Below are 72,089 nucleotides of genomic sequence, written 5' to 3'. Positions count from 1 at the left end.
AGGATTATACATTCCTCGTGCATGAGCTCAAGCAAAGAGATATAAGGTTCAGATGGGAGATTCCTCAGGGGCTGATGGTGATGCATGAAGGTAAAAGGTACCGGTTGATTACTGTGAAGCAAGCGCGTGATTTCTACAATAATGTCCTAAAAGCAACCCCATTAACGCTCCTGGAAGCTGGAAAAGGATCTGGAGAAGAAGAACAACAAGAGGAGGAAACAGAGGAAAGTGGTGTGGGAGGAGATCAAGTTACAACTTCTTTGGATGATCCTAGAGAGCAAAGAGTGACGCGTGCTGCTTTAAAACGAGCAAAGAAAATAATAGAACAAGATCAGCAAAAGTCTTCAGTTTCTTCGCAACGTACATACAGTCAAGCTGTGGGAGGGGCACGGCCTAAAGAAGTTAGTCCTATCAAGGCTGTGGTCCAAGGGCTTCTGGATGATATGCATGGCAACTAAATTTTTAACTTGGAATGTTAATGGACTAAATTCACCGCAGAAGAGGAAGAAAGTTTTTCAATATTTAAAGCAATTTAAGATAGATGTTATATGTTTGCAAGAAACGCATATTAGAGTTTTGGATCAAAAGTATTTACTGAACTCGAGACTGGGTACGCATTTTGTTGCCTCTGCAGAGAATAAGAAAAATGGAGTAGTTGTTTATGTTAAAAGTGCCTTAACAGCAGATTTAATTGAAGCAGATAAGCATGGAAGATATGTTATGATTGAGCTGCTGTTAGAAGGTAAAAAGATGCTTCTAGTTGGACTATATGCACCTAACCAACAACAAGCTGATTTTTTTAGCTTACTTCATACAAAGCTTACCCAGTTGGATTATAAATCTTTTATTTTTATGGGAGATTGGAATGGTGTTCTGGATGTACACTTGGATAAAGCTGGAGCTTTTAAGCGTATTCCAAGCCACGCCAGACTGCCTAAAACTTTTTTTGAATTGAAGGATGATCTCGAATTGCGAGATATCTGGCGGGAGAGGCACCTGCAGGAGAAGGATTATACTTTTTACTCTGACAGACACCAATCTTTCTCAAGGATTGATTTTATTTTGTTGACTAATGATTTCTTTTTGAGAACTAAAAAAGTGAAGATATGTGCAAGAACTATTTCAGACCACAGTCCAGTTTGGTTGGAGATTGATAAGGAGAAAAGAGACAGGCGCTCGTGGCGCATAAATGAGAACTTGTTTAGAGATCAGAGAAATGTGGAAGAATGTAAACAGCGGATGAAGGATTTTTTTGAGATTAATATGAATAAGGGTACCTCTATGGATATGGTTTGGGATGCTAGTAAGGCCTATATGAGAGGTGTGTTGATATATATGAATAATAGACGTAGACGTGTAGTGGAAACCAGAAGGAAAGAACTGGAGAATGAAATAAAGGAAAAAGAAAGGGCTTTGATTTTGAATCCAGGGGACGTGAAGATTAAAGAGGCTATTAGGCTGTTAAGAGGACAATTTGATAAATTAATGGCAGACCAAGTGGCAACCAATCTGCGGTTTGCTAGGCATAATACTTTTTGCAACGCTAATAAACCAGGCAGATGTTAGCCTATAGACTGAGGAAGAAACAAAGGGCCTCTAATATAGACAAGATTGAATATAAAGGAAGGGTCGTGTTTCAACAGAATCTTATTAAGGATGCTTTTGTGGATTTTTATTCGAAATTATATACCAAAGAGGAAATTGAGGTAAAAGACATTGATAAATATTTGGAGAATGCTAATATTCCGGTCCTTACGCAAGCACAAAGAGAGGGGATTAACCAACTGATCACAGAAGAAGAAATCCTTTCAGCAATTAAGGATTTGAAGGTTGATAAGGCGCCCGGTACAGATGGCTTGTCTGCGGCTTTTTATAAAAATTTACAATTTGAGATGATAAAACCGTTAAAGGAACTGTTCCAGACAATCCAGAGGGGGGGAAAGGTGCCACCGTCTTGGAGAACAGCTTTTATCTCATTGATTCCGAAGGAAGATCAGGATGCTACTCAAGTTAAAAACTACAGACCGATTTCGCTTTTAAATACAGATTATAAGATATTTGCTAAGGTTTTGGCTAATAGACTGATGAGGGTTCTGCAACAGGTGATTCATGGGGATCAAACGGGGTTTATTAGTGGTAGGCAAATGAAAAATAATGTTAGACATATAGTTGATGTGTTAGAGTATTTGGAAAGGCACAACCAGATCTCTGCAGCGCTAATTTTTTTAGATGCTGAAAAGGCTTTTGATCAATTGAATTGGCAATTTCTGTTGAGAATGTTAGATAAAATGGATTTTGGGGAAAATTTCTTACAGCCGATTAGGGCATTATATCAAAAGCAAACTGCCCGAATCATAGTTAACAATAGTCTGACGGCAGTATGTAATATTGAGAAGGGTACAAGGCAAGGATGTCCGTTATCGCCCTTGTTATTTGTATTAACTTTAGAGATATTATTGAACAAGATTCGGAATTCGGAAAAAATTAAGGGGATACAAGTTGGAGATCAGGACTATAGATTGAGAGCATTTGCAGATGATCTGGTTGTTACAGTGACCCAGCCAGAGAACTCTGTTGTGGACCTGATAGAGATAATAACACAATATGGGAAGGTTTCTGGATTTAAAGTAAACATACAGAAAACTAAAATTTTGGCTAGAAACATGACAGTTTCACAGAAGGCCTTCTTGGAAGGATTAACTGGATTTGAGATTGTTAAAAGGGTTAAATATTTGGGGGTAATTTTGTCGCCCTCGAATACAAAGCTATATAAAAATAATTATGAAAAATTGTGGGGGAAAATTCAAAAAGAATTGGAGAGTTGGCAAAAATTGCAATTGACTTTGTTGGGACGGATTGCAGCAGTGAAAATGAATGTCCTGCCCAAATTTTTATTTTTATTCCAAATGATACCGATTCTTAAGAAAGATTCTAATTTGGAGGAATGGCAGCGTGGTATCAATAAATTTGTGTGGGCAGGGAAAAAGCCACGAGTTAAACTTAAGATTATGCAGGATATTCGTGAGAGAGGTGGCCTTAAATTGCCTAATTTTAAATTATATTATGAAGCTGCTGCATTAGTAGGAATAAGTGATTGGATCAATTTGACGCAATCGAGGTTATTAAATCTTGAGGGCCATGATTTGTTGTTTGGCTGGCATGCATATTTGTTGTATGATAAGAAGGTAGGTACTGTGTTTAGGACGCATATTTTAAGACAGGCATTGCTGAGAGTTTGGAAGAAGTATAGACATAAGCTAAGTTGTAAGATACCATTGTGGGCAATTCCAAAACACGCAATAGAAAATATACATGCTGGTTTCAAACACGATGAGACTACCTACAAGGAAATTTTAAGTTTGGAAAGGAATGTTTGGTGCTTGAAATCATATAGCTTCTTGCGAGAAGAGAAGGTTGTTCAAACATGGTTTCAATATACTCAGTTACGGGCCAGGTGGAAAGAAGACCAGAAAATTGGATTTGCAACGATTGATGAAAATCTGATAAAGCAAATTAGAAATCAGGGACCTGCACACATTAAACGGATATATCTTGCATTGATAGAGATTGATTCAGAAACAGAGCTTGTTAAGGACTGTATGATAAAATGGGCCCAAAATATTCAGGAAGTTATTACAATGGACATGTGGGAGAAGATCTGGGTGAGGAATGTGAAATTTACTCAAGCTCAAAATTTAAGAGAGAATTTTTATAAGATGTTTTATAGATGGCATTTAGATCCTAAAAAGCTTGCAAGTATGTACCCGAATTATCAGCCTAAGTGTTGGAGGTGCGGGGTTGAAGATGCAACATATTTTCACATATGGTGGACATGTAAAAAGGTTAAGGCCTTTTGGATTAAAATCTGGTGGAATATACAGAAGATCTTTAAAAGGAGGATAAAGTTTTGTCCGCAATTTTTTTTGTTGGGAATAATTGTTGATGCTACAGTGGTGGACTCTAAGTTGATGCTGAATTTAGTCAGACCATAGAAGAATGGACTTTAAAGGTTTCCGACCTGGCAGAGATGGCGAAGATATCGGCTTATTTGAAAGATCACTCGCAAGAACGTTATATTATGGAATGGAGAAAGTGGATTGAGTTTATCCAGAATAAGTATAGGGTTAAGAAGTTTTATCTAGCATTCGAATAAGTCTTCCTTCGTGTTTTTTCTTTTCTTTTCCTATTTTTTTTATATATATTTAATAATGTTAAGTTTTGTTTGTTCTTATATAAGTTAGAGAGTGATGGATTTTAGAATTTATGGTTGTTAGTATATGGTTGCTTATGATTGCTTTTATATATATATACCTTGTATTTAGCTCTGGGAAGTCCGGGGGGGGAGGGGGGTGGGGGGGAGGTAGGGGAGGGAAGAGGGAGGGGGGAAGGGGGGAGGTAAGGGGGGAGGGAAGAGGTAGGGGGGAGGTAGGGAGGGGAGGGTGGAGGGGGATGGGGGTTTTTAATGGAAAATTGTATTGTAAAACTTTTCAATAAAAAAAAAAAATATTTGGCTTTAAGCACTGAATCATTTACAACAAGAAATACTACCTATACCCGTGAAACTTTCCAGACTTCAGACTTGAGGCTCCAGTTGATAATTAAGGAGGCTTTGCCGTGTTCTGAGTTTGCATGATTGATTTCTCTTTTCATTTGCTTGTTTTGTACTTGTAGGGAGGGGTTTTGGTTCTAAGAATTCCCAATAGCATGTCCTTCAACATCTGGACATTCTAATTATTAATGAATCACACTTATATTTAACCTTTACTTTTGGAATTCAAGGCAGCATGCCTAGTAGGAAGGACTTTTCCCCTAACCTTATTTCCACAACAACCTGTGAGATAGATAAACTAAGAGTGATTGGTCCACAGATACTTGGTGAGTTCCATGATTGAGTGGGAACTAAAAATTGTGTCTCCCAGGCCCATATTCAAAATCTAAGCTACAGGTAGTCCTCAACTTACAATCAATCATTTATCAACCATTCAGTTACAATGGAACCCCCAAAAGCCACTTATGACCTAGTTACAAAGTTCAAAGAGACAGACCGCATGACTGCATTTATAGCAAGTTCCCACTGTCACCTTACTGCAATTTGCACTGTTACTTCTGGTTTCAAGCAAAAACTGGCCCAAAGCGAACAATGGGTGTGCTTTACAACCGTGGCAATTGTTTAATGATTGCTGTATTCGCTTAACAACCAATGCAAGAAAAGGTCGTAAGGCTGACTTATGGTTGTAAGTCGAGGACCATCTTTACTATACTGTACTGGCTCTCTAATACATCTGGAGGGCACCAAATTGGAAAAGCCTGTTTTAGCACTGCATAGTAATAAACACAGCAAGCAATTCCTTGGACTCATCCAAGAGGCACCTAGAAAGGAATGAGTCGTATACATTTCCCTTACTAGAAGAGAGACTTGCACCAGCAAGGCTGAAAGGTGACAAGTAAAGAAAGAGGTTCTATGCCAGGGTCATGCAAGCCCCGCCCCTTTTGTACCTGCATCATGATGTTGCATATATATACAAAGGGGCCAGAGCTTGAGCAGTGACACTGCATCAGTTGTTTGGTTATATTGACAAGAACAATGATTCCAGTAGATGCCACGGGCTAGAAATGTTTATTTAGCACAGCCAGTTTGGTCTAGTAGTTAAGGCAGCAGAGTAGAAAACTGGAAACTTGAGTTCTAGTCCCACCATAGCCATGAAAGCCAGCTGGGCAACCTTGAGCCAGTCACTCTCTCTCAACTTATTGTTATGGGGAAAACAGGAGGAGGAAAGTGTGTTGGATATGTCTATGGAGATTCTTAATCATCACAGTCATGGTTGTTCCAAAGGTGCTTTTCCAAAAGGCAAATGGACTTTCTTGGTTTTTTTCCTTGAAAATGTTTTGGTTTACATCCAGAACTGAAGAAGCTTCTTGGATCTGAAGCTAAATGTTTTCAAAGAAAAAAACCAGTAAGTCCAGTTGCCTTTTGGAAAAGCACCTTTGGAACAACCACGGCCGTGATGATTAAGAATCTCCATAGACATATCCAACACCCTTTCCTCCTCCTGTTTTCCCCATAACAATAAGCCTGGGCTAGGAGACAGTGACTGGACCAAGGTCACCCAGCTGGCTTTCATGGCTACAATGGGACTAGAACTCAGTTTCCTTTCGGAAAAGCACCTTTGAGTGTGCTGGATATGTTTGCCGCCTAGGAGTTGTTTGTAAAAACAATAAAGGCAGGATACAAACCAACAAATAAATAAATACTATATGTAAGTATGAAAAATGTATATTATCATGTTCATGATACTATTTCTAAGAATGAACTGTATTTTCAAGGTAACTGTGTCTGAACTGTACATAAATCTAATATTGCCCTGCTTAATTCTGAGCATGATTACAGTATCTCCTTATTTACTTTGTAATTTCTAAATTCAAAACAGCAAAGCAACATTTGTTTCAGTCCCTTGATCATTTTAGTTCTGCTTTCCTAAACCTTTTCCAATTCTGAAACATTCATTTTAAGATCTCAACACTTAAGCCCCCCATTCACACTTGTATTTAACCATGACATAATTGTTTCTGACAATACCACACTCATCATAAGTCAGTGAGTGAGACCAGTTCAAGTTGTTACTAACTCCAGCAGTATTTTTCTACTTCTTACAGCACTATTTAAGACATTATATAACATTTGTCACACTTTGTCATTCGTTAGCTTGGGGGCAAAGCCAGGTAATCAATAATGGGTGTGATTGAAGATTTCTTTGGGGAGTTTCAGAAAACATGCCCACGTGTTCCCTTGTCAAAAGACAGCCTCCGCCTTAGATAATTATCTTCAAGTATTTGCCCTTTCTGATAAGATTTTGTTTCCTGGTTGCCATTCCTACCCATCATCTCTATTCCCTCTTTTAATTCCTCTCCAAGCTTCTGACAGATCAGTTTTACTATTTCACTTGAGGAAGAAGAGGGGGCTTGCTAATCCATTTTAATAATATTCTAACATGTATCTTTGCTTTCGTATGTAGCTGCTCACTTTTCCTCATTATAGGATAAAAAAAGTGGGTTGAACTGAGCTTTTGTTAGTTATAGGGCAGTTTCCCTGTATTTTGCAGATTCAACCACTTCCTCATGCTGTAAGAGAATGCTGCTCTTTGGTATCTATTCTATATAGCCTATATACAGTCATGGCCGAAATTGTTGGCACCCCAGAAATTTTTCCAGAAAATCAAGTATTTCTCACAGAAAAGTATTGCAGGAACACATGTTTTGCTATACACAGGTTTATTCCCTTTGTGTGTATTGGAACACAACAAAAAAAGGGAGGAAAAAAAGCAAATTGGACATAATGTCAAACAAAACTCCAAAAATGGGCCGGACAAAATTATTGGCACCCTTAACTTAATATTTGGTTGCACACCCTTTGGAAAAAATAACTGAAATCAGTTGCTTCCTATAACCATCAATAAGCTTCTTACACCTCTCACCCGGAATTTTGGACCACTCTTCCTTTGCAAACTGCTCCAGGTCTCTCTTATTGGAAGGGCGCCTTTTCCCAACAGCAATTTTAAGATCTCTCCACAGATGTTCAATGGGATTCAGATCTGGACTCATTGCTGGCCACTTCAGAACTCTCCAGCGCTTTCTTCCCATCCATTTCTGGGTGCTTTTTGACGTATGTTTGGGGTCATTGTCCTGCTGGAAGACCCAAGATCTCGGACGCAAACCCAGCTTTCTGGCACTGGGCTCTACAGTGCGACCCAAAATCCTTTGGTAATCCTCAGATTTCATGATGCCTTGCACACATTCAAGGCACCCAGTGCCAGAGGCAGCAAAACAACCCCAAAACATCATTGAACCTCCACCATATTTCACTGTAGGTACTGTGTTCTTTTCTTTGTACACCTCATTTCATTTTTGGTAAACAGTAGAATGATGTGCTTTACCAAAAAGCTCTATCTTGGTCTCATCTGTCCACAAGACATTTTCCCAGAAGGATTTTGGCTTACTCGAGTACATTTTGGCAAACTGTAATCTTGCTTTTTTATGTCTCTGTGTCAGCAGTGGGGTCCTCCTGGGTCTCCTGCCATAGCGTTTCATTTCATTTAAATGTCGACGGATAGTTCACTCTGACACTGATGCTCCCTGAGCCTGCAGGACAGCTTGCATTCCTTTGGAACTTGTTTAGGGCCGCTTATCCACCATCCAGACTATCCTGCGTTGCAAACTTTCATCAATTTTTCTCTTCCATCCACAACCAGGGAGATTCGCTACAGTGCAATGGGTTGCAAACTTCTTGATAATGTTGCGCACTGTGGACAAAGGCAAATCTAGATCTCTGGAGATGGACTTGTAACCTTGAGATTGGTGATATTTGTCCACAGTTTTGGTTCTCAAGTCCTCAGACAGTTCTCTTCTCCTCGGTCTGTTGTCCATGCTTAGTGTGGCACACACAGACACACAATGCAAAGTCTAAGTGAACTTCTCTCCTTTTTATCTGCTTTCAGGTGTGATTTTTATATTGCCCACACCTGTTACTTGCCCCAGGTGAGTTTCAAGGAGCATTACATGCTTGAAACAATCTTGTTTACCCACAATTTTGAAAGGGTGCCAATAATTTTGTCCGGCCCATTTTTGGAGTTTTGTTTGACATTATGTCCAACTTGCTTTTTTTCCTCCCTTTTTTTTGTTGTGTTCCAATACACACAAAGGGAATAAACCTGTGTATAGCAAAACATGTGTTCCTGCAATACTTTTCTGTGAGAAATACTTGATTTTCTGGAAAAATTTCTGGGGTGCCAACAATTTTGGCCATGACTGTATATAGTCTACTTGCTCCCAGTATCTGTTTCCTATGTGAATATTGATTTTAATTTGGGAAATTTTTCTGTGCTGAAGTTGGGCCTTTCCTATTCCAAAGGGATAGTAGCAAAGCCAGATGTGAAAACCAATGGTCTTCTTTATGGTGGTTGACAAAGAAATCAGAGCTTCATCTCAGCAGTGCTTGGACAATCCACGATAATCAGCAATTCATTTTCATTTTTGTTACTGATTCCTAGTGGAATCTGCACTTTTCATTATTTTTGAGTGGGTGTCTCTATATCTTCACTGAGCTTTCTATACCACAATCACATTTATCTGTTTGGAGATCCACATTCACTCGATTTGCAGATATGTTTTAGTTCGCTAGTATCAGATTTCAACCTCTGCTATGTTTTAAGAAAAGTATAAATTGGTCCTGATTGTTCATAAATAAAAAGCTCCATATAGCATTCTGATTCATGGGACACTCCATGTGTTATCACTCTTCCACTGAAGAAAATTGATGTTATGCAGAGGTTTTAATCTGCTTCCTGATTTTTTAATCAACGATTGTTTAAACCAAACTATTATGCTTATTCCATTAAGAACCAGTGCTATAAAATAGCTTGCCTTGTTAGTCAAATCAAGCACTGTCTACTACTGCATTCTAGATGTTTGGAATAAACGTGATCTATTATTGAGAGGTGTGACAGCATGCAGTTATGACTGAGATGGTTTGCAGTAATTGTATAAAAAGATTCACGCCAGGGTTTTGAATTATTGTCAGATTAAAACAAAATATTTTTGTACCTGCATAGAAAGCAAGCATCATACACAGGGGTAGGATAAGCTGCTTGGCAAATTTGTGTAAACATACAGTATACCTTAAAAAAAACCTGTTTGGACTTTGCAGTCTTAAACATATCAACCTCTTTCTTGGGTCCCTCGCTTGGAACGTTCTGTTTTAAAGGGGACTTTCTTGTTTTGCTTTTTGCATTTTTCTATTACTCTGAAGTTCATTGGAGTGATATGATTCTGAAAACATTGGAGGACAGAACTGATGATCTGTGCCTCACGTGGCTGTGACATCCATCCCTGGAAATTATGCTTTCTCTAAATAATCTGAACCAGTGTTTATCAACCTTAGCAACTTTAAGTTGTGGGGATTTCAATTTCCAGAATTTCCCAGACAACCATTCTGGCTGGGGAATTTTGGAAATCAACACCTCTCAAAGTTGTTGAGGTTGAGAAATACTGCCCTGAAAAAAGGAGCTAGATGTGGTTCCTGTCAGATGACCCACTGCAGCCTTTCTTCTGCTGTTCTGAGATGTAGTTAGACTTCTGGTAGTCAAGACAGGTAGCTTAAAGTAAGCGAGCAAGTCAGCTTTTGAGAAAACAGAATGAAAATGTAGCTACTGCATTCCCCTTGGAGGAAGGATCAGGAAAAAAGAAATTGTATCATTGAATCAAAGGTTGTTTTGAGAGTTTAATTTCATCTGTCTGCATCATCGGTTCATATATTCTCTTTCATATGGTAATAATAATAATATATAAGAATATATTGCTTATATTCTGTTCTTATACAGAGATCCATGCAAGCTTTCTAGAAATCAAGCCAGATCAAGCCAGTTTTTTTAGCAGATTAGGAAGGCCTGAGATCTTTCCTGCATCAAATATTTTCTTTTGAAAATATATTCAAATTTAGTTTCTTGTTTTGCTATCTTTCAAAAATAGAAAAGCCTCATACCCAAATCCCGTGTTTCTTCTCCAAATAGCCCGCAGAAGCAATTAGTAACAGGGTCAGTCTTAGCACAATGAATTCATTGGAGTGTCAATTACCAAGACCACAGAATTATGCTACTCTTAGCTCAGATGAAATTGGTGGACTGGGAGTCTCACCTTCACTGAAACCTACTAATCAAGGGTAAGTATATGACTCACACTCAAAACATCCCTGCCAATGGCACCAGCCTGCCTAATTAACCCACCATGTTCTGGCACGCACGCACAGACACATGCAGTGAGCTGCAAAGATGACCGAGCAGTTAGTAAACAGCTGTTGTGCCAAATTAAAATTAATAACAGTTTCGGTAAAATCACACCTAGACCCTTGCACTAATATGTTCATATGGATTTATGCCTATGTACGGCTATATGTATAGACTCTGGGGAAGGAAAATACTAACTGAAGTGTCCCATAAGGAATTGTACCACCATGCCAATTTGAAGAAACAGCACATGATTTGGAAAGGAATTCAGAAACATGAATAATCATAGATTGGTAGCATCAAATATTAAATGGTGAATGGCTGTAACTGCTGATCCTACACTGTCCCTTTTGAAGCAATGGGAGTGCTTAAGAGAGATTAGCAACAGCTATTGCAATACTCAATCTAATGGGAAAACTTTTAGAAGATAGTATTTGACAAGCCAGGGACATGGATTGTTTTATATAATTCTATTTTAAAATTAAGCTCCTTTCTATGATGACAAGAAGTATATTCTGAAGTAAATGTTTTTTGCATCACAACAAAGAGGTGTAGTTTCATGGTGTCGTGATTTGAGTTTAATGCAAAAATGAACAGCACTGAATTTCTTTAAGAAATTCAAATGTTTGCAAATTGTTTGGGATACAGAAGGATTTTAAAGCATGGAATGGCTGTGGGAAAGAACAGAAATGTCAGTTGTGCACCTGGAAACAGAAATTACTTATCTAAGTAAGGGCCTAAAACCATTAAGCCAAACCCTAATGTCTCTTTAGAAAAATAAGAGCCTAAGGTTTCCAAGCTGCAGCCTCATTCATAGGAATTTATCCTTCCCTCCTCTTCAGGTCAGCCTTTACTTCTGATAACTACTTGAACACATCATTGCAATTTTCTTACTAGTATTTTTAGAAAGGGTTTGCAATTACTTTTTTCTTAGGGCTCAGAGAAAAGGGATGGCCCAAAGTTTTCTTGGTTTCAGGCCAAGAAACACTATACCAAACAGAACAGCTGGCTGGGTTGCCGATCTATTTGCTTTATTGTTTGATTGACTGATTCGCCAACCATCTGAATGACTCGGAATTTACACAACATGTGTTCGTAAAGTAAGAACCATCCTGTAATCTGTAATAAAAACAAAAATAATAAGGGGACGTGTCTTTCTCCCTTTGTTTTCTCATAGAGGTTGGTACCAGTCATGTAGCTGCATTGTTAGAGCAGTTTGGTGTACAATAATTTACACAAAATCTTGTCCCATGCTAACAAAAGGCTTCATCTGCCTATTGCTGCAAATCCATCTAGGTTAGAAATGCAAAAGTACAACCGTAGAGATCCTGAATTCTTTCCCACAACCTAAGTTTTCTTAGCATGTTCTTCATTGCCTGTGAACTGTGCTGAACTTTTGAGGGGAATATCAGGAGTTGTGTTTCCAAAATGAAGTGAAAGTGGGTCCAGGTCTAAAACAAAATAGAGTTGCCTCTGATTTATCTTTAAAGTGGCATGAAGTTTATATATAAACATATATATATAAACTTCATGCCACTGTCTGTGTATGTATGTATGAATATACACACACACTGATATACACACACACATGCATACACTTTATACAATATAAACTGTATGCAAATGTTTGTGTACACACAGACACCCACATATAGTTATGCAATTTATGTAGGTAATAGAGCAGTTAAGAAAATCATACTATAACTCTGTACTTTTCTCCTTTTGTAACATTAAATAAATGCCACTTTCTGGCAGTTTCTGGATAACTTTTGAGACCCATACCCAAAGCTTTCAGAAGCTACCTTCAGCCTGGGGTCTCAGACTCTCTCTACTGTAGAGGGATATACTCAGAGGGAGCAAGATAACTCTTTGCCAGTAGGGATACTGGAAGGAATGCATTGTGGACATTAGTGCTATACGATATTGAATTATAACACTGTTGATAGGTAGAGAACTATAAATGTTACTTCAGGGTGCTTATCTTTCAGGAAAAAATTCTAAATGCTGGTGATTTGAATGGCCAGGAAGTCTTATCAAACATAAGTTGAAACGGCTTGGGTCCGGGATATCTGAGGGAACACCTGCTGCCGGCATCAAGCTCCCTTCGTCCAGTGCGCTCCCACAGGGAGGGTCTTCTCAGGGGCCGCCGATAAAAGATTGTCGGCGGATAACACCCAGGGGAAGGGCCTTCTCTGTGGGTGCGCCTGCCCTCTGGAACCAGCTGCCCGTGGAGCTTAGGACTGCCCCCGACCTCCGCACATTTCGCCGGGACCTGAAGACCTGGCTCTTTGAGCTCTCCGGCCCAGGCTGAGAATTTTTAACTGGGTTTTTAATTCTAGGGATGATTTAATTATTATTTTTTAATTTGTTTTTAACTTTTGTATTGGTTGTTTTAAATGCCCTGTAAACCGCCCTGAGTCCTTCGGGAAAGGGCGGTATATAAATTTAATAAAATAAAATAAATAAAATAAAATAAATATTTGGGAACGCAATTCCTTGTAAAATCTAGACTTTGAGAAGACATGTTTTTAGGTTCTAATGTCTTTAGCGGCACAGGGTATGAGCCAACACTGTAATGGAGCTGCTCAAACACCAACTGCATTCTCAGTTTGTATTAACATAGGGCTGGTGTCCAAATCATGAGAATAAACTTTACTTCCTGTGGAATCACCCCAGGATCCAAAGCAAATAATCAAGGCTTACGGCAATGTCTATTAAACAGCATGTGTTAATTTGGACTCCCTCCAAAGAATATTGAGACCCCGACCCAATAAAGGGATGCACTCATATTTATATATCTCAGAAAGGTGGGAGAGACTAATGCATAAGTAGACGATGAAAGCATACATATTCATAGGTAAAGGATCTCAAGTTACTTATAGGCAATAGAGCTAAGGTTACATCCTGCCCTTGTTTTCCTTCAGAAACCAAAAGGGAGAACTAAAGCAATAAAACACTAAAACAGGGAGGAAGCATCTCCCATAAATCAAGGGGAGGGGGCAGTTTGAGAATGCCAGGTGCAAAAAGAAAAATATGTCCCATTGCAAATCTGTGGGATGATTCTGATAGTAGACAGTGGCCTTATATGTCTATATATACACTTGATTTAATTGATTACACTCATCTAAGTTTTCCCTACGTTACATAACCTCTCAGAAGACATGAAATTTAACACAGAGGGATAAAGTTGCAGACAATAGCCTTTTTTCTAATGTTGGGTCCTTAATGCTCTCTGAGCTTGGAGTTTTTCTTGCAGATGTTTCATTACCAAACTAGGTAACATCATCAGTAACCACGATGCACTGATGTTACCTAGTTTGGTAATGGAATGTCTACAAAAAACCACCAAGCTCAGAGAGCACCAAGGACCCCACAGTTTAACCCTGAATTACAAATATTCTCTTTTATCAGTTTTTTCTTTTGATGACCCCATGTATATTTATTTACCTGCCTTTGCAATCTTGATACTTTCCATTAATTTGACTTATGTTCACTTGAACATGAATAGCTCTGTGACTGCAGACTCAGTTCAGCTGATCACTTGGCTATTCTACTGACACGTAAGCAAAGGACACAGGGATGTAGGAAGACACTGCCTGGAGCTTCAAATTCACCTATTCCCAAAGTTTCTGGGGCTCATCCTAAACGTACTTTTAATGTGAACTAAAAGAAAAAATAAACAAATTTAGAATTATCATATTGCCTATGTTCATTCTTTTTTAATGTTAAATAGATTTAATTTTTGCTCTAGTCCTGCCTACTTCTTGAAGGTAATTCTGTCTGTTTTGGAGATCACAGCTATTTCTGAACCTATTGCTTTGTGTGAGTAGTTGGGATTTTTGGATCCAACCTGAACTAGTCACTGGGACCGGAGGTTTGTTCTTTGAAGCTTTTGGGTTCATGCTGGAACTCATCCTCAGGGAACTTCTCAATTCTCCAGGATGTGTGCAGTATTTTTTGGCTCCAAAGTACATTACTTTACGTTTGTTCATGTCAAATAACATCTGCCATTTTGATGCCCACTCCCCTAACATGCGAAAATACCTTCAGAGATCTTTGCAGTCCCTTATTGTTTTTACCACTCTGAACAATATAGCTTCACCAGCAAAGTTAACTATTCCACTTGTCACACCTGATTCCAGATAATTTATAAAAGTGTTAAAAACCACTGATCCTAGGATCGGTGCAGGATCTCTATCCCTTGTTCTATCCCTTCATTGTGAGATACTGTATGTCTCACAATATGATAGAAACAGGTTTTTTAAATTCTTAAGCAGTTACTTATCCAAAAGAGGACCTGCCCTTTTATTTCATAATTGTTAAGCTTATTAAGAAATCTTTTATGAAGGATTTTATTAAAGATATTTTAAAAATCTAAGTAGATGATGTCTACTGGCTTGCCCTTATCCAAGTCTTTATTATCATCCTCAAAACACTATAGTAGTTAGTTAGATAGACAGCACCCCCCCTTACTGAAACCATGTTCAATATCCTTTAAGAAGGCTGTGTCTCACTAAGTTTGGTAATTTTATCTTTAACAACTGTTTCTGCTATCTTCCCCAGAAAAGATGTTAAGCTGACAGACCTATAATTTCCTGCATCTCCGTGTGAACCCAAATGGGAGTTATGTTGGCCACCTTCCAGTCCTCAACCACAGAGTGTAGACAGGTTGCATATTTTAGTTAGGAGGTCCACAGTCTCAGCTGTAAGCACTTTAATAACATCCATCCTTGGATGGATGCCATCAAGGCCTGGTGATTTGTTGATGTCAATAAAATCTATCAGTTTTCTTGCCACAACTATCTAATAAGGATGCTGTACCTACAGATTCTGCTTTGAGCAAAGGGTTTAGATTGTTAGAGCACCAAAAGCAGGAGATCACACCAAGTATGTAAAGCAAGGAATAGTTAAGTGCAAAGTGTACCCTAGCAACCATGATGGACAACCAATTATATGCATGCCTCATTTAATGTTAGTTAAAAGCAATTCTCCAGTTGGGAAGATGTTCTGCACTGTTCTGCATGAATGCTTCCTGTTTGCCTTTTTATGAGACCAAAATAGCAGTTCACTTAACACCATTTTGTTTCTGATATGGATAATTTCCCTTACAATCTTTCTTTCAATATGTTTCTTTAAGTAACCCTGCAATTATTGACGAAATGTACCTTTTTTCCATGGCCCAGGGGGTTAAAGATGGTGAGCTTGTCATCTGGAAAGCTGACAGCCCAGGTTCAAGACCCAAGCACCATGTGATGGGATGAGCAACGTTACTTGCCCCTGATCCTGCCCATCTAGCTGTTTGAAAGTGCAACTAGATAAATAGGTACCATTTTGATGGGAAGACACCAGCATTCCATAGTATACAGTATAATCATGTTGGCCACATGACCATGGAAGTGTCTTTGGATTAATCTGGCTCCCTCAGCTAAGAAATAGAGATGAGTACCGCCCCCTAGAGTTGGATATGACTGGACAGGGGAAAACTTTACCTTTTTACTGTTTTGAACCCTTGCATCACCAAGCAGGCCTTAGAAATATCCTTTAAGGTGAGAAAGAAAACTTAAAAGTCATTGACAGTCAAACACCAAGCATGATACTCTAGAAACCCATGAAACAACAGAGGACAGTAGTTTTACAACAGTACACTCTAATATGAGCTATATTATGTTCCATGTATCCTTTAACCTATTGCAAAATAGTCGTTACCTTTCCTTTGTTTCCTATTAAAAAAAGGTGTTGACAAGTTTATTATTCCTCCCTGTGTTGTGACTACTATATACAACACAGGATGAACAGTACACTTGAGACCTGAATAAATATGCCAGGTATGTCCTACATTTGAAAATGCTTGAGAGGAAATATGTTCAGTATCTCCAAACTTAAATGTCCCAAAGATGTTTTTTTCAAAAGGCAATTTGACTTATTTTCTTTGTTGTTTAAAGCTTCTTGGATGAGAAGTGAAACATCTTCAAGGAAAAACAAAGTCCAGTTGCCTTTTTAAAAAGCACTTTCGGGACAACCATGACCTGCATGACTGGGAATCTACATAGACCTCCAGATTTAAAGTTATAGCTAATTTATTTTTATCATCTTTGCATGAAAACTATCAATTAAATTATAAAAGGGGAAGTAAAACTATCTTCAAGTTGTCCAAGAGCCTCCTCAAATTCTGTCAGAGATATAACAAGGGGTTTTGTAGAATTAGGAGAAAATGATATAGTTATATTGATGAAAGAAGACCTTTTCCCAAACTATATTCTTAATAAAACTGAAAGAGCTGCTTCCAAAATAATCAGCTCCATATTAAGATTCCATTTTTAATATAGATACCAGAGGTATGTCTCCAGAAGAGTCCACCTTCATTCAGACCTCTTCCTTCCTTCTCTCTATCATGTATCTATCTTTATTTTTTTCAATTTCATTAATTCGTGGTGTTTACCTCCTACTCCTCTTATATCATGTTCCATATATCATCACCAGCCCATCTCTCTGGCTGGAGACTTCATAGAAATCGGACTATCTCAATCACATAGACATTGATCCATTAATAGCCTCTGGAGAGTCCCAGGATCCAGCAGCAAGATGACAGACCAAATCATAAAAGAACCAAGTGGAAGATGAAACCAGTTTGAGCCACATGACTCTTTCCCTGACCAGTCTAGTGAGTCAGTTCAAGGAGGAAAAGAGCCAGCTGCTCTAAGAAAGCCACACGGAGCCTTGTGACTAGGCTGATCCAGTCAGACCTACTGCAGCTGAATGAGGAGAAGGAAAAACAAATACAGATACATTAAACACCTAACCCTATATGAAAAATAGGTACTTCAAATGTGTCATTCTGCACATGCATAAGGCAATATAAAAGGTAAAGGTTCCCCCACACATGCGTGCTAGTCGTTTCCGACTCTAGGGGCCAGTGCTCATCTCCGTTTCAAAGCCGAAGAGCCATTGCTTGTCCAAGGACGTCTCCGTGGTCATGTGGCCGGCATGACTAGACGCCAAAGGCGCACGGAACGCTGTTACCTTCCCACCGGAGTGGTCCCTATTTTTCTACTTGCATTTTTACGTGCTTTCAAACTGCTAGGTTGGCAGAAGCTGGGACGAGTAACAGGCGCTCACTCTGTTACGCAGCACTCGGGATTCGACCCGCCAAACTGCCGACCTTCTGATCGACATGCACAGCGTCCTAACCCACTGAGCCACCGCGTCCCTTATAAGGCAATATAAAACAAAGTCTAAACCCATGGATATGAAAAAAAATGTATGCATTTATCTAGGACAGGGTTAGGCAACCTTGGCTCTTTTATGACTCGTGGACTTCAACTCCCAGAATTCCTGGGAGTTGAAGTCCACGAGTCATAAAAGAGCCAAGGTTGCCTACCCCTGATCTAGGACTAATAGTTACCGATCAATTGCAATGTGCTTAATTACAGACAATGCAACAATGGATGACAAGATTCAGTTGTATGTAGGTAGTATGTTTTTTTGTCTGTAAGTCACATCCACCTATAAGTTATGTCCAAAAATAACGTCAGACCAACAAAACTTATCATTCTACTAAGTATGATCACGTGCATCAAAATGTGTCGATAATGATTTCAAAATCCTGTGACATTTCAGTACACATGAGGAGTAGGTTTGCAAAATTTTACATATTTATAAATTATTAAAATACAAATATTTTTATATAATTTGCAAGTCATAAAAATTCCATTTAGGGAGTGCTACTAATGCCTAGCTTCTCAAATTGTGCAAACCCAGCCACTGTGGTTTATAGACCATGATCTATATTTTAGCATGTGGTTTATTCAATATGTCAAGCATAAATAAACCATATCATAGTGTAATGTGCAAACCAGACCTCTTTGTGACCTTTCCATTACTCACTTTCACAATCAGGAGGTCCTTATCTAAACACAAGATTGATGTCCGTATGCTTTCTGGGTTTCTTATAGTGTGTAAAATTTGCAAAAATGTAAGTATGTGCTCCTTTCCCATTGTTTTTCTCTTTCATTCATGTCTTGCCTTCTGCTGCTTCTAACATCCTCCATTTTGAATTCTGTAGCAGAAAGTAACATTTTAGTGAACGTGTCAGGCCTAAGTGGTATTTTCCTCTTCTGAAATAACAAGAGTAGGAAGGAGACCAGATAACTCTACAAATATCCCTGCCGACTCCTTGATAGAATGACAGCAGACTTTTTCAGAAGTCATTTACTCACCTGTAGCTTAGAAGAGTGACATACCTAAAAGTGAGCTTGAAAGATAGAGAGGAAAACTAAAGCATTATTTTCACTGTACCTGTGCCTGGGGCCTGAAAACAGGCTACCCAGTTTTTCCTGAGAAATTCTAGTGAACATATCAGAATTCCTAAGAAAATGAGCTGTTGCTTTTCTCTTTCCAAAACACAGCTGTTTATAGACATTGGTGTGTTTAGAATAGTGACTATAAATTTGGGGAGGGGTTATGACAGATATTTTGTGCAGTGAGAGTGTCTATTTTGTGCTGGTAAGGGACGCGGTGGCTCAGTGGGTTAGGACGCTGAGCTTGTCAATCAGAAGATCGGCAGTTTGGCGGGTCGAATCCTGAGTGCCATGTAGCAGAGTGAGCACCTGTTACTCGTTCCAGCTTCTGCCAACCTAGCAGTTCGAAAGCACGTAAAAATACAAGTAGAAAAATAGGGACCACTACGGTGGGAAGGTAACAGCGTTCCATGCGCCTTTGGTGTCTAGTCATGCCGGCCACATGACCACGGAGACGTCCTCGGACAAGCGCTAGCTCTTCAGCTTTGAAACGGAGATGAGCACCGGCCCCTAGAGTCGGAAATAACTAGCCTTTGCCCAGGTTCGCCTGGTGCGACACTATCTGGACCGGGATGCCTTGCGTACAGTCACTCATGCACACGTGACCTCTCGTTTAGACTACTGCAATGCTCTGTACATGGGGCTGCCCTTGAGGACCACTCGGAGGCTTCAGCTGGTGCAGAATGCGGCCGCACGAGTTGTGTTGGGGGTCTCCCGATACTCCCATGTAACACCTCTACTCCGCGAGCTGATTGGCTTCCAGTTGCCCTCCGGGTGAGATTCAAGGTGCTGGTGATGACCTATAAAGCCCTAAATGGCATGGGTCCGGATTACTTACGGGAGCACCTGCTGCCGGCGTCAACTTCCCTTCGTCCAGTGCGCTCCCAGAGAGGGCCTCCTCAGGGTGCCGTCGGTCAGAGTGTCGGCTGGCGGCCCCCAGGGGGAGGGCGTTCTCTGTGGGTGCACCAGACCTTTGGAATCAGTTTCCGGTTGAGCTCTGGATGGCTCCTGACCTTCGCTCTTTCCGCCGTGACCTGAAAACTCACCTATTTGAACAAGCCGGCCTGGTCTGATGGGTTTGGGGTATTTAAATTGTAATTTTAATTAACTTTTTACTGCAATTGGGCTATTCTATTTCATTCTCATTTTGTATATTGTATTTTTATTTCATTTTATTGCCCTGTACACCGCCCTGAGTCCTTCAGGAGAAGGGCGGTATAGAAATTTAATAATAATAATAATAATAATAATAATAATAATAATAATAATAATAATAATAATAATAATTAATAATAATAATAATAATTAATAATAATAATAATAATAATAATTGTAACCTATTTCTCACACTTGCAACATTATAGCTGAGTTTGTACAACATGTTTAATGAAATCCTTGTTATGCCTGGTCATGCTGCCCAATTGGGCTCTAGGTAGTTCACAATACACCAAAAACAATGTAAAAACAGACATACAAACAACAGAACCCAATTCAAAGATGACCAAAATGGCAAATCCAGCAAACACTCCCCCCCAAACATCACATCAACAACTGACATCCAACAAAGGGGACCCCAAACACTCCAGCGCAAATCCTGGGAGAACGGTCAGGTCTTTGTGCCTCTTTGGAATCAGGAGGACTCTCATTGAGAAGGAAAGCACCACATAGAGACGGTGCACTTCCTGAGTCCTGATAAGTGAGGTTGTTTAGACAAAGGAAACTGGATCTTGCCTACACTGTCAGCTCGAATTGGCTGGGCAAACACCATGGGAGACAGTGGCCCTTCAAATAAGTGGGCCCCATGCTATGTATGGCCTTATAGATCATAACCAGCATCTGGAATCACACCTGGACACAAACTGGCCACCAGGGCAGCTTCCGAAGCAGAGGTATCACATGGAGAGACAGAGGCTTGGCAATAACTGCCCATACCACTGTATTCTGGACCAGCTGAAATTTCCAAATAGTCTTCAAGGGCAGACACACATAGAGCACACTGCATTTAAAGACATCCTAGGCCTCCTTAGTTTTAATCTTCATTGATTCGGGGTGGGGAGTATATGCACTGATGCAGGCTTTATCAGGAAACAGATACTGACCTCTGGCCACTGACGTGTGCTTACTGGAGAGCTGTTCCGTCTGAAAGGAATGCCCTAACGGAGAGGCCTGAAATAATAATGGAGTTCCAATATACATCCTTGTAAAGTCTTTGGAAGCAATTCACAAGGGGGCAAAGAGTAAAGAAGCTGAAACTGATGTCAAATAATTAATAATTATGATAGACTAAGGGTAACTAACAAAGGCAAATTAAGGCTGAAATAGGGGCTACGCAACTTCAATTGATCTCAAGACCAAATAGCTCAGCATATTTGAAACTATAAAGCTTTTGCCAGCTGAGCATAAAGGACAAGCAAAAATGTTTAAATAAGCTGCTGCAATCAGACTTCATCAGCACGACTCCTGTAATGGCTCCAAATTAGGCTCTGAGCTGTACTCAGGCATGGGATTGGCTTTCTTTTTTTAATCTTGTAAAGAAAAGAGGGACTGAGGTGAGCATGACGTTCATTTATATTATTTGTAAGGCATCAAGTGGCAATATTTTAAAATATTTATCTCAAGCTACTGATTTAATTCTCAGCATCATAGTTTAGTCTGCTGTATTGCTTGTAATATTCATTATAATTATGGTTACAGATTGCTTACTAATTTTGTCTATATTGTTCCATGTTTCAGACAAAAGCTTGCTAAATAAATCTCTTGGATGAAAGGACTGATGTTTTCCATTGTCTAAATCTCCACTGGAAAATTGTTAAAGTGTAACATCGTTGTTAGCTGAATGCTTTCTTCAGAGGTAGTTGATTCCGAAAGTGTAAAAATTAATGCCTAATAATTCCAAATTCCAGACAACAAGAGGGTAGATTAATTGTGAGATAAAGGATCACATTCTTTAACATTTGAAACATATAATTTTGTTGTTTGTGGACCTAGCGGGCAGGACAAGAGTGGTTTTGGGTGGGATTATTGTTTAAATAAAAATAGTTTTAACCAGGCAGGAAGAACTGGCCTGTTAGGTAGTTGATGATAAAGATATGGGGAGGAAATAGAGATTGGCAGAAATTGGGATGAATAGAAGAGCACAATGAAAATGTGAGATGACTGGTGATCACAGACAGAGTTCAGACTCATCTGACTGAGGATGGAGCTGGATGGGATGCGTCCTAGGGGGTCACAAGCAGAAGCTGCAAAACTGTTTGACTGTGTAACAGGCAGTGTCAGAATAGGAAAGGAGGAGCCTGGTGTATCAAGACTACTATAGCCAGCGCTTTCATAGAGGGATGAATTTGTTGTAATAATACGTGGGAACATGAGGAAGAGCTGCAGACAGGACAACAGGGATATACGAGATGTCTCAACTCACAGAAGAAGAGGAGAGTGTGGAAAACATTTCAGAAGAGACCTTCCCTAATTTTTAAAAGGGTAAAAAGAAAGGAAGGGAGAAATACTTTTAATCTTGCAAGTTTTTGTTAATATAACCATACAATAAAGAACAGAGCTAATGCTCCTGGTTGTGCTACTTGTAAGGTCTATCTCATAGGACTAACATTAATTTTGCAAGATTCATCTGGTTTCTGGAGATGCCTGAAGTGTTTCCCCAAAATCTGAAGGCCATTTTTGTTAAGACCTTTTTTTTGAGACTCCCTTGTGCACCAATTGTGAAGTATAAGTCTCTTAATTTTGCTGGATCTTTCATCAACCAATGATGTCCTTGATCATGGTATCTTTCTGTACCACCTGCCAAGTTTTGAGGCCTTGGAGGAGAAGCCATATTGGGATGCTGTTTAGTTCTGCCTGCCATTTTATTTAAGCAACTATATGAGGTTGTAGATGAGGTCATTCAATGGTTTGGGCTATACAGTAGTATAATTACAGATTATACATTTCTATTCCAAGGCAAATGAGAGGTACAGTGGAAGCTTTGCTCCAATGACTGGCAACTATAGGGCCTGGATAGGAAGAAATATGTTGAGACTAACCCTAATATAACAGAATTGCTGCTGACAGAGAACCCAAGTGAATCTAGAGAGTACCAGATTCAGCTCTAGATTGGGTTTATGCTCCTCTGAGGAAAAGTTGGGGTACTGTGGAACCCTCTAGTCTAGAAAGGGAGTGGAAGCTAGGGCCAGGAAAGCCACTATACAGCTTTGCTTGGTGACTTGGAATGGAAGGCAGCAACAACAGCCATTCATACCCTTTTCATCTCATGTTTCTACTACTTAAGACTGCCCTTGAAGACCATCCAGGAACTGCAAGCTGTGCAAAAATGCAGTGACCTGCATATTAATGGAAATACTATCACATGTTTGTCCTGCAGCATTGATTGCTAGTGTATTTCTAGATGCAATTCAAAGTGCTGATGATACCTAAGAAGCCCTACATGGTTTGGGGCCTGCTTAATTGCAAAAACACTTCCACCAGATAGAATCTGATCACACAAGTCCTATTGGCACATAGTGCATGATAACAGTCTCCATCTCTTCTGAGATCCCATGGAAGAGACTCAAAAGTGGGCATTCTCACCTGTTAACTTTCTTCCTGTGGAATTCCTTGTCAACTGAAATAAGATCTTCATGTGAATTCTCAAAACATTTAGAATCTAGATTTTTTTTCTCATGGGGACTAAGAAGTAAACAGATCAGATACCTATGGAGTATAATGATGCCTGTGATTATATGGTTTTTATAGTTCATTCATTCAATTTCTCTCTAAATTACTGCTAAGCTTGTAAGCCGCCCTGAGTCTTCGGAGAAGGGCGGGATATAAATGGAATTAAAAAAAATAATAAAAAAATAAATATATAAAAGTTCCAACTTCAACTAAATTTTCTCCCAAAGAAGAACAAAAAGATAAATCTCCTGCTTCTTGGAGATTAGGTCTTTTAAAGACTGGTGGTTGAGCCACCATCATGAATTCAAGTCCCATCTTAGCCATGAAAGTCAACTGGGTGACCTTGGGCCAATCACTCTCTCTCAGCCCAACCCATCTCATAGGATGGTTGTTGTGGGGGAATAGGAGGAGGAAGATGTGTTGGATATGTTCATCACCTTGGGTTAGTTGTAAAAATAATAAAGGTGGGATATAAATAAATAAATAAATAAAATAAAAATAAATAAAAATTACAGGGTTCTAACAAAAATTACAGCTAGCAAACCAATTTCAGAATGAAAAAGATTGAACTGAGTTACGCATTCAGCTTCAAGCCCTAATCAGGCATGTCAAACACGTGGCCTGCAGACCCTATATGGCCTGTGTAGGCCACGCCCACCCCAGCACCGGCAAAACAAGTCCCAATATATCACAATATGGCCCACGATGCAGTCAATTTGACACCTCTGCCCTAGATTGTCCTCTTCAAGTAGACAACAAAGACAAGAAGAAACCAAAACAACAATGTGCATATGGCACTTACAATATCAATATGTTTGGCTCTGAATCTGAAGAGTAAGAAAATAGGAATTCTTAAGCCAGTATGATACATGGCAGTGGATCTTATAACTAGAAGAAAATGGGAATAAGACGCATATATAAGACTATTAAATGAAGGAACTTCACCACTTAATTCAAGCTATCATAAAAGACAAGATGACTTGATTAATTCTAGTATTCCAAACATTACATCCACATAAACTGTTATCTCTGTGACTGGTGTTCAGAAAAATATGTTTTCTAGGACAAAAATCTGCTTTCTCCTACAAAGGCCACAACAGGTTCAGCAGCAGCAGCCATGCAAAGCAGCATCTCAAATTGTTTATGAGCTGAGGAAGACAATGTTTCTACAACACTAACTGCTCCTATTACACCTTCAGCTGTAAATACTGTGAGTACTACAACTGCCTTGTCTACAACTACCAGCAGTACTGTGTCATCTTCAGAAGTCAGGGAAAGGCACAGGTCATACCTCATTCCAGTTCAGGAAGATGAATCGGAATATCAAACAAAAGCAAGATCAAGACAAACGAGGCAATCCAGAACATCCACACAGTGTGTAACCCGTGTTCAGGAAACTGGGGAAAAAATTGATAGAACTTGGGCTATATGATTTAGAGAACAAGAGAATGAAGAAAAGGAATAGGAAGGAAAAGAAAAACAAGACAAAGGAAAACAAATGGAAAAGAAAGAATCAAAAATTAAGGATGATAAAGATATGTGTGAACTTATCAGAGTTATAGAACTACATCCTCAACTACTTCATATATTTCTTCAATAGCCACATCTTCTAATTCTTCAAGCCAAAAGAATAGGTCAAACAGCTATAGATACAACTTCTGCTTACTCAAGAAGTGCAGCAAAAGAAAACGAGAGAGAAGCAGACAAGAAAGAAGAAAAAGAAAAGTTAAATGAAACTGAGAAAAACAAAGATCAACTGGAATTTGTTTTGGGACGTAGGATAGTGATGAAACAAGACCATGTGTCTGATTCCATAAGAGGAAACTAATAAAAAAGAACGCAGAGTGACAGTCATTCAAGATATGACACAGGGTCATCTGGAGATTGTTATGATTCAGTACAGTTACTTGGGAAATCACAAATTATATGCCAGTAAAGTAGAAAAAGAAGATACAACTGATTTTTAAAAAACTATGAAAGATTATAGCTCAAAATGAAAAACTGAAAGCATATCTGCATCATACAGATTAATTCTCCATATTAAGCTGCAATTGGAGAAGGCAACCCAGAGACAGAAAAATGTGTTTATCAGTCTCTGCAAGAAATGGAAAAAGGGAAGTGAATAGCTCTGAAAAGGCAAATATATGAAAGGGAAGAATTCACAGTTGCTATCAGAGCTGAAGGCAGATAACCAGGGGCTAAAGGATGAATATTGGGCTTTGATCAGGGTAATCAGCATACTTTCCAAATAAAATTGTTCACTCTTATCAGCAAATCGGGATTGCACATAATTAGTAACTCCAGTGGACCACAGAATAGAAGTCACTTGATTCCTGGGAAGATTTTTGGAAACTGTTTTCACATATTCTGTCAAAAGCCCTTTAACTGTGTGAATGTTTTTTAAACCAAGATCCTACTTTCATATGTTAAAGCAGCTGCTGAGAAGACAAAATGACTGAGAAATCTTGTTTACATTAAGAAAGGGTTCAAGGTCTGATAAACCTCAGATATTGAATTGGATCAGTCAGTCTTAATTGCACAAAAACACATTTTTAAAAAGCTTTCTGCTGTTACCTTATTTTGTTGCTTTGTCACTGTTTTTTGGGGGAGGGTATTTTATTCGTATATGCCACTTGGAATCACTGAGTTGGGCAGCCATATAAAATTTCCTTAATAAATGAAATAAATGAATAAGACTAGATTCACTACAGTTTGATGTCCTAATTTTAAAAAGTGCTCCAAAAGAATATGAAGGCTGAAGATTCAATTACCCACTGAGAGATGAAAGAGAATCAAAAATCACATTCACCACTGCCTAACATACACACTGACCAATTTAATGGCAAATATAATCTCATGGTTTGGTAGTTTTGGTATAAAAAGCATGAAATTCAATGCCTCAGATCCATAGTATTGCTTTACAGCAGTATGGGTAATCCTCGAATTACTACAATTGAGCCCAAAATTTCTGTTGTTAAGTAGACAATTAAGTGAGTTTTGCTCCATTTTACAATTTTTCTTGCCACAGTTAAGATAATCACTGCAGATGTTAAGTTAGTAACATGATTGTTAAGTGACTCTAACTTCACCATTGACTTTGCTTATCAGCAGATTACAAAAGGGGTTACATGACCCCAAGACATTGCAACGTCGTAAATATGAGTCAGTTGCCATGTGTCTGAATTTTGATCACATGACCATGGGGATGCTAAAATGGTTATAAATGTGAAAAATGGTCATGTCACTTTTTCCAGTGCCATTGTAACTTAGAACAGTGACTAAATGAACTGTTGTAAATCGAGGACCACTTGAATCAAAAAGCTTTGCATTGATGATTTAAATTTTGACAGCAGTTGTAAGTACATTCCCTCTTAACTTAATAGGGATTTGTGTCTTGGAACATGTTTTTGTACCATTATTGTGCTAAAGCCATGCTGAAAAAAAGGACTGAATCTATGATTGTTATAGTTCATTGTGTCCGATGGACATATTGATTTAATGGTTTCAGATGAATGGTGTGAAAAGCAGGGAGAATGAGTGAAATTAAAATAGCAGTTAGTCCTGTACTAAATAAGATAATGACCTTGTCCAAATCTATAAATTTATTATCTGTCCACTTCCTTCTTTGTGAAATTACTCTTTCTCTACTTGAAACTCAGTATTTCTCAATAAGCGAAACCAATCATCTTGCCGAAGTCAAAGCTGTAAAGCGTTTCCAGGCATACAATACTGTTTCTATGCGAGAAAGTTTGCGAGAAGCAATAATTCATATTCACTTTTGATATACACCGGATTACAATTCTTGTCGCAAGCGTCTGTGCATGAAAAAAAAATGAGCACAAATTATTGTTATCTCACAAACTTTCTCACAGAGCCAGCATTCCTGGAACCACTTCGGAGCTTCCTCTTTCGTTCCCACCGTTTTTGGCTAGGTTCCTTGCTTTCTTCTCTAATTTATACTAGATGACGGTTTAATTTAAAAGTCCTCAAAGAGGCAGGGACTTAGTTAACGCCAGCGAATTCAGGCCAGTTTCATACAAACAGCCAGTCATTCTGCCCAGTTCTGATTCCCTCCCTTTCGGCTCAAAAGCCAGAAACCGACACTGAAATGAAATTCTTGTTTTACCCGAAATGATACCTTAAGGGCTGTTGCCCAACCGTTGCGTATACAAAAACAAAAACAAAAAAAACACAAACTGCTCCACTCTTGCAGCGAAGTTTCCAGCTTCGGTTCAAAGCACGCTACGAGTTTCTCATAAGGTTGGGAAAACGAGAAGTCCTTTTGTAAAAGGAGTGGAGGGGATTACTCCAGGCACACGTGTGCACAAGCGTGCTTTTTCGCTTTTTTTCCCCCTTCTTCTGCCGGCTCGGGAACAAAGTAGCTCAGGGGTCTTCAAACTTGGCCCTTTTATGACTTGTGGACTTCAACTCCCAGAATTCCTCAGCCAGGCAAGCCTGGCTGAGGAATTCTGGGAGTTGAAGTCCACAAGTCATAAAAGGGCCAAGTTTGAAGACCCCTGAAGTAGCTCTTTGCAACCACGCCAGTTGCCGGGTGCGTGCGTGCGTGCGTGCGTGCGTGCGTGTCCTCTCCCCCCCCACCGCCCAAGCCGCAAGAACTTTATGCAAATAAGGGAGCCGTGAGCCCGCTCGGCCCTTCCTCTCAGCCCGCCCTGCTCGGGTGAGAACGGCGCAAACGAGGCGAGGCCGGCCGGAGGAAAAGGAGGCCGGGTAGAGGGGTTGTCGGCCTGGAGTGCCTCTCTGAACCTGAGTTCCTCTCATACAGCGTTTCCCAACCTTAGGAACTTGAAGATGCGTGGACTTCAACTCCCAGAATTCCCCAGCCAGCATAGCTGGCTGGGGAATTCTGGGAATTGAAGTCCACGCATCTTCAAGTTCCTAAGGTTGGGAAACGCTGCTCTCATACACACGCACGCACGCACGCACGCCAAGAAAGGTGGGAGCGGGCTCCGCCCCTTTCGGCTGCGAGGCTCCTCCCCCGGATCGTGCCGCTGTTGGCCGAGGAGGGCTTTGCAGGAAGCGGTATTTAAAACAGGCTGCGAGGAACATGTGAGCCGCGCAGTGTTCGGAGCTGGAGGAGGAGGAGGCGGCGGCGAGGGCGAGAGAGGAGCTGGCTGGGAATTGGTGCGAGCGCCGGCCTCCCTCCACCCCTCCCCAGCGCCGCGGCCAGAATGGGAGCTTGGTCACGTCCAGGCAGGAACGGCTGCTCCTCCAGCTCGCGGAGCGCCACCGTCCCTAGCAGACTGCGCTGAGCGCACGGACGGTGCCGAGGAAGGAGGAGCCGCCGCTCCGGCCCGGAGACTCGACTTCGCCGCCTTTCTTAAGCTGCTGGTGCCGGCCGCCGAGCAGCAAGAAGCGAGGTGCGTCCAAGCCGCAGACTCGGGTTGGGGGGGGAAACTTCCTTTCTTTCTCTCTCCCCCCCCCCCACCCTCCTCAGCAAAGGCGTCCTTACTTTTGCCAAGGCCCCCAGGTCAGAGCTGGGCCCGAGGGATTTACGCGCAGTAGTAAATCTTTTTTTAAAAAAATACAAATAAAAATAATAAAAATCTTGGGCTGCCCCGGCTTCTGGAGGTTGGCTTTTGTTGAACGTTACCCTCCCGCTTTGCAAAACGCTCGTCCTGGGAGCCTCGCGGATTGGCTTCGGAGGACGGCGGCCCTGGGATCGAGGTCGGGAAGGGAAGGAAAAAGGGGGTCCGGGTGGGGGTTGGGTTGGAGCGCTGGAGAGGAGATAGGAAGCCGAGCACGAAGGTGGGCGCGGGCGTTTGGGTGGGTTTTTTTTTTCTTCCAGCCTGCTCTTGGCTCAGAGGCGCGTCCTTTTCGATTCCTGTGGTCTTCCCCGGGCAGCCGTTTCGGACTCGGTCCATGGACCGGAGCCCAAGCCCCAGAAGCGTCGCTTTGAGCTGGCCAGGACTTGCTTCGAATTCGAAATTAGTGTGCATTGCCCAGGAAGGGAAGCAACTGGGACCAGAGAGAGAAAGAGAGAGAGAGAAAAAGTTTTAAGCCGCTTGTCTGAAGCCGTCCCGCTTTCAGAAAAAGCGCTGAAACGTAGTTGTGAGTGAGATTTAGCGCCTTCCAGACCAGAGTCTCGGAATCCCCTTCGGTTGTTTTGGCAGCAACGCCGCAATGGTATGTTAATTAATGCAGAGGGAATAATCTGGACCTTTCGGCGCATGAACAGATCTGGATTAGAGAATCTCACAATTCAAAACAACGCTTAGAAAGAATGCGAGCAAAACCCTACGCCCACCGCTGTTTCGACGCTTGGATCTATGTTAAGCAAGAGGAGCAGCCTATTTATTCTCTGTTGAATAATTGATCTTCTTGGAATGAGATCCCTCCTAGGCAAAATAACGGGGAGGGGACTGCTTTTAACGATGGTGCATAATCCTGGAATTGTAAAACTTCAGGAAGTGTAATGAATGAACAGCTGTATGTCTCGAGCTGGTGAACAGGAAAGGGACTCATCCATCTGAGTAATCTTGGTTCTGCATAAACTTGCTCGACTCCTTAAGGTTTGCACGTAAGGTTTGCACGGGGAGTAAATTGGTTGGCAACCTCTCCAAAACTATTTGCTCTAGGGATAGATAACCCTTCAGACTAATTTGGGGAGTATGTGTATATATCCATTTTGCCTTATAAGAATTGCTCTGACATAAAGTGTATAATGATTTGAGTTTTTATGGCGGCATAAAGCAGGTGTAACCTCGTGTTAATGATAAAATGGGCAGCTGATTAACCATTTATGATATCTTGGGTTTGGTGAAACTGCTCCTGGAAATGGATGGGTTATTTTATTTTCAAAAGTAAAACCTGTAAAGAATTCATTAGATGAAACAAAAACAACCCCGTAAAAAAAGTCTGCAAAGGTTTTGAGTCCACAAGATACAGGAATAGTTGTCCTTCTGCTTGGCCTGGCAGTAGAATGGATGGCCGGTTCAATCTTTTGTACAATAGCCTGGCACAGCTCTGTGTCTTAAGGGAGGCATCTTTTTTGTACTGGCACAGAGGGATAGTGGCATTCACTGGCTTGCTGGATTCAGTATTCGTATCATGCCCAAATCTGCTTTACAATTTCTCAGAATTTCTTCCCCAGCAAAAGTGGCTTCTCTTTTTCTGTCTCATAAGGGGCCCAAGAATTTCTTTTGAACTTTGATGGAATGTGTTATTTCCTCTGTTTGTGGAGATGATTGATGATAATACAGTACAGCTAGTGTTGGTAACATTTTTTTTGTGGTGTAGTTCTCTATCCTTCTGAAACCTGCCTGGCTGCCCACATGTCCCAGTCTGAACATCCCAGCAGGAAGAATTTCTTGGGGATTTAATTGACACTTATAAAATCTGAGACAAGAGCTGTTGGCTGCTGGAAAGATGACAGGCAAAGGCAGCACTCTAGGCCACCTTGTAATTAAGGAAGTGGAAGAATACTCCACCCAGGAGAGTTTAACTGAAATTCCTCTGAAAGCAAATGTATATGCAAATTCCCTTTTGTAAAATTGAGAAAGGCCTGGTGGGAAAAAGGCAGGAGAGTGTTTTTTAACATTTTAGTATGTGTATTCCTGTATCGAGTTTCTTCTTGCTCCTAGCGACAGACTTTGTACTGGTTATTTAGAAAGCCGGAGAAGCAATTCAAAAGAACTTCTACTCCCTCCCTTTTAAGCATTTTAACTGCCTCCCTAGGCTCTTGCTAGAAGAGAACATTTCCAAACCTTAATTTTTGCATATGTGCAGCTGCTGTTTTGCCTCTCCTTTCTGACTAGAGTCGGACCTGCAATAGTTGATTCCGCCTGTGGGTGGCAGCATGTTTATTTGCTGTGTCATTTAGCCAGAAACAGCCAGGGTTTCTGGAATGTGATTCAGATAGAATGACTGGCAATATGTGGGAATACGAAACTGTCCAGGAAGCTTGGAGGGAGGAACAATTGGCAGTTCCGAAGCCACTGTGCACAAGGTCTCTTTTTCAAGAGTCTTTTGAAAGAGTTTCACATTCCCACATGCTGTTAGTCATTAATTCTGAATGTAGCAACTTGCAAGGTCATCTTGTGGAAGGAAAATGAATCTCTTCCTGTTGTTAGAGTAACCAACTGGTGCAGGTATGTTTGTCCTTTATCTTCATTAATCTGTGAAAGAACAGCAGAAGGAAGGAAAGCATTGAACACATCCAAAGGGATGTTAAGAATCTAGGACAATCTGTCCTGCATAAATAAATAAATAAATAGGGAAATTGGGGGTTAGGGTGGGGAGGTAGTTTTAATGCCTGTTCCAGAGCTGGACTGTTTATGGATTCAGGGAAACTTGAATATGTTTATTAGGGTTTTAGGTCTTCAGTTTTTAATTGGTTTCGGGCTTTGTGTCCAGCCTCAAGAATGGAGAGAAATTAACTACCTTTTTATTTTGGGAACTTGATAGCATCTTTTCTAACTGTCATCTCTTGATGAAAGAATCCATAAAATGTGTTATAAGGGGTGTTATCGGAGTCCTGGTTCTTTGTTACCGGAGATGTGACACAACTCTCCTTCAATAATAACAGTTTTATTTTGTCTACTTGTAGGTCTTTAGGACTTGGAAATTAATTCTGAACAGGGTGGGCCCAGGACGCACAGAACGCCCAATGGAAACTGAAATGGAGTCTCCTTGTGAAGTCCAGCCAGCTGCTTGTCAGGAAACACAGCCCCCTGATCCTCCAGAGGCGTTTCCTCCATCTGCGAGTGTTCCCGAAAAGATACCACCAATCAAGCCATGTTTTAAGAAGAAGCAGCAGATGCAAAAAAGGCTGGATTCAGAAGCACTGCGGGCTCTGCGGCCGATCTTCACCAGCTTGCTTGGCACAGGCACCTTGGATGGAATTTTCGTGCCCAGGGGACAGAATAGTAGCCATAGTAACTTGTGTGAATCTGTTGCAAAAAAGAACTTGGGAATTGCAGCTCCATGCCCACAACCAGATGGCAATGTAGCCGTCTTAGTGCCAGGAGCTCCAGCAGTTCAGGGACAACTATCAGATGGACATCTTGAAGAGGAGGTCCAGCCACAGGACCAGCGCTTCCCCTCCATTACCTCTCCTGCTAATGAGCCATTCCAAGACAGCTGCTTGCATGCTGCCTCTAATGCTGCTGCCCTCCTTGCATACCCTGGCAAGATACTTGAAGGTTACCCATCTGGGATACCCCCAAGTAACAACCAGTGCCTGCTCCAGTGTAACGGGAATCCAGGTGATAAGTTTGGAGCTGGTCTTTTCCAGAACAAAAGTGAAGATGCTTCCCTTGACTTGGTGTTTGAACTTTTGAATCAGTTGCAATATCATACCCACCAGAAGGATGGGATTGACATCTGTGTGCATTTTCTTCAAGGCATGTGCGTGTATGGCAGTGATTGCCCCAAGCATCATACTGTCCTGCCATATCACTGGCAAGCCAGGAGAACCGCTACACAAGTGTGGCAAAGTGTGACTACTGACTCCCAGGAGCATCTGGAGAGACTCTACTGCAATCCAGACAATGACAAAGTCAAAATGAGATACCGGTAGGTCTTTAATATAGGTAGTTGTGCTGGTGGAACAAAAAGTAGGATTTAGGAATCTTACTAGAGTTGCAGAATTTGTGCAGAACGTGACATTTCATGTCTGATTAGGGCAGATGACGTACATGTTGGGGAACAGGTTCAAATGTAAAAGCTTCCTTCTCCCTCCCTTTACCTTCTATTCTTAGAAGACAATTATGTATTGAAAAGAACTTTCTCTGAAGACTTTATGCATAATTGAGTTTCTGGGTTCATTAATTGGATGGTCGTCTGATGTCAGTAATAATGAAATAATGGTTCAAGAGATACCAAAGTAAAAGTCAAACAGGTATTTGAAGAAAATGGATCCTGTTGGTGGATGTAACTATTTGAGTTTTCTCATTGGTTGCAGTGATTAGCTGTGATTAACTTTGGAAACTAAAAGTGCTGTAGAGTGGAAACAGTGTAAAATGTTTTGATTGACTGATTTGTTAGATCAATATCTCACCTTTCCTGCCATTTCCCCTATCTCTGTGAGATAACTTGAGTTGAGATTATATATTTTTAGTCTGGCTCACTTCTAGTCTGCACAATTCTGGGCAGATCACAAGTCTTATTTTAGATCAACAACTAGATTCCCATAGTCAACAAATAGATGCTCGTCTCCTGTTTTTCTTCTTTTGTGATTAGATTTAAGGAGCATGCACTAATAGTGATCTTAAATGGATTGTTAATGTCATATTAGAGCCTTGGTGGAGCAGCGGGCTAATGCCTCCTTAAGTAACACCAGCTGCCTGCAATTAGTGCAGGTTCGTGTCCCACCAGGCTCAAGGTTGACTCAGCCTTCCATCCTTCCGAGGTAGGTAAAATGAGGACCCAGATTGTTGGGGGCAATTAAGCTGACTTTGTAATAATGCCGCTGGGGGGGGGGGCGAAAGCCCTAATAAGCAGGCATATACATAGAATGAAGGCTACTGCTAAGCTTGTAAGCCGCCCTGAGTCTTCGGAGAAGGGCGGGATATAAATGGAATTAAAATAAAAAAAAATAAAAAAAATTACTGATGGCCACTGCCATGTATTTCTAAAGGCACATGGAATTTTCAACAAATGAATTAACAGCTTTCTTGTATTCAGTTTCAGTTGATATTGTTTTCTCATTGTGAGACAGGAACTGCTCTTTATACATTTTTCTACTTTCTGCATTAATAACTTTGTTCACTTTTATCGTATCTTTTATCATATCTAAAAGCCCCAAAGCTGTCACCTTTATTTACAGAGCAGTGACTGAATTGACTATCTTGATTGCCTTTTTCTACATTTTTTTAAAATTTCCTTTCTAAGCTGCAGCAAGATACATACAGTTATTCCAAATGTAGTTGGATTTATACAAAGGCAAAAGTTGAAATAGTTGAGCACCATTTTACACACAGCTAAAATATTGAGATTCCAAAAATGTGCTTTATCACGCTGAGCAAGAAACAACATAATTAGAAGAAGACTTCAATACAATACTTGAAAAAGGTGATAAATTGGCAAGAAATGGTAAAGTTAAATGAAGCTATAATAGCTGTTGCAGGCAGCTGTTGATCCCTAAAGATTACATCTCTTTAATGGAGGATCTCAGGGGGTCTAATGCACCTAGATCTCTCTAGGAACTCTTTAGGTTGCACCCAGGCTTTGGCTAAGCACCAAAGGACTTTAGGATTGAATTGTTTGTGGTGCAAGTAGAGCAATCTGTGCTAGGAACAAAGGAGTGTGTGAAGTAACATGTAGACTAACAGACCTTTGGGAGAGGAACATACTGTCTGTTATCTATGTTAGCCAGCACAAAATTGGATTAAATTCTAGGCAACAGGGTAGAAATACAGAGTGGAAGAACCTCGTACACCACTCCTTATTTTCTTTAAAGCAGAGGTTCATACATAATTTGAATCCCCAAGGATGCAGGTGACTCTAAAAGCATACCCAGAAGTCTTAAGAGAGGTCCCTGGAAGAGGTCATCGTAGTCTCAAATGGTATAGGATTTCCTGCCTGAGCAGGGGGTTAGACTAGATGACCTCTAAGGTCCCTTCCAGCTATTATTATTTACAAAAATGGCCACTGAATTGAGTTGTTAATGTGATAGGATTACATGTCTATGTATTTACATTTTAATTGTGTTAAATATGACAAAATGTACATAAAAATAATTTTAATATTTTATTTCATTGCTTCTGAGCTTATCCAGCTGTGTGTCCTGCTCCTTAAGTGTTGTTCTTTGAAAGACATCGCTGTCTTAGCAAGTTAATTATTGTTGATCAAAACAAAAATTTCACATGATGATTGAGGGATCCTCAGGAACTGGTTAACAAATATTTAAAAAGCCACACAAAGTTATTGGGAACTAGAGAGTAACTCACAAATGGGTTGCTGGTCTGTCTGGCCATCGGACTACATGGGCGTGGTGATGCAATGTCTTTCTTCCTTGCTAAGCTGCCTTATTGACTCAACCGCTTCTGTAGAGTTAGGGAAGTATTGGCATTGCACTTGTTCATACTTTGCACATCTGAACAGAACTTGGAATGCCTCTTTCTAAATCATTGCTTCTCAACCTTGGCAACCGTAAGATGCACGAACTTCAACTCGCCTTGCTGGCTAGGGAATTCTGGAGGTTGTAGTGCACAGATCTTAAAAATTGCTAAGGTTGAGAAACACACTTCTAATTTGTCTGCAAAGGATGCCAGAAGAAACATCTTGAAAGTAAACAAGTATTTTGAGCTCCCTCTGCAAATCTCTCTTGTTGCTTGCTGATTCACTATGATTATGGCATATTACACCCATGTTGATTATAGGATTTATTTAAGTATTTCTTAGATTCAGACGTGAATTTAGAAAGAAATGTCAAAACTGGTTGGTTTAATCTATCTGCCTGTAGTGTTTGGGGGGGAATAGTGCCAGAGAAATTTGTTTGCACCTGACCTTGTTATTAAACAATCAACAATAGCAAAAACAGGGCTGGGAGAAATGATTTTGAATAGCACTAACCCACAGCTATTTGCCGTACTTTAAAACAGCTGCACTGCATGACCCAAAGGTTCATGCCCTCATCTCTCATCCTAGGACATTCCACTTGGATGGAACAAAGCCTTAGTTGCACCCACAAAATTGCTGCTGCTCCAAGCAATTACTTGGGCAGCTGAGCTGGTTTTGCAAGACCCACTTGACATTCCAGTCTAGGTCAGCACAGAACTAACCTTAGCTTAATGCAAATACAGAAGGAAGAGTAATCAGAGTGATTTAACTGACACGTAGGAGGGATAAGATGGCTGTCAAAGAGTAGGAGCAGTCGGCTGGTTGAACAGTTGCCTTGGGGAAGTTGTGGAATTTCTCTTTGTGACATTAAAGCAGAAGCTGAATGAACCTCTATTGTGGATGGTTTGGATCCGAGGAATGTCTATTATGCATGTGGTAGAGGATGAGCTCAACTCTCTAGTCTCAGGACTTCAAACTTTAGAGGGGTAAATCAAATCAATAATTCAAATACTATTCTTGTTCATTCTTGAAGGCTTGCCTGTCATGTGTTGCTTTCCTTTTGAAATTTATAAAAGGAAGACAAATTGATTTAAAACTTGTATGTTGTTCTGCAGCAATCAAAGTTACTTTTTTCTTGTCTACATCAAAGTTATTTTAAACTCTTAAACAACAAACCTAGTTTTGGTTTTACTCATCTCCCAAATCATGGGAACCTTCGCTTTAATCCTTCTAGGTCTTTAGGAAATGGATGCATTGCATCCACCATAAGTTGCAATTTTCACATGTAGAAAGTATATTTAAGTAAGCAAGAGTAGGAAATGTTCATGTAGTTGGGAAAAGCCAAATTTTGACTTCTCGGCACATGTGCATACAGGGCAAATTATTGGTGAGAAGAGGAAAAAGTAAAAATATAAAGACACTATGTCAATCAAATAGAGTTGTTTTCCACAGAGGAAAATAGTAAAGTACCTTTTACAATGTGGTTTGGATAAATTTAAAAGCCTTCAGGGGACTTTAAGATTTTATCTAATCTCTCTGTATTCATACAACTCTATAAAATTTAAGTGTCATTTTACAATGCGGAATTTCTGGCTGGTTATAATGTTCAAAACTACTTTGCTAGAATTATTTGTATTGTTTTGCATTCACTTCTTGTACAAATACAATTAAAGTAATGATTAAAAATATTTTCAAATAAAGCAATGAGGTTACCATAAAAAGTATACAAGACAATAATAATTATCTAAATATTCTTTAAAGAAGATAAAACAAGAACGTGTGAGCAAATTAAGAGAATTGGGACAATGGGCTCTGTAACTGTTACAGGTAGTCCTTGACCTATGACCATAGTTGAGCCCAAAATTTCTGTTGCTAAGCCAGACAGTTAAGTGAGTTGCACTTCATTTTATGACCTTTTTGCCACCGTTGTTAAGTGAATTACTGCAGTTATTAAGTGAATCATGTCATTATGTGATTTTTGCTTCCCCCATTGACTTTGCTGTCAGAAGCCAGTTGGGAAATTTGCAAATGGTGATAAATGCCAGTTACCAAGTGCCCAGATTTTGATCACATGATCATAGGGATGCTGTGACAGTTGTTGGTATGAAAACTGATCATAAGTTATTTTTCAGTGCGGCTGTAACTTTGAATGGTCACTAAATGAATGGTTGTAAGTCAAAGATTACGTGCGTTAATTATTTTCCTGGGCAATGAGGAAAAACTTAATTTTATTTATTTATTTATTTATTTATTGATGGGATTTATATCCCGCCCTATCTCCTGAAGGACTCAGGGCGGCTCACAATAAAACATATAATAAGTGCATAAATCAAGATAAAATGAAATTGAGAACATCAGTGCAATAAAAAATTAGAGAATTTAAAAATGAATTAAAAATACTAAATATAAATTAATTAAAATGCCTGTCAGCTTGGTGGAACAGGTGTGTTTTGAGGCCGCGGCGAAAGGATTGGAGGTTTTGGGCTATCCGAAGCTCAGGGGGGAGCTGATTCCATAGGGTTGGTGCTCCCACAGAGAAGGCCCTCCCCCTGGGGGTCGCCAGCCGACATTGCCTAGCTGACGGTACCCTGAGGAGGCCTTCTCTGTGTGAGCGTACTGGACGATGGGAATTTGTTCCCGGCAGCAGATGGTCCTGCAAGTATCCCGGACCTAAGCCATGTAGGGCTTTAAAGGTAAGTACCAGCACCTTAAATCTCACCCGGAGGGCAACTGGTAGCCAATGCAGCTCACGCAGGAGGGGTGTAATATGGGAGTATCGGGAAGCTCCCATCACAACCCGTGCAGCTGCATTCTGCACCAGCTGAAGCCTCCGGGTGGTCTTTAAGGGCAGCCCCATGTAGAGAGCATTACAGTAATCAATACGGGAGGTAACGAGTGCGTGGGTGACTGTACGTAGGGCATCTCGGTCCAAAAAGGGGCGCAATTGGTATATAAGACGAATCTGGGCAAATGCCCCCCTAGCCACGGTTCCAATGTGCTCTTCAAAACTGAGTCGTGAATCTAGGAGGACGCCCAGATTGCGTGCTTTATCAATGGGAGGTAACATCTCTCCTCCTATAGTCAGAGATGGAACCTCTTGGAGTAAACGAGATGACGGTATATACAGCCACTCAGTCTTGGCCGGGTTGAGTCGAAGCCTGTTTTCTCCCATCCAAATCTGTACCGCTTCCAGACAACGGGACATCACATCGAGGGCAACACTGGGTTGGTTCGGGGTGGAGATGAATAGCTGGGTATCATCAGCATATTGATGATATTTCACCCCGAAGCTACGGATGATCTCTCCCAGCGGCTTCATATAGATGTTGAACAGGAGGGGCGAGAGCACCGAACCCTGAGGCACTCCACAATTAAGAGGCCTAGGGCTTGACCTCTGCCCTCCTGCCAACACCGTCTGCGAACGGTCCGAGAGGTAGGAGGAGAACCAACGCAGAACGGTGCCTCCCACTCCCAGCCCCTCAAGACGACGCAGTAAGATACCATGGTCGATGGTATCAAAAGCCGCTGATAGATCTAATAGGACCAGAACAGAAGAATAACCTCTATCTCGGGCCCGCCAGAGATCATTCACCAGCGCGACCAATGCCGTCTCCGTGCTGTGCCCTGGTCTGAAACCCGATTGGTACGGATCTAGATATTCAGCTTCCTCCAGGTTCAAAGGGAGCTGTCGTGCCACCACGCTCTCAACGACCTTCGCAAGGAAGCGAAGGTTGGAGACAGGACGGAAGTTGTTTAAAACAGCTGGGTCCAGTGCCGGTTTCTTGAGGAGGGGCCTTACCACCGCCTCTTTCAAGGCAGCAGGGAAGTACCCTTCACTCAGTGAGGCATTGATAACTGCTAGGAGCCAGCCTCGTGTAACCTCCCGAGAAGCATAGACTAGCCAGGAGGGACACGGGTCCAACAAACATGTGGCGGCACTTAGTTTCCCCATGATCTTGTCCATTGAAGCGTTTGAGTTTCTAAGACTGCTGCTAGGATAATTTTTAATGATGAAAGCTATGAATTTTTAAACCTGCACACATTTTTCCTAAATGTGTTCAGATGGTTTAATACATCTTATTGATTAATGCAACTGAATTGTTGTTTGCTTTTTGCTATTAAGCTGCTTTGATCCAAAAGGGCTACACTCGGTTGTGATTCAGCATATTTGCCCTATCATCTTGCTGATGGTTGCCAAAAAGCTTTAAAATATTTGAAGTTGCAAGTCATTATTTTATCTCAAAACACAGCTATACCATTTTTATTATTTGCCAAGGTCATCTGCTGGAAGACTAATGGGCTTCCTTCTATATTTTGGTTGGCCACTAGAAAGAACAGAACAAGGGTATGATCTGGCAGAGCACAGCTTATGTTCTTATATTAAAACAGAAAAGAGTTTGGGTTTTCTATACTTCTTTGTCGGCCATGATTTATAGCCTAGATCTGGTAGCCATATTATTTTATACTTAAGTACATTGCAATGATAGACAAAGGATAATTTCATCACATTTATGTGCATTCCTTCTATTCTTCAGTCAGCAGGAAAGGATGCTGATTAAAAATGTTGCTGCCCTGATGAACTGTCTCAGTGAAAAGGCGGCAACTGATACTGCCTTTTCAGTTTTAATAAAGAACAATTTAAGGGTAGCAAATTGTGTATTCTTCTATCCGCCTTTCCCTTTGTTGTGAACATAAGTAAATATACTGTAGGTGTCCCAGGATAATTGTTGCAGGCTCCAATCTGAGTCTGTCACCTCTGGTCCCAATGACTGACTCAGTTTGGACCCTGCAATGTTTGCTTTCCTACCCAAGCTCCACCTGCTGGGTGGGAAGAACAACTCTTAAAAATGTTCTAAATGTGCATGGGATAGCAAAATCTTCTGAAATTGCAAGAAGAAAAAAGACTAAATCATTTAATTTGGTGAGAAAAGCATATTCTTTTGTGTCTCAAATGAGAATTGTACCATGGACCCAAACACCCTTATCAATCCAACTTCCATCTCAAGCCCATGAAAAAGTTGTACAGGTAGTCCTCAACCTACGACCACAATTGAGCACAAAAATTCTGTTATTTAGTGAGCTTTGCCCCACTTTACAACCTTTCTTGCCACAGTTGTTAAGTGAATCACTGCAGTTGATAAGTTAGTAACACGGTTGTTAAAGGAATTTTGCTTCCTCATTGATTTTGCTCATCAGAAGGTTGCAAAAGGTGATCACATGACCTTGGGATACAGCAGTGTCATAAGTATGAACCAGTTGCCAAGCATCTGAATTTTGATCACATGATCACGGGGATGCTACAAAGGCCATACATGTGAAAAATGGTCATAACATCACTTTTTTCAGCGCCTTTGTAACTTTAAACATTCACTAAATAAACTGTTGTAAGTCGAGGACTACCTCTACTTGCGAGAGAATTCTGGTGACCTAGGATTTACTGCATTTACAGGGACTGATATTAAGTCCCAATGGGAATGAATTGTCTGGAAGTTGAGTCATAGCAACTAGACTTCTTGTTGATTCAAAACGTTCTGCTACTTGTACGAGTAGCTTCTTTACTCTTCTTCAGTTCAGCTGAAGAAGCTACTTGGATAAGCTGTGAAATGTTTTGAATCAACAAGTAGTCCAGTTGCCAGGACTCAGCTTCCAAGCAACTCTACCTAGATGACTGAGAATCTTCATCGGCATATCCCAAGCCTCGTAGGCTTGTAGGCTGCCAAGCTTCCCTGGTTGGCTCTGTTTAGGAAAAAAAGTGGAATTCCACTAACTAACATATCTTAAATATGTTCATATCTGTTCATCAAAACCATTCTATGAAAATCTGTTTCCCCCTTTTTAGGTTTTTGGAATTTTTGCATATTATTGCCACTGAATATTAGTAGAAAAGTTATATAACCTTGATGTGGAGAAGATTGGGAGTAATAGTGAAGCTTCCCAAGTATTTTACTTGAGATTTCTGGAGGAATGCTCTAAAAACAAATGAATCAAATTGAAAATTTTTAGTCATGTAGGTGTTGTTTCATTTGTCAGAAACCAAACACTTATTTGCAATAAGAACCTCATACCAACTGTCAAGCATAGAGATGATACAGTCATGGTTTCGGAATGTTTTGCTGCCTCAGGACATGCCACGATTAAAGGAAGCATGGATTCTGTTTTGTATCAGAATAATCGGTAGGCCATCTTCAGCTGATGCTGAAACAAGTAGTTTGTGGAGCACGGCAAGGGTCTCAGTATATTGTATGAGCAAATCTAGCAGATGAAGAAAAACAAATTCAGCATTTTTGAATAATCGGATCAAAGCCCACAGAAAGCTTATCACAGGATCTGAAATAAGCTGGAAAATGCTAGAAAACTCTCAGATGTTACAGAGTTGAAGCAGTTCATTCTGGAGAAACAGGCGTAACTTTCTACATAGCCATGTGAGAGGTTATTAGTACCTAGAGGAAGTATCTGTTTTCTGGTAAGAATAATGCAATGAATAACTGAATTTAAGGGGTGATTACTTCTTCACATGAGCACATTTAACATGTTGGATTGCCTTTATGAAATAAAACAAGCACCAAACTTAGGGATTCTTTTTCTTCCAGGATCCACATGAGGTTTATTGAAGAACACAATCCATTGAATTTGCCATGAAGTACCTTTTGGAGCAAACTTGTCTAGTAATCTTTTAAAAAAACCAAATTAATACTTATTTTACCAATCCACATTTATTATTTTTGCATACATCCAAAAGCTAAGTTTAAGTAACATGTCAGGATACAATGGGATTGGTTAATTTGTGACTTAGTATATGATGTGGTTTAGTTTGTAGTCCAGTGTTAAGATACCTGACCGTTCTGTTTGCATATTATGAGAGCTTTGTTATTGATTTAAGTCCTACTATGATTTCATTATTTAGGCATAATACATGAATTATGGTTTTCTCCTCTGGGTTTAATGTGTTTTATAAACTTAGCTAATGTATATTGGATAAGTCTAGAAAATCTGAACTTTTGAAGCCCATGCCAGTTTCACATGGAGCCTACATGTGGCCGCTGCAATCCAACTTTCCCCTCTGTTTTTCAGATGATGTTGTGTATCCTGGCAACTCAACATGGATAGTGGTATTTTTGAACCTGACTCTTTTAGCATTTAGTTTGTGAGCTTCCTAGTTCATATGGTTACCACTCTGATTTGGCTAAAGCTATTAAAACTTGAGTGGGCTATCTGCAAAGCTTGCCAGGAACAAGAAATGTCTAATTCAGCAGTTCTGAGTATCCAAGAGATGACAAGCTGCAGCCAGCCTTGGGTAGTAACCTGCAGGGGGTAGCTGTTTGTTTTTTTCCTTTGTTTCGAATGGTTTACATGGCACAGTGACCCATCACTGCGCTTGGTATCCATAATACCTTCATTGTTTGATGCTATAAGTCCATTCATGATTCTGGACCAATGGCTCATCCAGAGGCTAAAGAACAAGGTGCCCTACGAGTAGCTTGCTTTTCACTTGATCTTACCCCCTGTATCTATTCTAAAACTTAAATTCAACATTGCATTCCTTTCTTACATTGCCAACCTTGTTGGCAATGTAAGAAAGAATAAATAGGCATATGTACAGATAGGGTGGATGTGGGGGGTGGGAAGTATTGAGCAGCTGCCATAGCCTATGCCAGTTAAAGGGGACTTGTTTGTACTTGGGAACTCCCTCACAGCTGTTCCTCTGGGCTATCACTTGCCTGGCTGATTGCCTTGTCCAAATATGCAAGGAGTAAAGTGGTAAGTAGAGCACATGGCCTACTTGCATTGACTTTCTCTTTGGGCATAGAATTGTTTGGGGCCATGGAAGAAGAGAAGGGAACGGACTCTGTATTGATAAGGAATTGGGGAACAGAGAGTGGGGCTAGCCATTCAGGTTTTCTTGCCCAAGCTGTCTTCCCCTTCCTTAAAATCTCCTTGGAATTGATAGTCTTATGTTTATTGAAGTCTGTTTTCTATTGTTTTTACTTATAATTTTTACAGGGTTTTTATAGAAATTCTGCTTATATATACTTCAAGTGGTTGTCCTTGGACTGCCAGTCGCATAACATATTACATTTTCACTTTTTACATCTGTGATGACTATGTAATATGGGGGTCTTCTGACAAGTGATAACATGCATACTTACATGAAAGTCAGTCCTTCTAAATTTGAGGGGGGGAATAGACTTAACACATCCATTTGTGTGTGTGTGTGTGTGTGTGTGTTTGTGTTAATTTTAAAAACCATGTCTGTGTGTTTAAGTTTAAAAATCATATTAAGGAAGATTCACAAGGCAAATTCCATCTGCTGCCTAGCATGGTACAGTTCATTTTATCATCTTTGCATTCTTGCATCTGATTCCTTTTCATTTTGTGGGCCCAGTGCCATGTAAATAATTTCCCCCTTGCATTTGGAACAGGAAGTTCAAAGGTTTTCTGCTAATCTGTTTTTCAAAACAGAATGTAGTGATTATATTTCTGGCACCATATAAAGGCACATAAAACTGCTCCCGTTGAGTCAAAGTGTTTGCTATTTTAGCTGCAGGTGTCCTGATAGCTTATTTAAAAATAATTCTAGTACATAATGGAACTTATTTTTATTTGCATCTGTTGTATAATATGATCAGAATCAGATTGCCATAGCTGAAACTGTTGGCATTTTTCTTCACTTATAACATGGGTTGCAGATTATATTTTGATGTGGAAAGATGTCAGACTTTTTTTTTTTAAAAAAAAGTGCTGTAGCTTTTTAAGTCAATGTCCTTTGACTCACCATATTTTCCTGGATGTCAGAGTTTACCTAACCTGAAAAATTATGCAGGGTGATCTGTATAGGTAGTCTTCAACTTACGACTGGTAGCTTAGTGACTACAGCTTAGAGCAAAGTTCCCCAGCTTTTTGGGCACCAGGGACTGGTTCCATGGAGAAACGTTTTTTCCCTGGACTGGAGAGTGTGTGGTTTTGTGTGTTGCCTGCATCCCACGGATGGGGCTTTGCTTGTTTGTGCGGCCCAGTTACTGGCATGTCACGGAGCGGTACTGGTTCACTGACTCAGCCTCCAAAAGTACTTGTGACACCCCCCCCCCACCCCTTCTGATGTGACTACATTCAGGTGCTTGACAACTAATCCTTATGTATACTTATTGGCAGCATCCTGTGGTCACATGACAGCAGTTTACACCATTTTTGCCAAAAGCTGGAATTTACTTCTGATTTTTGGCAAAAATGCACCATAGTGAACAGTGGGCTCTCTTCATGACAGTTGTGTTTGCTTAATGACCACAGATTCACTTAATGACCTTGGTGATTTGATTAATGACTACCACAGGAAAAAAGTTTGTAAAATTGGGTCACTCACGTGATGATCCAGTTTGCAACCATCTTGACTTATGATCATAATGGACTGGCTCCATTATGGTCATAAGCTGAGGATTAACTGAAGCTGTTTCGGTCAAGATAGCTTGCTATGAATCAATACAGATGAATTTGATTTCAGGTGATTTCTGGGCTGGTTCTTAGAAATTGCATCAGTTATGTGCTTTGGCTGTGCCAAGACTAAAAGCATCAAAGATCTAAATGGGAGAAGCTTTGAATGATTGTGGATATCTGTGATATGAGTTCCTGCAAGCTCATATGCTGTGTTTATACAGGAAACAAAGTGATTAGACTCTTTCCTTACAGATCTCAGAAAACTGAAGGACACATGTTGGAAGTGGTGGGGCCAGAGTAGGTAACTGTCAACACACTCCTATTTACTTATGTTACTATGATGATAAGATTGGGGAAGCAGCTGTCACCTGGTTTGATCTAGGTCAGTCTGTTCCTTGTATAGTGGTAATAAATGCATGGCAGCCTAACAGGAAAATAAGGCATAGGTAAATGCAGCAATCCAGTTTAGCCTATTCAAGTCAATTGTTCCAAGAAATTTCTGATTACCACCTGTGTTTTAGTTTCGTTAGGCTTGAAGAGTGGAAACAAAATCCTCCAAATATTTTTACATGTTTAAAAGTTTCCAAGCTCAGAACAGTACTTTGTATTCAAAGCAGTTTTGTTTCAGGTTTAGGATACTTCCAAAATTCTGGAAACAGGTAGTTTCACATTAAAAATGGGATAGGAAATTGGTTTGAATCAAACTGTTTTGCATATCACTATCAAATGTGCTTGTGCTTGGCCTTTATATGGTAGAAATGAATACTGAGAATTTGTAAACTCAGGCATTATAAAATCCACTCAATTCCCATTTCCCTAAGTAGTAGTAGTATTAGTAGTACTGTAGTAGTTACAGTTGGATAGTAATGAGGAAGAGTATGATGCTCATAGATGGTTCAGGACTAGTTACTTCCTGTCAGCCCAACTTTCCTCACAGGATTATTGTTCAGAAGATAAAATAGGAAACAACATTTTCTCCTGTTGTTAAGAATATCAAAATTAGTAAAATGTTAGAAAAATGTTTTGTGGACAAGGGTTTTTCATCCACACAGGCCCAATCTTTACTAGATCTAAGCATTTCTTTCTTAAATAGAATTGCTTTCAATACAGGTAATCCTCAGCTTAAGATCACAAATTTGTTGTCAAACGAGACAGGTGAATTTTGCTCCATTTGACCTTTCTTGGCAAGTTGTTAGGTGAATCATTGCAATATTAAGTTAGTAACACAGTTGTTAAGTGAATCTGGCTTCCCCATTTATTTTGTCAGAAGGTCACAAAAGGTGACCACATGACACTGCAACCACCATATAATACATGCCAGTTGCCAAGCATCCGAATTTTGATCATGGGGATGCTGCAATGGTCGTAGGTGTGAAAAACGGTCATAAGTCTCTTTGGAAACAGGCTTTTTGTGAGTCTCTGTCACCTGTGGTGTCTCCCCCAGTCTTATCATTTCCTTATTTCTGCACCTAGAAATGCAGATTGTACAAACTATTAATGTTTCTAGAACTGCTGTGGTCCTATAATAAGAGTGCTTTTGGGATGGCAGGAGAAAACAGAATGATAGAAGTCCATGTCTCAAGTTTCAATTTACCTTTTTTGTTATTTAATTGTAAATTAACAATTTTGGTATAAAGCTATGAAGATCTGGCTTTCCCCCCAAACACTGGAATAAGATGAGATGGCTGCACATCATTGGTTTCACTTAGCATGAGGTTTTTGTTGTAAATACAGTATGTTTCATTTTTATAATTTTAACATGGCTTTTATGCTGTTTTAACTTTCGATTGGGAGTTGTCAAGAATTAGTTATAAAATGGGCTGCTACATGCATGTTTTAAATAATAAATAAGAGGCACAAGCAAACTTGCAATTTGTCCAGAACCCAGTCTTCGTGGAGGGGATAAAGATTCTCGGCTTCTGCAGAATCTGGGCAGAGTTGTTGGCACTCATACCTGCCCTGTGTTCCATATAGCAAATTGCTCAGTGTCCTGCTTTACGTTTTCTCAGTAGCCTGAAAGGAGGCATTGATTTCCACACACTCTCCTTCACTGAATTTCTTTAAAACTTCACAACTAGGAATAGCATTATATGTCAACTTGGGTTGTGTTGCGTGCATGCCTAGCTACTGTTGCTAAGCCACAAAGGGTTTGGCAAAAGGGGAACAAAGAGCTTTGTCAACCAGTTTCTAAGAGTGATTAAGCAAAACCTCGTTCTGCATGTGGTTTTCCTCCTTCCTCCTCCTAACTGCAGGGCACACACCACTTGACCAGTGCTGATGAATCAGGGCATAGTCACTGAAGCAAGGCCTTAAATGTTGGGGCACAGTATCCTCCTGTCTCCTGTCAGGAACCTTTTAGCCAGGAGGCTGATGTTAATGTGCTACACAGAAGCCATTCGTGGCATGGTGAACTGACTCCTGTAGCCTGCCCTGTCTTTCTCAGCAAGGCATTCATTAATCGAATGTGAATGCTGCTTCCACACCCTCACCCTGTGTGCAGATTTAGGAAAATCATGTCTGCAGAAGTTTCCATTGTGTAACTTGTGCATGGAAATCAGCCTGAGGCTGGCTCTCTTCCACACGCTTTCTGCATACTACTACCCACAAAAGTTCTGATCTTCACAAATCACTGTAAGGCAGGCTGATGGTATCTCCAGTGTTGTTACAGTAGGGCAGAATTGAGATGATAATCCAGAATTCATTTGAGATTACGTAGATAATTTTGAGTCTACTTTTGAGCCACCCAGAGTTATTGAAAGTTGGACAGCGTACAAATTTTAATAAATTATTATTAATATTATTGATAAAGGTTTATTCCCTTTTATACACTAATTAATTCAACAAACTCACATTCTGTCTTAACATTTTGTAGAATTCATGTAATTATTGAGTAAATGTAATTATTCGATTACTGAGACATATACTTCCAGTAGCAAATATTATAAAATATTGAAACTGATGAGCACAAGAACCTTGTCAGCTGATCTAACATCATAAACCAGTTTGAGCTTGATCCATCCCTCAGAGGAGTCTCTTGTTAAGGTGCTAGATTCTCACCAGGATACAAATGCTGCAACTTGACTCTTGGAAACTACAAATTCAACAATCAACAGTGAGCTTGATTGTTGAGTTAATTAGCATATAAAAGGATGAATCTCTGTGCAGCCAAGTGTGAGGAAGAACATAGTTTGTTGTGTTAGCCCTTGTAAAGCCTACCCACACCTAGCTCTTTAGTGGTGTATCTAGTTCTCCTTAGCCAGATAACTTGTTCCTAACTTACAAAAAGTTAGAAGACTTGGTATAGCTGGACTATATTACATCTAGACTAATCAGAACTGAGTTCAGCATTTGAGGATTAAGTGTTGCTCGACTCCTTACATGTTCATATGAAGTTGCTAAAAATTTCAGCAAAATTATTAGAAGCAATTTTACTGTGCCACTTTTAACTTGACTTCTGGGTAATTTGTAGAGATATCTATGAAGAATTCCTGTCAACAATATGGAAGTAGTTTCTTTGTTCTGGGATATTTTTTCAACTTCTAGGCTTAGCCTACAGTTCTGGGGTTTCCCGTCCAATTATTTGAATATTCCAATGTTATCTTTTTTTTTTTTAAGATCAAGCCTTTTACAATCCTGTAGTCCCTATGTCTCCATGGTGACCAAGTGGGAGGGGCCTGCCTGAGGGCTATCATCAGCAAGATCTTCAACACCCCCCTCCTCCTCTGAGTCATCGTCCGACCCAACTGCCGAACCCACAGGCTGACCCTGAATCACAACACTTACTTTTAAATGTGTTTTAATCTATTTAAGAGTTCTGGGCACTTGTTTAATCTTTTTTTAATTTTTGTATTCTGTCTTTTTAACATGTATTGCCCTGTTCACCGCCCTGAGTCCTTCGGGAGAAGGGCGGTATACAAATAAAATTAATAATTAATAATAATAATAATATTTGGAGTAGAGTCTGGGCAACTTAAATGGAGCTGAACATTTACTGGCTGGATACCTTCCTGACACCTATGTGGAGTTCACGGCATATGCACTAGAGTCCAGTTGTGTAGATTTTGGAGCCCTCGTCTTCAATAGCAAATGCAGTCTATGAGTGCAAAGTGTTACTTCTCATTTGCAGGGTGAATATGTGCAGTTTATTGGGTGGGGTAGATTGCAAGAAACTATAACCCATATTGAAACCTTTAATCATAGTAGTATTGCACACTTTAATTGAACTTTGAGATTCCACCCAGCACAGATCTGTTTTGAGTAAGAACAAAGAGGGCAATGTCTTTCTCATCGGCTTCTCAGAAGTGAATTGGCCTTTTTAAGTACCAAATTTGCTAAAAGCAGATGCCATCTTCAGCACAGATCTACTGCAAAGTTTGGATGTTTAAAAACCATCTCATTTGATTATGTGCCATTAGGTCATTTTCAACTCTTAGCAACCACATAGATTTTCTTTATGAAAGTCTATCCTAACTTGGTCTTTCAGCTCTTCTGATGGTGCAGTCATCCTCACTGTAACCAAATGTATCCCCCTTGCTTATCTTCTTGTCTTTCTTTCCACCTTTCCATCTTTAGAGCCTTTTCCAGAGAGCTGGATCTTGGCATAATCAATTCTTCATATCCTGCTTCTTCAAAAACCAACCTTCACTTCCATAGAATTTCAGAAGGAAAACTGTTGCTTACACAGTTCTGATCAAATGATGCACCACAGCATTTAAATATATTTCCCAAGGCATTCATGACTGTTCTACTAAGTGCTAGTCTGTGGTGTGTTTCTTGACTGTTTATTTCTTTACTCTTGATGGTAGAAGCCATCTACCACTCCAATTATCTTCATTGTCAGTTCTAAGGCTGGTTGTTCTACTTATTGTCATTAGTTTGGTCTTTAGTTTTACTCCCCATTTTTAAATGTATTCCTTGGTTTTTATTACTATAGCTTGCAGATTTTTTTCATTCAGCTATCAGGGTGGTAAGAACAAGGTAGTGTTTGTGTGTGTTTATAATCTGTTATAGAGGCTTTAAAGAGAGTTGGTGAACTTTAGCACAATTTTGCATGCCTTCTCCTGCAAAGCAAGCTAAATTCAACCCTTCCTTTGATTAGAGGCTGATTTAGAGTATGTCTCTTAGAAGGTACATTAAGAACAGAATGTGGCTGTAGAGACAAAACTAGTAAGTTCATCATATGTTCTTATTCTCCTTAGAGCTCATAGTGGGGAATCTTTGCCACTTCATTTCCCAGTCCTTTTATAAAGAATCTTCCTCTCGCCCTACCATCATTTCATTAATAAGAGTAACTGGAAAACATTTCTATAGTCCACAAAACAGGAGTATAATTAGACTGTGCATCCTTAGCAATTTTTAAATCTTATTTTCTTTCCCAGGGACTTTTTAAACTAAGGTTGAGTGCTGTGTTTCAAAGGAGCCATACAGTAAATTTGGTCCATGACTCCATGCTCTGGTAATTGCCATTTTAGTACATCTGGAAGGCACAGGAAATTGCAAACAAGAGCTGTGTGGCAATACAGAATTTGAATATTGAATTTCTAAATCACCATGGAGTTTCAGATGCACACGTGCATAGCCACCAGCCTAATTCCTTTTAAAGTAAGTAACCATATGCAAAGCACAGAAAAGGAATGAGAGGTAGTAATTAAAATAAATGATTAGAAAAATTTTAAAAAATAGCTAAATTTGTTTACACCATTTATTATACATCCCCATACCTTTCTGTTCTTATAACTCATACTTACTTTCACTATGTTGATACTCTGCCTCTTAACTTGCCATTCAATTTGTGTTTTTTTACATTATATAAGTAAGAAAAATGTGCTTATGAAATCAATGAATCAATCCAGCAAAAACAGTTTTAAGTGTTGCCGATTTTATCTCCTTGCCCACAGTGGGATTGACATAGCTTCGGAAGTCTCTCTTTGTGAGTGTATAGCTGCCCCTATCTGTGGTGGTGCAGGGGTTAGAATGCAGTATTGTAGACTAATTCTGCCCACAGCCAGGGGTTCGATCCTGATGGGCTCAAGGTTGACTCAGCCTTCCATCCTTCTGAGGTTGGTAAAATTGAGGACCCAGATTGTTGGGGGCAATATGCTGTAAATCGCTTAGAGCACGGGTGTCAAACTGCCATCCTGCGGGCCAGATGCGTCATGCGGAAGCTGCGCCCACCCCATTGCCGGCAGTGGTAAAGCTGTCCCGATACGTTGCACGATGTCACGTGACGTCGCAAGTTTGACATGTAAAGAGCTGTAAAGCACTGTGAAGCAGCGTGCAAGTCTAAGAGCTAATGCTAATTACTATCTTAAAGTCCATAGCTGTCGTTTGATATGCACTCTTTTATGAGGTTGTTGTAGAAGGGAGACGGGAATCAAGTCATATAAAGATTTGAACAAATAGTTTCCTAGCAAATATGGTACTTACTCACAGTGAGGCTGGAAAATTCAAATAGATAAGTGTGTCTCTGAAATGCTATCCATCTGGAATCTGGTAGGTGAAGTCCTCTAAGAAGAGATATCTGAGCCTGAATATGTTATCAAAGTTTTTTAGAAAAGTGGGGGGAAAAAGGTAGAGCCATTTGATTTTTTTATGCTTTCCTATGGTAAATCAAAAGCACAAAACTTTAGATTCTCCAAAACAAATTTCTGAATTAAATCTGAATCAGGTAGCTTTCAAGCAGTCCTATGTTAAAGCTAAAGGTGTCCCCTGTCCAGTCATGCCCAACTCTAGGGTTGGTGCTCTTCTCCGTTTCTTAGCCAAGGGAGCCAGGGTTGTCCAAAGAATTTCCATGGTCATGTGACCAGCATGACTATATGCCGAGGCACATGGAACAGTGTTACCTTCCCACCAAAGTGATACCTGTTTGTCTACTTGCATTTGAATGCTTTCAAGCTGCTAGATGGGAAGAGGAGCCCCAAGGTATCTTACTTCAAATTATTGAAGTAGTGTCCAAAATGAATACTTGGGGAATATCTGTACTAGAAAACACTCCATAAATTTTCCTGAAAACTCAAAGAATGATTGCCCCCATTAAAAAGAATTGTAGATGAGCTCCCAAAGAGAATACTCTGCTACCTATAATATTATGAGAAATAACAAGTTTTTTTTAAGTCTTCCTTTGCCTCTAAGGCTTTGGGAGCTTAAATTGTAAGAGGACAATATAAACTGCAGCTCCCTTGGAATGTGCAGGCAATCAATACGCATCATGCTCACAAAAGCAGTTGTCAGATTGAATTCAAAATGTGATGAGTTTATTAAAAAAATGTCATATTCAGGTATTTCTCCATCTAAATTGACTGCCAGCAAATGGGACATGAAATCTTGGTGTGGATCTCTGTTCTTAGTCTTCCATGCTTCAAAATGAAAGCATTTCTGTTAATACTAAAATAGATGCAATGTTATAAAAACAAAATGTAATAGTGAGGCAAAATCTATTCAATAGACTGTGCTACTTTTCTTTACTTCTTAATGAGTTCTTACAGTGTGTTTTTATAAGAATACAAGAAAGTGGCCTATGGAGTAAACTCTGGAGTTTTGAAATGTGATACTTTTCCTCATGCTGTTCCCCCAAGGATGCCTTTCCCATCCTATTTAATCTCCTAATAAATTATCTACCTCTGACAGGTAGACACTGGATAAAGTGATTTTGATTAGCATTATGTGTAAACCCAGTAATGTTTCTTTAAGTAGTGCCTTAAGTGTCCATGTTCAGAATGTTCACCCCATTGGCTTTGTGCAAAGTAGGAATAGTCCTTGGGTTGGTAATGAAGAAAAGGAGAAAGGCCCATGTATCTGTAACTCATGACAAAACAAATTATCTTACACCTGGAGGAGGCCATATGGAAAGGGTTATTTGAACCATGAACTCTGTGCTCAGTGCAAAAAATATGGAGTAGTTGTCTTTTGCCCCGTTTCTGTTTTACAAGGATATGATGACTTACTGCAAATAAACAATGGTACCATAAAATATCTTGTTATCTTCCACTTCCTGGAGTTCTTGCTAATAACCAAAGAAGCAATCACACCTATTATAAGAATTCCCATAGCAATGCAGAACAAGGAGAGACCAACGCAGCCAACACTGGAAAGTACACAAGAGTTGTATTTAGTCTTGGATAGTTCGATCCCTATTTCTGGAGATCCCCAGCTTATGAATGTGCTGTGAAGTAAGGAACAGTTTGTTCATTTGTTTGTTTAATTTAAAAATATCTCCACCTGTTGCAGGCAGTGTACAACATCTTAGTAAATAATTTAAATGTAATAAAATATGTGGTAATAAAAAACATAAAGGACCTTTATTATTAGAAGTAGTTCAACAATATTATGAAAACATCTTAAATCCCAAAATAATTTTTGTCAGTAGCTAAATTGCTACAAAGCAAGCATTGCCTTGCATTATACATGCATAAATCCGTCTGGGATTTATCACAGTGGTGATGAAGAAGGGGGAAGGAAGTCTTTCAATGCTGGTCAAGTAATCAAAGAAGGCAGATTAAATTCCACCTGGTCTTGGTTTTGGATAGTGGTGCTGGTGCTTGTATCATTTATTGCAGCATAGTTTGTATTCCTTGGTCTCAATAGTTCAAATTATAAGAACAAGGCTGCAAAAATGCAGACTTAAGGGGCAACAAAGAGATTTTTTAAAAAAAACTCTACCTCGTTATTCAGATGATCACTAGAGCAGACATGTCAAACTCGTGACGTCGCGCAACGTATCGGGATGGTTTTGCCATTGCCGGCAATGGGGTGGGTGCGGCTTCTGTATGATGCGTCTGGCCCGTGGGCCAGCAGTTTGACACCCCTGAGGTTTTCAACCCAAGTCTGATAGTCCTACAAAATATCTCCCTTTTGTTTTTGCTTGTTTCTGCCCATATTCTGTTCAGTTTCCAGATCATTAAGAAAGATAGATATGAAAGAACAGACAATGTGTATTATTAAAATAAAAATTACCAGGAGAATGGAGCATGAAAGGACTGAAGATTCTTGTGGAAGATTTATATGTCTTCATAGAAACTGTTAGAACATCCTAATTAGTAATATCCTTCTTGCAGATCTGTTTGAAGCAGAAGCTAAGCTAAATTAAAGCTCCAGAGGATGGAGAGTTGAGGGTTGATTGGGGGATTGGAGAATAATGGGAAACCTATAGTTAATTATTTCTATTCATTTAAGAACTAGTTTATTTTGCTTTCAGTCCCAGAAGGCAGCGCTTGTAAAAATAGTACCGCTGATATAACTTTCAATCCATTTCTGCACAAATGGAGGAACTGAACCTTTTGTCATCTTCTCTTCTTCAGAGGTCAGGAGTTTTTGGTAGACCTGAGTGCCCTGACGTTTTATGATACAACTGAGTTTGACCAGTTGAGGAGACTGTCTACACCTGTCTGCACAAGTACTGACTCCAACTATAATACAGTCTGGAAATATTTCTGCAGGGATCACTTTGGCTGGAGAGAATATTCTGAGGTAATTTTCCTATTGCTGGGGGAATATACTGGGTTTGGTTGTGGAAATTTGCTTTGAAATTACCACTTAGTCAGGAAGCTTTAATTGGGTTTCTGCAACATGTTGAATCAGGTCAGTTAAAGACCTAATGGTTGTGTTTGTACTTCATGCTAGGCTTATTTAGCCTTATAACATGACTTCTCAGTTAGCTTTATAACATGACTTCTTTTTATGGCATAGTGAATTGCCCCTTTGGTTGATCTTAAGAGCCTTGAATGCTTGAAAGTGCTGTCCAGAGAACAGTAATTTTCTTAATACCAAAATAAGGGATGTGCTCAAAGGATTTACATACATATTATATTCATTTATTCATCTACTTCCTTGTATGAAAAAGGTGAGACTTTCAGGCAAAGTTGAGCCAGGCTGTTTCAAATTTACAAGGATACATAACATGTGGCATTTCATTTCTTAGGGAAATGTAATTCCCAGCATCCAGAGAAAATATGATCTATTGTGAAAGATCCTTCTGGGTTGGGGTTGCTTTGATTTCAATGGTTTTAGATCTAGATGTCTACCATTAACTCAAGGCTTGTTGATTTGAGTGGGTCTGTCCTACCTATGAGCAGCTCATTATGCACGATCCCATTTCTATTAAAATTAGTAAGAAAGCTTGGCTGTGTTTGAAAGGAGGATGGAAGCGTTGGTTACTCTGATGAATAATTCTATGAAATAAAAAAGGTGAACATGAAATAGATTTTAAGTGATTTTTTTATTTCAAACAGCCTGTAGTACGACTGATAGAAGAAGCCAACTATCGAGGGCTGGCAGAGGTCCGATTTGTTACATGGCACAATCGTTACATCCTGAACATTAAAGATGGCTTCCAGCAAAATGCATGTGTTCGAAGAGAAATCAAGAAGAGACCTCTCTTCCGCTCCTGTGTGATTCTCATGCCGTTTTTGCAGTAAGTATTGCAATCTTTTGTGTATCTCTTGGGGTCCTCAATAATAACCATGGGGTGGTGGCACAGGTATAAAATATAAGTTGATTACGTAGCTTTAATACGTTTTTTTGTCTTGGTCATAGTGTTAGCCGATTCTTTGTTTTTGTAAAACATCGTGTTCTTCCTTCCTGGTGCTTACATACCGCTAAAAGCTGCTGCCAACAACTAAAACCATGACAGCATCAATAAACAAACAATCTATTCCTCCATCATGCACACACAAATACATACTCAACATAATAGAAAGAGACACACAGAACAGACAGTGGCTTTGTTAAATGTTCTTCTAATACCACAGGTAGTCCTCATTCAAGGTTTACCCATTCAGTGAGTGTTCAAATTTACGATTGCACTGAATGAGGGTATTTGAGGTCAGTCCTTATAGTTGTGGCCATTGCAACATCCATACAGTCACATGGTTGCAATTTCACAATTAAGACCCCACAGCATCCCACAGTCGCATGAATTTGCTACCTGCATTGCCAGCTTCAAACAGGCAAACTTAATGGAAAAGCCAACAGGAGTTCACAGATGGTGATTATTTGAGTGTAGGACACTGCAACCATGCAGAATTCACCTAATGACCGCAACAGGGGCAGCCTGAACTGCTGTCATAAGTTGGTATTTATTTTTATTTATTTTTATTTTAATTCCATTTATATCCCGCCCTTCTCCGAAGACTCAGGGCGGCTTACAAGCTTAGCAGTATGATCGTGTGATGTCACACCTTACATCCACATTACTTAGCAATGGAATTACTTGTCCTATCTGGACTGCAGATGCCAACAACTCTGCCTGGCAGTCCTCTCAGATGTCTTTCTTTTGACTGTAGATACTAATTGCATTGGTTTCTATTGAAGAAACACTGAACTGAATTGCGCTCCTGTTTTCTTCCCTCTTTTTTCTATTGAATTTCTATTAATCCTCTCTCTTTAAATGATTCTGCTCCTTTGACTAGCTACTAATCTGATTGGATTGTACAGGGTACACAGTTTTCACTTATGCTAAATGCAACAAACTAGCTTGAACATAACTTTTTTTTAAATAAGGGTAGAATTACACTAGCTTTACACAATTTGTTTTTGTTAAATTGGTAAAAGTATGCAGCCAGAAATGATTTTAAAAACTTGTAAAAATTCGATTTTAATAGAAAAAAACATTTGGGGAGCCTTTTTTGCATGGGCTGAAAAAGGACTTCCATTTTCAAGTCACTTTCCATTTCTCAGCAGTTTCTCCTGCTGTTTTTAAAATTTGTTTTCTGTTTTGTTGGGAACGAGGCAGGTTGGACTGCTGAACAGTTCAATGTAGAAGTGAACAACTTGCAAATATTTCTTTCTGGAAACATGACAATATATATTTTGACAACATTACTGTGGCATCCACTTATTTTGGAATTGAATCCTAATTCTTTGGATGGCTTTTCTTGTAACAGCATTAGTTGGATCCAGTCAAATTTGCACTCAAGTTCCCTTTAAATTCCTTTGAAAAACCAGTTATATTTAGCATGAACCACATTGACTTTGAAAGGACCAAAAATGGAATTGACCTCACCTGGATCAAGCTCTTTCTGGTGCATTATTTGCTTTCTAAGAGCTAGTTAATAGGCATTTGGAATTGCCGTAGTTCAGCACATATACTGTTTATAGCTCTATTGAGAGCATCAGATTTAAAATTAGTGGAATAAAAATAGTTTCATTGTTGGTGTCTACCACTGATCATCCAACCAAAGAGAAAATGTGGTTATTTTTAAGGAGAAAATTGCTGATCTTTCAACAAGCATCAATTAGTTGTGATGGGGTTTTTTAATTATTGCGGCAGTTTGCTGGGAGACAAACTCTGCCAAGCCCTCTACTTCCAGGAAATTCCTGACCTTTCTCTTGTCTAGGAGACAAGAGAGATTAGCCATTCTTTGTTTAACTTAACCAATAGGGGAAGAGTTAATAGAGGATGTGAATTTGAGCAAAAGTGACCAATGAATGCTGAAATTCCATTTAGGATGGGACACTAAGCAGAATGCAATTAAAGGTTTAAATTTTAACATAACACTGATTAAAACAAGGATTAATAGGATTATATGACAGCAAAAGGAATGGGGAAAGGGAATTCAAGATGGGTAGGAATGGGAATTCCTAAAAATAACATAACTAAAAACTCAGTTGGGGATAATTACAATAACTACAGTGGAAGCAAATAATGTAGTTATAAAGTGAAAATCTGAAAAAAACACCAAAAACAAACCTGTGTGTTTATGCATATAAGGTATAAAGGAGCTTGAAAGAAGAATAGGTCACCAAAGGCAACAATATGCAAGTAGCCCAAATTTGTAGAGATCCGGTCAAGATAACTAAAATTCAGATATAAGGTACCTGTAGGAAACATGTTAATAACAACTAAGAGTATTTCATCAGATACCTTCTAAATGTAAGAAATATGCATTCCACCAAACAGTTAGGAAAACCTAGTTGAGGAAAGAATCTCTCTCAGATTGGGCTTGACAGAAATATACTGTAAGTGAGAGTATTTACTGACCTAAATGAAACAATTCCTTCTAGGTCAGAGATACTTGCATTCTAGGATACAGAAGTAACCTGGCAATAGTCTGGCCAAAACTCTATAAAAGGAGCATGGACAGAGTTCAAAATAACACAAACCTGGGAAAGGAAAATATATTCCTGTCTTACAAAATGAGAAAAGGAAGGATACAAGATACGGACTATCAATCAGTCTGACATTGCTATATGGGAAGATCCCAAAATAGGTTATGAGACATAGATCTGTAAAAATTATGCAGATTGTTAAGAATTCAGCATGGATTTCTTGGGAACAAATCTTATTTTCAGATTGGGGAACTTCCTTAGTTGAGGGAAGGCTGTGGAGATAATAAATCTAGACCTCAGCAAAATATCTGACAAAGTGCTCATGACGTGGTTTAGCAAGAATGGGATGGAGGGTATAATTATTTATTGGATTCGTAGCCAACTTGAAAGCTGTATTAAAGAGTAAGTCATCAGTGGTTCTTCATCAAACTGCTATGCCTTGTGGTTTAATTCAAGACACAAGAGTCTTAAGTATTTTCATTAATAACTTCAGCGAAGAGATAATGCTTACCAAAGTTCAGATAACAGAAAAGGATCACTAACACATTAGAAGACCAAAACGTTTGGCATCAGGGTGAGAGGTTAGAGCATCATTTCTTAAACTTTTTCTCTTAGCACCCTTCCCACTTTTAAAAATTATGGAGGAACCCCAAACAGCTTTCTGTATAGGTTATATTTATCAATATTGTTGGTGGTATTAAAAATTAATATTGTAATAAATAGTATTTAATAGTATTAAAATTAAAATTGATGTATTTATTGAATATTCATTTATAAAATCATATAAAAATAACCCATTAGATATTAGCATAAATAGAACATTTTTCATGAAAACTCCTATTTTTTGACAAATAAAAGTAAATAATGAAAAGAGTGACATGTTTTAAATTTTTGCAACTACCTTCAATATTTGGCAAATTGTTTTTATTTTGTGACCCCTGAAAAGGTCTTGGAGGGCTCCCAGGAGTTCTGGGACCATGCTTTTAAGAAACACTGGGTTAGAGAAATGGACTGAAAATAATAGATTGAAACTGTGCAATAGTTTTTAAGAGAAAGAAATCAAATGTGTAGGTTTGCGACAGGGTTGGTTGACTTACAGATACCCTATTAATTCCTTTTCTTTCATTTCTCTCCAAATTTCTCCAGGACACTTAGTGGCAACATGGCAGTGCCAATGACAGAATCTATCCCATCACAAGTTTTATCCCCAAGTGCTGTTACCTCTCCTGGTTTCTATCCAGAAACGTGGATTAGCATGGACCCAGCTCAGGACTTTATCCAAGTGCCTGTTTCAAAGGAAGACAAAAGCTACAGAACCATTTATAATCTCTTTCATAAGACTGTGCCCGAGACCAAATATAAAATCTTGAAAATACTGCGAGTTCAAAACCAGTTTTTGTGGGAGAAGTACAAGAGGTAGGTCAAGATCAGATAAATAATCTCCTGTTTAAAAACTTCCAATATTTCATGGTTTTGGGACAGGTGGGACAATAATAGTGACATCTCTTGAAAACGAATTTTTTTTACTGCCAATGCCTTCAACAAGAGAGCCATTATGATCTAGTGGTTAAAGTACCAGGCTAGAAAGTAGAAGTCTTGAGTTTTAGGTCTGCCTTACCCATGAAAGCTTGCTGGGTGGCCTTAGATCAATCACAAACACTCATCCCAACTCACCTGGCAAGGATTGTTGTTTGGGAGGAAACTAGGAAGAGAAAAGTTAGTTGTGTTCGGTGCCTTGAATTATTTGTAAAAATAACAAAAATGGCATATAAATTAAATAATTAAACAAAACTTGCTCCTTAAATTGGGCAGTTGCTGCACCACCTTATATATTGACCTAGACGTCTATGAAGAGCTTGTCCTTAGAAACACAAACAAGGACCTCAGCTACATTGGAGTGGGGAAAATTGCAGGCAGAAGCTGTCTGTAGGGAAATATGAGGAATGGCCATTTGTTGTGTGCAAATCGTTCAGAAGGAGTGCCGCCTAGACAGAAAAAGTGGCTCCTGCTTTGCTGAAAGCTACCCTCTGAACTAAAACCTGCATCTCTTTTTCAACCTATGAAAGAGGCCTTTTGTTGAAGCACCAGCCTTCATGATGAACAGCTGTTTTGTTTGGCCTGATTGAATTTGAATAGAGCTTCCTGGCTTCTCTCATTTTGTTAAGTTGGCACCATGTTTTAGCTTCTAACCCAAAACTGAGAAAAGCAGAAATCCCAGCGATATATCCTACAAATAGAGCTACAAAATCAAATTTTATTTGCTCCCCCCCCCCCCGGAATATCACCTCTATATATTGTACTGTATGCTGATAGTAAAATAACCATCTGGGATGGGGGAAAGCTAGCATTTTCTGTTTTTAAAAAAACCACCACTAAAGTAAATTAATGTTATGGTAGAGCCAAGTATTCTAGTTCCCAGCTTTCCCTCTGAAATGGTACAGATTAGCAACTTACAATTGTTTGCTAAATCTTAGTCACATTTGACTATTTTGTCAGGATTAATGCTCTCCTTAAGAAGAAAGGCAGGTGGTAGACCCAGGAGACGAGTTTTGCAATGCTGCTATTCCTGCATTTTATAATTAGGTTCTGTATTGCTAGAACTTTTCACCGTTTCATTTAAGCATGGTACAAACATGGCCTGGCATTGTTTTTCTTTCTGCCATGTCAGTGGGGTTGCCTCCATCTCATTCCTAGCCTACAAGTAAGGCAGGTCTACAAGTAGTCTTCAATTTATGACTGTAATTTAGCCTGGAATTACAGTTGCTGTGGTCATAAGTCAAGCACCCACATGACCAGAAGTAATTTTCTACCCTTTTTGCAGCAATCATTAAATAAATTGATGTTAAGCAAACCCCTTCCTTTGAGTAGGCCTTTTTTTTTTTTGCAGAAGCAGGCAAAAAAACCCCACATGCTTCACAGTCACATGACCACAGAAGGCCAGGACCGATTGTAAACTGACCTGCCTGACATGCAATCATATGAATGTAAGGGAGCAGCCTGATCATTTATGATAGCTAAAGTCCTTTTTGGGCCCTAAAGCACTCATTCCATGGCCATCATTACTTCAAATGGTCGTAAAACATTTGGTCATTAAGGGACAACTACCTGTACACCATCTTTTAGCTTTACTAATGTGAAAGTAGTGTTTCCTCCTTTAAACTGTATGGTATTCACAGAAGTTGCAAAGCATGTAAAGACTTATGTATACTTACCCATTAAGTAAGCCTACACTTCCCTTTTAACCCAACGCTGCAATGTTTGGTGTCATTTTGCTTCTCTAAAGAGTTGTGCTATATTAGGGATCTAGGAGAACTCTGCAGTGGTGCTAGACCTCTCAGCCACGTGCAGTAAAACTGCTTTGGTCCCTCCTGAAGAAGAAATCACGGTGCTTTGAAATTTAACAACCTTAATTTTATCTAACTGAGGTGATGACAGAATTAGATGTAGAAAGAGAATCGCAGGAAACAGCTTAGGCATGGCAAGTATAGGCCAGTAGTAATCATTCTTGTTGCAAGACTGTGATTGGTCTTATTGGCAGATGCCATTCAACAGAGAAAACTAGTGGAATCAGCCGATTTCTTTGGTTTTTCACATTCTGTGTGTGCAAAGATCAGGCAATACCATTTGGCAACAAATCAAAACAGGCACAAAGGAAGCAGGGTAAGCATTGGCAATGGGAACAATTATTAAGGATAGCTAAGAGCACCAGATAAGCAGTGGGGAAAGCAAGTCACCCAGTCCTCCAGACATGAATCGAGGAGAGCTTTGGAGATTATTTCAGGCAAAGACATACCACTCAAGCTCCAGGGTCTACCAAATGTCTTGCTCTTTTTAAGTTCCATTGGGCAGAGTTTAACATTTAGGAATTTGAAAAGATATACCTATATATGTGTCTATATTTCATTTCCAGGAAAAAAGAATACATGTCTAAAAAAATGACTGGGTTAGACAAGATTATGAATGAAAGACATTTGTTCCATGGGACCTCCCAAGACGTGGTAGATGGTATCTGCAAGCACAACTTTGACCCTCGGGTATGTGGGAAACACGCCACCATGTTCGGGCAAGGCAGCTACTTTGCTCGGAAAGCCAGCTACTCCCATAATTTCTCCAAGCGGTCACCCAAAGGGATCCACTACATGTTTTTGGCAAAAGTACTGACCGGAAAGTACACAGTAGGGAACCACACCATGAGAAGACCTCCACCTGTGAACCCTGCCAGCATCACCAGTGATCTGTATGATTCCTGTGTGGACAACTACTTTGAACCACAGATTTTTGTTATTTTTAACGATGACCAGAGTTACCCTTATTTCGTTATCCAATATGAAGAAGTTAGTAACACTGTTATCATCTGAGAGAGACAGAGCGAAATAATTTCCATTGGTAAATTATTGTTGTTAATGGACTTTAATTTGCTGTTTGTAGAATGGACCCCTTTTTTTAGGGGGAGAAGAAATTCAGTTTTGGAAGGAATCCAGTTTTGGAAGTTTTAATAAAGGTATTGAGGAACGGGGAGGGAAAAAATAACCTTTTTAACAAAAAAAAAAGGAAAAATAATCCTGAAAAGACCAATTGTGCAAATTGTAAATATTTTCCATTGTTTATAGCTAAGAAGAAAAAACTGTGCCTTTTGTTATAAACACTATTTATGTTAGTAAATTTAATGTTTTAAAAACTTAATAGTGTGATCCAGTGATATCTTGAAAACTTGTCATTTGTCTGTCTCGAATGCTTGCTGTTCTGAAGTTGTCAGAACATCTTATCTGTCCTCTTTCTTGGGCTTTAGGAGGTACTTGATCCTTTACTGTGAAATGCTTCACTTTTGAATTGTATCTCGAGAACAGGTGTGGCTGCATCACAGCTCTGCACCTGTACAGGTATCTACTGACAATATGCCCAAGTGCAATACATTATCTGCTTCCCTAGAAGGGACAGGCTTGGGGATTCAGTTCCTCCTACAGAAAACAGACTAATATCAGGAAGGGAAAGCCAACTGGTTCATACAAACTCTTCATTTTCTCATGGCTCCTTTCCCTCTATTTTAAGTGTTCAACAGTTGGGGGTTTTCATGAATGAGAAGAGATGGCTAAGAGATAAAGACAACAAAAGGACATTCTTGGGGAGATGATACAATTGATTTATACTTAGAAAGGGTTTGTTTTCCTGTTTTTCTTTTGAATGGGAATACACAAAAGCCTGTGTGAGATGTAAACCTAATTTCAAGTTCATTGGATAGCAGCTTGCTTGACAATGAGTCCACCATTGTGGAAACTAGTTGTACACCTTGCACGTAACATCCATATTTTTCTGCTAATTTCACCAGTTGATAATGACTCTAATTAAGAAGTAAGGGTGGGTCTATGCACAAGCAACAACCATTGTTTTAATATCTACTGGAAAGCAGCAGATTGTGTGTGTGTGTGTGTGTGTGTGTACATATATTCATAGGAAAAAGTGTTAGGTCTCTGAAAAGCACAAACTATATGCATTCTGCTCAACTGAATCTTAAACTGGATTGAAACTTTTGCACTATGACAGACAGTATCCTATAAGAATATGAATATAAAAAAAATTGAGATGAAGGAAAAAAGATCCCGTGTGGCGTAAGTTCCAAATTCAGCCAATTCATTTATTTTTTCACCCAGAAGCTGATGCCCTTGTGTTTTAACTTTTTTTTAAAAATTGTTCTCATTTTCCTTTCTCCCTCAATATTTTGTCAAGCTACTCTTCCTGTGTTATCTAGAATGTTATCCGGCTTTTCAAAATGAAAGAAGTTAGTTGCATTGAGATTGCCAAAACTTCTCCCTTGCCTACTTAGGTAATGCATTTCCAGCTGTGCCCTAAATTATTCAGTTGCAACTGTAACGTTTCATGGATTAATCCCGCTTCTTTGGCATGCATGTGTTAAGGTGTAGGGGTTTGCCAAGATGCAATGAAAAGGGGTCTGAAAAAGAAAGGCCTACATTTTAGATAATTTGGTACAAAATACTACAGCTTATCCATGCAAAACGAAATTCCATTCTTGGAACTGAAGGTAAGTCCTGGACCTTTAACCTTTAAATGATGAAAGGAAAATCTCTCAAACTGCAAGGGGCCAGCATTTGGCAACAGCTGTATTTTTAAAGAATGTCTCTAGTGTTACTTAGATCCAATTATTTGTACTCAGAAATAGCCCCCTGAACAATAAATAAGTGCAGGAAGCAGCCCAGTGCTGTTTGAAGTTGTTCCTTGCTAGAAGTCAAAGGTAAATTGGATGTTAGAAAATGAGATGAATAAATAGAATAATTTGACAAATAGGGTTTTGTGATAGCCAACACCGTGGTTAGACAACCCTTCTCCTTCCAACAGCCTTGTGAAAATTAGCTTGCTTTCAAAATTCCAAGTTTGACACATTGTCTTCTCACCTGATCTTTTCACTATATTTTATGGAATTAAATTCCATTGTTAACATGACTCTGGCCATCCTCAGCATTCAGATTTATTGGATCACAGTGGCAGGTCATGGTATTTTCAAGAGCAAGAGAGAGAGAGAAAATATCCATTATATTAAATGGAACCAAACATCACTCTTTTTTTTAAATGAGAAGATAATTGCACACTTTTGTAGCAAAATTGCTTATTTCTACCTACTTGAGAACTCATTGTGAGCATTATGGTATTCATAGTTGTTAGGGAAACAATGTATATATATCACATTTTAAAATTCCTTGCTAATTTCTTAATGGAATTCTTGTCATAGATTTTTTTATCTTTTTTCTATAATAATATTTATATGAGATTGATTTTAAAATGAAGGGCAAGCCAGCTGCCAGTCAACGTGGCATAGTCTTCACTTCTGCTCGACTATAATCACTGAAGCAGGCTAAAATAATGCTAACATTGGCCAGGTGTTTTCCGTTTGTTCAGAAGTGAGAAGTAATGCTTTCCCCACCCAGTCAAAGTTTGGAGTTCATAATATTTATTATGGCTGTGGTCTTACAACATGGTTCATTTTATCATGCTTGCAAATAAACGATGATTAGGTTCATCCAACATTCAAACTCGCAAATAAGCAAGTATAGTACTATAGAGAATTATTCTTGATTGTCAAAAGACCATGATTGTGTTGCTTGCTTTACATTGTCCAAATGTTTGTTTGTTATTTATTTGAATACTATAGTCCTACATCCATCTATCTGAAAATCTCTGGGTAGTTTATACTACATAAAATATGCATTGTACTTATGTCCCTAATATAAACTTATATTACAACCTGCATTCTTAATGAGACATGAAGAAATTGGGGGGGAGGGAATTGTATTTCAGCTGTCCCGACTGCATGCCTGCATACTTTTCACTGCAAAACTAAGCTGTTTCAAGAGTTCAGGAAGTAATAATAAAAGGAGCATGGGGGCCCTAGTTTGTACTGTTCCCACTCATTGAACTGGGATTAGCAGGGATCAGATGAGACATACAGTGGCATACAGAGATCTGAAATGAGGATTCCACCCAGGCTGCCTTCCCAGTAATGGCAACATCCAGGTTGGCATTAGGACATACAACAGATGGCTCCTTTATCCCTAGATATCTATCTTATTCTCTGGCTTAGCTGCTTAGAGCCAAGCAGCATACAATAGTACAACTTTTGTTGGATTCCTATTGCTTCAGGCTGCTGCTGCAGGATCACATGCTTAAATGTTTTCCCATGCAAATTGCTCTCTGGAGGAGAGCAATATATTTTTTTTTATATTGATGGGCTGTGCCATGTTATGCTTTCTGCTACTCGTGGAGATGAATTCTTAAGGGAGTCAACTGAAATGTATATATCACAACCTCTAGTAAGGCCTCCATCATCTGTTTGGTTTCAGCAAGAAAGGTATCGGGGTCTAATCAAACTAACATATTAAACACAGATACAGCAGACAAAATTCAAAAGGATGGATTCACAGGCATACAAACTTCCAGATGTTAAAATGTATGACCATATCATGCAAATGTCTTGACTTATGTATCTGCATCCTATGTTGGGATGAGAATACATGTGAGTACATAATGGCAGCATTTGTGCAATATATATACTGCATTCTAACCATTGCACCTGGTGGCACAGTGGCTAGAATGCACTATTTCAGGCAATTCTGCCCACAGCCTAGAATTCAATCCTGATGGGACTCAAACCTGACTCAGCCTTCCATCTGAGGTCGGTAAAATAAGGATACAGATTGTTGGGGGCAATAAACTGACAGTGTTAACTGTCCAGAGAGTGCTGTAAAGCATTATGGGGCGGTATATAAGTCCAAGTACTCTTGTTCTTGCTATGATATTGTCGTCATAGTTTGCTGTTGGATCAACTTAGACTGCATTATCTCTGTGTTATACAAATAGGTTGATACAAATAGGTTATACAAATAGGGAGTACATAATGGCAGCATGGCCAGACTACAGCAATGCAGACCTGAGTGCACTTTAAGTGCTCATGTAGGACTACTACTTTCCTGTCCAAGCTCCAAAGAGGTTTCAGAGCTGGTTAGAGCCCTCCACGACACAGAACTGAATTTCACACAGAACTACTGAACTACTTTTCTGTATATTCCTGATACTCTTAATAGGATAAGTATAGTTCAGGTGACTTTCTTAAGAAAAGACCCAGACTTACCACCTAGACCAGGGGTATCAAACTGCCAGCCCGCTGCCCGGTTGCAACATGCGGAGGCCGTACCACCCCAGCTCTGGCAATGCAAAAAAAAAGTCTCGATATATCACGACACATCCCACGACACGGCGAGTTTGACACCTGTGACCTAGATCATGGCTTCCCTATTTGTGTGAATTGGGCAGTATTGTAAATTACAGATAAAATAGAATAAAATAGTCTCCTTTCCCACATGCCAGGGATAAGCAATGTAACAGTACCCTTCACTTGTTCTCAATTTCAACTCCATCTAATGCAACTAATATGGCCAATGATAAGGAATTATGGCAGCTGTTATCTGAAACATTTGTAGGGTTTCAAGTCACCTTGCCAAAGCAATCCCCATGTAGAATTATTGCCACTTTTGTTGTTGTTAATGGGCTTTTTATCTGAAGATAGTATTTGTTCCTGAATATTGTAGACATTTGTTTGCAATGATTTTTTTTCTGAGAAAACCACAGATGCGTGTTCAGCAGCACTTATCACAGAACACCTGGCTTCAATTTTATTGCTTTCCTTTTCAGTTCACTGTGCTTTGCTTTGCCCAAATGATAGGCCTCAATTTCCTTTGTACAGAAAGCAGATTGTGTGATAGATGGATGAACCACCATCTGTAACGATTCTTATCTTCATTTCTCCACACACACTACCTGTACCTAGAGAAGGAAACATTTAACTTTCATAGTTGTTTCTCAATGTTCACAGGACGTGATTTTCACAGACGTTTAAAAAAAAAGTTATCTGTTGCTTGGTATGGAAAATATTTCTTGTAGCTAAGGTTGTTAAAGGTTGAAGGTAAATTTTAACTAAGTGGACTGTTAAAAAACACACCCTTTTTATTGAACAAGCAATTTGTGGAATCTGGGCAGTAAAGTAACCCCACTAGAACAAAGTGCAGGAAAATCTATGAATGTTTGTGGGCTGGAGTTTGTCCACAATGTCAATCTTTTTTTAAAAAAATAATCAGTAGGAGATAGCAATGAAAGAAAATGCAAGAATTGACTGGGATCAAATAGCAACTTATACACGAGACTCCATGGGTTGTATGCTTCACAGAGACAATCATACTGTTCAGTTTGCATCACTTCGGCAGAACCGGTAGCTAATTTTTTGTTGCCCATGCCCAGAATGGACTTCTGGAAATGGCATCCACGTAGAGAACCAGTTGTTGACATATTTGAATCCTACCACTGATTCTGTTCCTGATCACAAATTTCTTGAAATTTTGGAGGAAGAAAAGTGTGTAAACCTAAGCTTGAAAAGCAAAAAGTACAGCTTCTCAGCTGAAGAAGCAGTTATTTCAAACTTGCAGAAGAACTGACTTCCTTGCAATATACCGGGGCTACACACTGAGGCTTAATGGAGCATGAAAACATTAGATGTATTTGTGGGATGTATCCACCGAATCCAATCAAACTGATTGTGAATGTGACAGAAGAAAGAAAAGAAATGAAGTATGCAAAGGCTGTATTCATATAATATTTTTAAATGAGTCAGATAACAGTAAGATGAACACAATATCTAATCTTGGTTATGAATAATATTGATCAATATCTTATGGGTTAATATGTTGGGAAAACCCACCCTATTTGATTGGGAAAACCGGTTTCATTCAGAATCAAAGTCAATTCCCCATTAGAAATTTGCAGTGTTGAAATGATAGAAAGATTATCTTTATTACTCTTATTTTGGCACAAAAGAGTTTGGATGACTTCAGAAGACCGTGTAAGTGGGGAAATGGCTCGAGCCTTGTAAGAAGAACATAGCCAGATAACAATCATATGGGCAATATTTAATTAAACTGAAATTACACCAACATTTCATTTTAATCCTAGCCCTACCCATATATCTTTCCCCTGGTTTTATAGACCTTCAGTGCACTTCTCAAAAGACAGTGGGAAATCCTTAGCCTGAAAAAGGTTATCAGTTCTTCAAATGTGTACTCAGGACCTCCTTTCTTTCATTTCTTCTTTCTTTCTTGTAAGGACTATATCATAACTGCCAGCCAGCAAGGGTTCCATTCAAAGTGGAACCTTCCTAGCCAGCATATGAATAAGTGGGTCTCTGTTGATCAGAGTCTAGGGGAATTCCATGCAGACTATTTTGCATTCAACAGTGGTGAAAAGTTGGATCTAAACAAGCTTATTCTTAATGTTTAATCTACGAAAGCCATCTGCACAAGCACCTTGAGCTAAACCCTCAAGGAACTTCAAAGATGAAAGATTTATTAGTACAAGATCCTGCCGACAGTCTCGGCTCCTCAATAGGTCTTTAGTTGTTTTACATGTTAATCCTTATGCTAGTTGAAGGATTGAAAGGGAAGTTGTCCTTACCTCTGATAAGACCTAGGCAGAACCTCCACTGATACTTGTAACAGAATCCTAGGCTGCATAATAGGAACATGGAATCTGCTGCAGTTGGAGTATCTTGCAAACGTATGAATGATCTAGTATATGTGTTGAAGGTTGCTCAAATGGACAGGGATACAAAGCAGCAGGAAAAATCAGAAATCTGCTGTAATGTAACATCTGCTCTCCCTGACTCAAAGGGTCATATCACAACTTATTAATATGTACACCATAATAATTATGCAATGATTGGCCAGGCTTCTGGCACACCTTTTAGGCTTCCTTTGCAAAGAAAAAAAATGCAGTTTTTCTCCCAATCCTTTCTTACATCTGAAGTTTCAAATTAGCCCAACTCAGTCCAGGATAGCCTTTTAAACCAAAGATGACAGTAGGTGCCAATGCCATTCTGAAGTGTTTAGTTGATAGGAATTCTTGTAATTTCTCCTGGAAGTAAGCATTTATCTCGGAAGGAAACATATTTTTAATAGGTAGAAGTCATCAGATTAAATAAACAGTTCTGGTATTCCAACTGTTCCTTCAATCCTCACTGTAACCCTTACATATTATCGGCAGCATGATTTTTTTGGCTGGTATAGTGATACTGAGTGTGGGAATGCTGTAAAACTCTTCTTCCATTCTTGTAGCTTCACGTGACCCATAAGGAAGGACCTCCCGGGTAGAAGCATGCACATTGGGACATATTGTGCAAAGCTCTGAGCCAATTCTCTCTCTGCAGGTGCTAAACTTCAGGCTGAGTGCTAAAGATAAATCTATCTTCCTTTCCCTCCTCACATCTTTGGCCAATTACACAATAGAATTTTCTCCAGAGCAAACTCAAATTTTCTCTAGAGCTGTCTTTGGTGAGGAGAAAACTCTCGAAATAGTGGAACTCCATCAATATTTTTATTTGATTCTGTGCAATTGATTTTCCTTCTTTTTTCCCTAGATGATATAGCTTGTGTCTGTTCTTATGAGAGCTGGAATATCTGACAGGTTAACAATGGTTGATTTTTGCAATTTCCCAGTATTGCACCGATGCAGTTTATGGTGCTAATTTCTTCCAAATTATGAATTAAGAGGCCCCTTTTCAACAGCCTGGCCTAAGATCTGTAATTTTCTAGTTCTAGTATTGACATTGAAACCAGTGCTGAAAGAAAGTAAATGATGTGCTTTGAATTGTAGACCTTGCTCCCCCAAAAAGTTAATTGACAGAGAAATCTAATTGTTGAGTTGTAACATTCCAATGTTGCAGTGCTCCAACTGCAGAAAGATGTTTCTGCAGTTGTTTCTCCCACCTTCTTCCACCATTTTGATCATATTCAACCATTTTGAACATATTCAACCACCTCCTAATATGCTGGTCAACTGAGAGGGGACAGGAAGAATGAAAAGAGCCGGGATTTCTGAAGAGCCATTCATCCTGCTCTCTACCATATCCATGTTAGGCTTTTCTGATATTTTTGATATCCAGCTTGCAGGAATGACCACACAAAAGGAGGAATCTGATGTTTCTGAAATTGGAATTGAGCTTTGTCTTTGGAAGAGAAAACCAAGCAATTCTGTAGCCATAAAGACAGCTAGGAGAATATGTAATCCCTGAGGCACTAAAAAGGTTATTAAGGATTGCATAATAAAAGATGATATAAGGAAGTTGAAAGGGACACCAAAAACTGTTCCCATTTGCACTGAACCATAACTCAAACACCCCTGCAAATTCATTTTTTCTGCCTTCATCCCATCCCCAGCCCACACTTGGGGAGTATTATCATTCTTAGCTGATCCAGTATTTAAAGAACGTTTTCTCTCTTATCCTAGCACAAGTATTGCAATGGATACAGCCTGCCCTCTTATGCTGACCACTCTGTCAGCATCATCATGTGATCATCAAGAATGGGATGGGCACAGCATTCAATGGCCACCATGGGCAGGCCCCTCCCCTACAGTCCCTGGAGAATAGTTAGGAGGCTATTTTATTTTGGGTAGCATGCTCTCCCCTGCAAGTCTCTGAGCCAATCTCTAGCTCAAAAGCCCAAGTCAGCCCCCCAAGAGTAGCTGAGTAATTGATGGAGGAGGGGGGGACTTTGACCGGAGGAGAGAGAGAGAGAGAAATTCAGGAAACTCCTCTTCCCCAACCTTTGAACCTGCACATTAAAGCAGGGTCCCCAACCCCCCATTTGTGGACTGATACCGGCCCACGGCCCATTGGGATCCAGGCCGAGCAAGGGGCAGGAGAGTGCACACGGGTGGGATTAGGTTGCATGTGCAAAACCATCCTTTCTCCCCTGCCGCTGCCACCACCACTCACCGTTGCCATCGCTGCAGCTCTGCAGAGCCAAAAAGGTTGGGGACCGCTGCACTAAAGTATGTTTTAAAACAACCTGAGCCAATAGTTGGCAGATGGGGATTTAGAGGTGTTGGAGTTGGAATGCAATGTAAGTTGGTGAATTGGGAAAAAAAAATCTCCATCTGCACTAAGCTACTTCCCCCTTCCTTTCAGCTTTCATATCCAAGTTCAGCCTTCTTTCAAAAGCAGCCAAAACACAAATTTAGCATTCTTCCACTAAAACCCTAAGGGGAGGCAGGACTGGGAGGGTTGTCTAAACAAATGGCACACTATCCCATGACTCTGGGGAAGGCTTAATGAAGTAGAAAAGGCTCTTCTGCTTTGTAAGGCAGCCTCTTGCCATTTATGTACTATATCAGCCACAATCTAATGCCTGATTTGAGGGTTGTAGAAGAACATCCCATAAAAGCAGGAAAACCCCCCACAGCCTCACTTTGGACCAGCTATCTCAGTGCAGGTATAGTCCCTGAGTTATAACTACAATTGGGACCA

At 39.6% G+C, this 72,089-nt stretch overlaps 1 protein-coding gene across 1 annotated transcript; it reads left to right on the top strand.

Annotated features, from left to right (window-relative positions):
- Positions 1 to 28,808: 28,808 nt before the first annotated feature.
- On the top strand, positions 28,809 to 62,914 carry TIPARP (TCDD inducible poly(ADP-ribose) polymerase). The gene is made up of 6 exons (XM_083365049.1): positions 28,809 to 29,115; positions 32,304 to 33,271; positions 54,484 to 54,652; positions 55,414 to 55,595; positions 59,378 to 59,647; positions 62,142 to 62,914. The coding sequence occupies exons 2-6, from the start codon at positions 32,364 to 32,366 to the stop codon at positions 62,587 to 62,589; spliced, it is 1,977 nt and encodes a 658-aa protein (XP_083221175.1). The 5' UTR covers positions 28,809 to 29,115; positions 32,304 to 32,363; the 3' UTR covers positions 62,590 to 62,914.
- The last annotated feature ends 9,175 nt before the right edge of the window (positions 62,915 to 72,089 follow it).

Source organism: Vipera ursinii (genome assembly GCF_947247035.1).
Source record: "Vipera ursinii genome assembly, chromosome: 5".
Classification (NCBI taxonomy): Eukaryota; Metazoa; Chordata; class Lepidosauria; order Squamata; family Viperidae; genus Vipera; species Vipera ursinii.
This window is presented reverse-complemented; position numbering and strand designations above follow the sequence as displayed.

Excerpts from the sequence above, each read along its gene's own strand:
- TIPARP (XM_083365049.1), top strand. The coding sequence starts at position 32,364 with ATGGAAACTGAAATGGAGTCTCCTTGTGAAGTCCAGCCAGCTGCTTGT. Across the intron at positions 33,272-54,483 it reads AAAGTCAAAATGAGATACCG|AGGTCAGGAGTTTTTGGTAG; the intron begins GTAGGTCTTTAA and ends TCTCTTCTTCAG. Across the intron at positions 55,596-59,377 it reads ATTCTCATGCCGTTTTTGCA|GACACTTAGTGGCAACATGG; the intron begins GTAAGTATTGCA and ends AAATTTCTCCAG.